The sequence below is a fragment of the Girardinichthys multiradiatus genome, chromosome 14 (genome assembly GCF_021462225.1).
Source record: "Girardinichthys multiradiatus isolate DD_20200921_A chromosome 14, DD_fGirMul_XY1, whole genome shotgun sequence".
Lineage (NCBI taxonomy): Eukaryota > Metazoa > Chordata > Actinopteri > Cyprinodontiformes > Goodeidae > Girardinichthys > Girardinichthys multiradiatus.
In genome coordinates, this window is record NC_061807.1 from 26,532,553 (window position 1) to 26,604,641 (window position 72,089).

At 39.1% G+C, this 72,089-nt stretch overlaps 2 protein-coding genes across 2 annotated transcripts; both read right to left on the reverse strand.

Moving 5' to 3' along the window:
* Positions 1-19,980: 19,980 nt before the first annotated feature.
* On the reverse strand, positions 19,981-31,470 carry LOC124880127 (carboxypeptidase Z-like). Its single transcript, XM_047385061.1, has 11 exons — positions 31,344-31,470; positions 31,005-31,034; positions 29,089-29,463; positions 26,196-26,420; positions 25,894-26,120; positions 24,285-24,446; positions 24,016-24,174; positions 22,207-22,342; positions 21,851-21,990; positions 21,598-21,697; positions 19,981-21,279 (listed from the first exon to the last, which is right to left on the reverse strand). The coding sequence occupies exons 1-11, from the start codon at positions 31,414-31,416 to the stop codon at positions 20,921-20,923; spliced, it is 1,986 nt and encodes a 661-aa protein (XP_047241017.1). The 5' UTR covers positions 31,417-31,470; the 3' UTR covers positions 19,981-20,920.
* A 7,347-nt stretch (positions 31,471-38,817) lies between these two features.
* LOC124880219 (G-protein coupled receptor 26-like) lies at positions 38,818-53,991 on the reverse strand. Its single transcript, XM_047385174.1, has 3 exons — positions 52,643-53,991; positions 49,936-50,049; positions 38,818-44,419 (listed from the first exon to the last, which is right to left on the reverse strand). The coding sequence occupies exons 1-3, from the start codon at positions 53,311-53,313 to the stop codon at positions 44,182-44,184; spliced, it is 1,023 nt and encodes a 340-aa protein (XP_047241130.1). The 5' UTR covers positions 53,314-53,991; the 3' UTR covers positions 38,818-44,181.
* Between the last annotated feature and the right edge of the window lie 18,098 nt (positions 53,992-72,089).

Sequence of the window (72,089 nt, forward strand, 5' to 3'; positions counted from 1 at the left end):
AATCCACAAATAGATTGTTTTGAATTGCTTGTTGTCAAAAATGCATGACTCACATCAAACGGTGGCCATACAGTTATTGCTGCTATGAAAAGCATTGGTATTTATCACTATAGCAAGCCTTGCAAAAATATTCACACACCCTAGTGTTCCACCTTTTAAAGTAATGCATGACGGTGAAGTGGAAGGAAACAGATACATGGTTTTAAACATTGTTCACAAATAGCAATCTGAAATGTGTGGTGTCCAAGTTGAGGAGAAATTTAAAGCAGGGTTGGATCATTAAACAATATCCGAAGCTTTGAACATCTCAAAGAAAACTGTTCAGCCAGTCATCTGAAACAGAAAGCGTATGGCACAACTGTAGACCTACCAAGACATGGTTTTCCACCTAAACTTACAGGCCAGGTAAGGACAGCACTCATTGGACAAGCAGATAGGAAGCCCATTGTGACTGTGGAGGAGCAGCAGAGATCAACAGCTCAGGTGAGAGATTGTCAAAACAACCATTTAACTGAACATTAAAAAGATTTAAGACAATAGATAAGATGAGAACACGACTTTATCAAAGTTACCGTAAAGTCAGTTAGCACTTTTGTTACGGTGGAAACTAAAAAATCCTGTGTTCACTGGATACACGCTGATGACAGTACAGGTGGAGGAGGAAGATGCTGGCTGATCAGTCTGCCTCTGGACCAGTTCGCACCTCCATTTCATGCCCATCTGTTGTCATTTTGTCACGTCTTACTTGCATTTCCAGAAGAATTTCACACCCATTTACCTAACTATTGTGTATCAGTTCATTTCTCTTAATGAATTGATTATTTTGATGAATAATAGGGATACATGATCATAAAAATGTTAAACTCAGTCTAACAATTTCACTTAGTCTTATTTTTCCTATTTTCAATTAATTCACCCTATTTCCATTTATTGTGGTACTGATTCCAGTTTGGGTCATTTGACTTCAATGAAATATGACTATGATTTTGATTACTGATCAAAGTGATCAATCTAAAATAGCTGAGTGACCTCCTGCTGATAGATATTAGTTATTATAGCCATACTTTCAGATTTCCTTGCATTCACTGGTTGTCGAAGCGGGTATGAGAGATCTCCAGGGTGATGATGTGTGCTTGGTAGGAAGTCAGATATGAAAGGGCCAATACTGCAAAAGTACAAAATGGTAAAATGTGAGAAGTATTTCCCTTAAAATTAGGCTGGGAATTCCCTGGATTTCAACGTGAAATCTAAGGTGTGGATTTTACCCTTCATCCGTGTTTAGGCAAATGGATTTCCACCAAATAAAACATTGTGGAATTAAATCTTTACAACTATGTGGATAGGTTTTGTTTAAACACTGCAATGTTTTGTCTACTTAGGAGGTCAATTGGACTAAATCTGTAAGACCAGACTGACCAGAAAACAGCTCAAACAAAAAAGGAGAACCCAACCATACAGCTCTGCATCCATCTTTTTCATCAACCAATGTAAAGACAAAAAACTCTTACCTATTCTCCTATATTGATACACATACACTCATTGGACACTAATAAGTACACCTTGCTAGTGTAGGGTTGGACACCCTGTTACCTTCAAATTAATTCTCCATGGCTTAGTATTAACAAGGTGTCTGAAACATACCTCAGAGATTCTGGTCCATTTTGACATGATAACATAGAGTTGCTGCAGATTTGTTGTTCAAATGATGGTCATTTGCTACTATGGGACCCCAAGTGGGCCAAGAAAATATCCCCACACATGTACACTACCACCAGCTATCTGAATGGTTGATACAGAGTGGATTCATGCCTTAATGTTGTTTGTGCTACATTTAGATTCTACCACCTGAATGTTGGAGCTAAGGCTCATCAGACCAGGCAATGTTTTTTTTTCAATCTGTTTTCATTTTTATTTTTAAGTGATCCTATGCAAACTGCATCCTCAGTTTCCTGTTTTTAGAAAGGAGTGGCACCCATTGTGGTCTCCTGCTGCACTGCAGCTATTTTCTCCTCTTTTTTTTTTGGATTGTTCTCTGTAAAAATCCCATAAAATTATCTGTTTCTGGAATAATCCTAAGAGTCTGCCTGGCACCAACAGCCATGCCACATTCAAGCAATTCAAATCCCTTTTTTCCCACTCCGATGCTCAGTTTGGACTTTTAGCACATCATATTTATCATGGCTGGATCTTTAAATGCTTTGAAGTACTGCCATGTGATTGGCTAATTAGCTTTTTGGATTAACAAGCAACAAAAATGTGTACTTAAAAAATGCCCACTGAGTATATACAGGTTAATTATGTATTTGTTTTATTTTTTTGTCATAATGAAAAATTATGTTATGAACAAGAAAAAAAAACAACAGAAAACAATTTACTGTCCAATTCTGTCCATCTCACCCATAAAGGAAGATTTTGAACCCCTCCTAACCTGTCATCTGAAGCACGCTTTCCAAATGCTCGGAGATTGGAAGGGAAGTGGCTGAACAGATTGTTATGTCACCATTAGGGAGCTGTAATAAAGTCATATCTTTCTTGCATTTTGCATGACTGCAGGGAACTCCACTCTCGCCTGTCTGCTCCGCTCACATCAGCCTCCTTTAAGTGGAGCAGTTCTGGGCTGCAGGTTTTTGCCTCATTGCTGCCAGAGAGTGTCTGTGCGTTGCATGATTGCGCTCAGCAGTGCACAGTGTTGTGGACTGCATTTTAACTGGAGAATAAAATGTCTCAGGCCTCATTAAACACCCACACATTTGGAAATTAGAAACCAGTTATTCATCATTTGAAAATGAGTAGAAAGTTAAAGCAAACAGAACCTAATTGAGATGCATGTTGAAACGAGTTCAATGATAAAATATCAACAGAACGTTGAACGGATCAATAAAATAATTACTGGAAAAGAATATTTAATAATTTCTTATTTGTTTTATGATGGAGAGAAATATAGTCACAGTGCTAGTGTCTGTTGCAGTGTTTTGGAAATTACAGTGATCCTGATAACCGTTGACAATCAAGTGCATAAAATGTTTTGTGTTTCCTCTCAGCTGTGAAACACTAAAGCTGCTCTGACAGATTTTTCGCCGAGAGCCGATGCAAATGTTTTCTGCTGTATGTGTTAACCCCACTGTAAAAGACTCTGCTGTCAACCAGATGCCATCCACATTTTCAAGCTCTGCTATGAAAACATGAACCAAACTCAGCCGCTCATTAATATTTATTGACAAATACCTCTGCATTTCATTCAAGGTCAAATGATTATGAGGATTAGACCTTATCAGTTGTAGCCTAGGCTGACTTGACATGATTAGACCTAGTAGGGCTTTTTTGTTACATACAACAATTAAACTGTATTATACAAAGTTTAAAATGCAGAAACAAAAAAGAAAACAGTAAAAACACAACACTCATTAAGACACAACAGTACATAAAAACAAAACACTATTCTATCAAATATAATAAAATAAATTCAGACATGGTGACAATCTCTCTTGACTGCATAACTCCTCCTTCTTAAGAAAGAGTTTCGGTTTTATTCTAAAATTATACCAGCAAGAGTTTAGCTTTAATTATACAGGTAAGGAGTTCCACCCTTCATACAGAGAAGGATGTTTGTCCTTCAGAGGTTTAACAAAAATCAACTTATGATTTGGAAGGAATTACATTTTCAAGTTTAGTGTTTTCATTTGCTTTAGAAAAAAGCAGTGATTTGATCAGGTGGCATTTCAAACCATGCTGCAATAGACTCCAAACTCATACAGTTGAGCTGAGACAGATGTTATGTGCTAACTAGCTACATATAAAGCAGAATCATCAGCATACATCTGGATATCTGCACTGTTTTCTGATATACACAGTGTGACATCACCTCTGCCTTTAAGATAAACAGTTAGAGACCAAACATGGCAGGAAAGCTACAGAAAAACTGTTGTCAGTGCTGGTCTTATATCTCCCAAAGGTCCTGACCCATGCATCATTACTTAAGATGCATCTCTTTAATATTATTCTATTTCTTTTTTGTTTGTTTTGAAGAAAACAACACTTATAACAACTAACATGAATCCTGTGCACTCAAGCATTTTACACTGAGGTTTAAATCCTTTTCATGTAATAATTTCCAAACCACACAGTTCATTTCCAAATAAATAACAGTTTCCTTGAAAAACAAAGTTAACAATATCTGAAAATTAGATTTTTTTTTAAGGCTTACAGTTCATGGTAAACAATAATCTGATTATCAAGTTTCCAGCTCTGATGCCAAACTCACTTTTTGAAAGATTTCATTACCAGCCTTCTCAGGGAGGAACAGGACTGCAGCCCCGCTCCTCCTCATGTCTCTCTGGGTTTGATGTGAGCCTAAACGGCTACAGGGTGCAACTCTGAGGGCATTAGCATTCTCAGCAATCACCCACCAAACTTTCGGATCACTCTAGTTTAAAGTGACAAGTGCTTAAGCTACAGTACAACGGGGTAAAAACAACCGCGTCCTGCTAACTACAAACAGATTATGTAAGGAACAATGCTCTGCTCTCGGCTTTCATCTGGAGACGTCCGTTTCTTACACTATTTCTCAACACTATAAGGTTACACCTTCCAGCTATAACACTATCGTGCCCTTTAAGCACCTTGACATTATGGTCAAGTCCAATAAAGTTTAAAGAAAGTGGGAAATAGTTGGAGGATTTTCCCCTATTCTACTGCATGTGTTCAGTACTTTTTCTAAGATAGAGTTTGAAGGTTTAAACTCAACCCCAACCTCTGGTTTAACTACTTAAGGGTAAAACCAGTAAAGACTAATTTTGCGCTGGGACCAAACCAACCACATCCAAGGGAGGTAGGCAGTATGTGCATAGCATTAAACAACTTATTCAACTCTTATTAGTGGATGCAAATAATAAACAGTGCAATTTCCATTTTAGCTGCAGGGAGATGACGCAGTGGCGAAACACGATACAGCTGAAAGATCCGCGCTCATAACACATGATACAGATTAACTTTGGAGCAACCCGGGTGACTGTTAACAGCACTGTTTGATCTCAATGGCACAAATGGATCCAAGGTGAAGAAATTGTTGCCTAATTATGATTGATGATGACAAAAGGGGGAAATGTTTTGTGCCTTTTAAGATTCGCAGTAGGAGCTTTGGGAAGTAGTAAAATTATAGAGGCCACAAATAGAGGTTTTACTAAATAGGACAAAGGAGGAGATGAACTCATGTTGCGCATTTACTTTCAGGAACTTTGCTCTAAATGTCTTGCGCCACATAACTGTGTCATAAAGGTCATATATTGTTTAAATATTTTAAATCCTGGAGCAAGAAGGGCATGTTTTACCTTGATGACTTTTGATTTACCAACATGTGAGCCGACCTCAAAACCACAACTTACTTTGTTGCATTTGCAAGTTCCTGCTTTGAAATTTGAAAACTTAACTGTGTTAATGTTGTTTGAAAACTGAAATGCGCACATAAATCAGATTTTTACTCCAGACCATAAAGTCTACTGGAAGTCATACACACCAAAATGTAAGATTTTCCAAAGTGCTTTCACTCTTTTTCTCCGTGCTTCAGTCACTAATATTATTTGTACCTGAAGTACTCTACAAATGCAGGAACGCATTTTAAAGCAATCTCATCAACTGGACCTGGAGTAGTTTTTATTATTTTACTGAAGTGTTACTTTTAGCGGCATATTCTAATTTTATGTAAGTCATAGTCTTTAGACTAAAATATAATGAAGTTTTAGCCCCAGATAACTAATCATAAATCTTGATACATTTTAGTTGAATAAATGTATTGAGGGGGGCTTCTTTTAGGGCCTCCTACTTCTTTAAGGAAAAGAGTTTCTTCACATCTAGGTGAAATATTTACATTATAGCGGCACTAGATTTGCAGCCATACAAAGGATGCACATCATGTGCAAAGATTATGTCTCTTCTGGAGCTATTTTTCTTCTCAACTTTCCATGCGACTAAAATAAGATGATTGAATTTCATTCCCCACCAATATTTTTTTTTTTTTTTAGAACAAGCCAGATCAGTATTGAATAAAGTTTTATTTTTGCCTCCATTCTTATTCATAGCAGCTGAGTTGCATGACCAGTTCATCCAATTGGAGTACAGTTCTTCAGGTCAATCTATGAAAGACGAAGGTGCCACTATATTTCCATGTAAAGTGTAAAAGTTGGTATTCCCACATGTTTTAATTCTAATTTGCTCCCTGAAAGACCATCGGTTTATATATAATATGCTGGTCCAGAAGTCACAAACAGGATTTATGCAAAGCATCATAGTCTCTGGGAATAAAGCTGATTGAGAAAGTAGATTTTTAATATATAACTCTAACTTCATAGTTTAACCTTATAGGTTTTAAAGTGCATGTAAAGTGCATTTAGCAAAGTTATTCCCTCTGTGTTAATATTCAAGCATGTATATGCTTGCTAAAATCTTTCTTTCAGCATCCACCCTGCTGCTCTTCCTACTTGGCGAGGACTACTCCAACCTTGTGTGAAATTCCAATCCTCTACAATATATACTCAACAGGCAAATAAAGTAAAAGGTGGGTGCATAATAAAAATACAATACCTTCCTTTAAGGACCTCTGTATTTTTACCATGATCTGGATTTATAATTCAATCCTGTAAAGACTCACAATAAGAAACACAAAATGCAATTAGAGAAGTTACACAATGGATGTTTATTTGTTTGGTGCTCAGACCCCAGAGGAAGACATGAATGCTGAAAATGCATGAACTGATGAACGTCTTAGTATTAGAATTAGAATTGTCTTCCCCCGGATCTGGTGCTGGTGATGGAGAGGAGGCCTGATGGTAATGGAACTGAGAATCTGATGGAGGCGATGGGGTGGAGGAGGGTCGAAGCTCGACTAACAGCTGAGAGATCCATGAATGGGAGACTTTAAATGCGGAGCCTTGAAGGATCATTGGCTGAGGATTATTGCAGACTTGAAGCTGATTGGTTGGCGCGGAGACACACGGAGAAGCCATGGGGTGAAGCTGGAGGAGGGGTGAGTCTCCCAGAATGAATTTTCGTCTTTACTCAATTAAACAAATATCGCTCAAAAACATTTCAATGACATTTCTGGCTCTCTTAGAACAACATAAGAGATGATGACAAAGACACACAATTTTTTTTAAATAGATGTTATGGGACCCATTAAGCTAACTGCATCCCAATAAAATTAGTACATAGGTGTCTGGCAATGATCTGACCCAAATACTACCACAGTATCTAAGAGCATATTGTACCACAGAACCTGCCTTTTAATAAATGCAGTGAACTGCAGATATCTTCTTCTAATGTTATTACATTTAATATAGAGGTGAATTTATGCAGAGAACTTTAATGGCAAATTGGTATTTTTCTGGACAGATGAATCTGTTGGCAAAAAAACAGTCACCTAATCTCTGACTTATTCACACTTCTACAAAGCTGATTTCATTTTATGTTTTAAACAAGTAAAACTGACCCCACGAGATCAAAGCTTTCACCCTTCACCAACAGCCTCAATCGAGGAGGAAGGATTTTCCCCCGACTCGGTGTCTGCAATAACTCTCTAAACAAAGAATCTGCAATCTGCTCTCGTTACACTCAGTGCACCTTTTACTTCCCTGTTAGCCAGGGGGGGATGACCAAATGCATTTCATATGCGAGCTTCGTGCTTCACTGCCTCCTGAGCGCAGGACTGAATGATGTTCCACTTTAGAGACGATCATTTTACATTTTTAATGATTCGCTGCTGGGTTAAGAAAGCTAGGGCGGCTTATGGGGGGGACATGATGTTCTGGAAACCGTCTTAGTCCTGGAGAGCAGAAAGAGGAAGGGAAGTTCAGTGCTTAATGTTTTTGGAAACTACTTATCAAAATGTTAAAACCAAACAAATTGATCCATGAAGGGACGGATAGGCTAGAAAATTCAGTATTTTTTCTCAAACATTTGATTGTTGGACAGTTCCACCATGTGCTGAAATCCAGAGATTACTCAATTTCATGGCTGATTACCGCAATGCCAGGATTATCTCTCGTTATTTTAAGGCAAATAATAGAAGATTACCACTTAATGGGATCAGTGAAATCAGCTGGAAGAGACTGGGGGCCCTCTCCCATAGAAAAATCAGCAAATTGCAGTTCAAGCCAGTAAGAATTGTGAACAGCTGAGGTGAAACAGTTCACCAGAGCTGTATGTCCGAGGGGAATATTTGACACACAAATTTTGGACGCATTAAGAGTTCATTAAAGCTGGTAAAACCTTTGTAACCTTTTAAGCTGAGGTTATAACCAATTTATGTAAACACCTTTGGATAAATTCTGAGTTGCTTAGAGCCACAGTTGGATTGTCAGCTTTTTATCTATAAGCTATAGCTCAACTTATGTCCAATCTTTAAGTAATTAGCTTATGCTCTGTGCTGCCATATCCATAAGTGCAGCTCTTTTTGAAAAAACCAGGGCAAGAAAACAAGAGCCCAGGCGTCCCCTGGATCACTGCCCACTGCAGCCTGGATTATAGCACCAAAGGAATCCTGGGAAGCGTGTATTGATTTGGCCTGACACTTGCTGCCACATTTAGCTTGGCCACTGCTGACTCGCAAAGGCTTCAAGCAGTTATCTGCCATATCCTCTGCTATCTTTAAAGAGCATTGAAAAATTACCCCCATGGCACGGGAGATTTTTCATCACATAATTAGCTCAGTGCACCTAACCACAGAGCTCCTTTGACTATAAATACAGGCTTAAAGTTCATGTGCGTGGGACTATGTGTAATTAACTTGTTAGCATGAGCGTGCTGTGATGGAAACACTGACCTTCCTGAGCTACATTTGTTTTACAGATTGTGTGGGAGCTCCGCTGCATGGTTATTTGATATCAGCTGGGTCCAAAAAGAACAAACTAGATAGTATAATTGTTCCCGAAGCAGCTTTTTTTGTTTTCATCTAAAAGGTAGTTTTACGTTTAAGGTATAATTCAGGTACAGTAGGCAATAATGTTCATGTAATTCAGGGAAAAACATTAACTTTGTGGTTCACACACTTTCCTTTCTCTTAAAATGTCGTCTGATATTCTTGGATCCATAATCATCGCTTCTTGACATGAGCTCAATTGGTTTAAAGTAACTTAAAAGCAGCAAATTAAACATGTGCTGTAAAATACCATAAAATTAACTTAAATGTTTGAAAACAAAAATGATAATGCGTGAGTGCCACATATGCAAAACACTATCGCTTTAAAATATAGTGTGTTTGAGTCATTCCTGTGATATTTGTGTTGCATTTGTGTAAAAACTGTAGCAGGGACACCCACTGGGTATACATGACCATATTAAAGTTGTGGAGCTGATGCTTCAGACCTGTTTGACATGTCAACAGATAAGCAGCCTAGCTTTTCTGTTGATCAAATTGTGTATATTACAGTGTTAAATCTGTAGGAAGATAGTTTGTTTGTGGCATCTTGTCTTTTCACACCACTTAAATAAAGGTCAGATAAACAATAGTGTGATATGGGATATTAACAATCTTTTTGGTGTCACATTTCATTGCCCAGTGTCACAAGCAAATTTAAATGTTATCATGCCCCATGGTATCATTTCTACTCAGCTGTAATCATCTCATCACTCAGTGTTGTTGTTCTGTATGATTCCAGGCAAACTTTAGCGTGAAATCATCCAAGGCGTTGCCCCTATGGAGCGCCCTTTGGCTTAAGATGACCAAATGCCATCATATTTTACTTAGACATGTAAACCATGTCTACACTCCTTCTACACTCCTTAACTTGGGTCTTTATGCTACAAATTCAAGGACTAAAGTTGTTTTTGTTTTGTTGTTTTTTTTTTTGGGGGGGGGGGGGGGGGGGGGGAGGGGGGGGGGGGTTCTCATGCAACTGGCAGTTTTGTAACTGTTAGGGTAACCGTGGTAACCTCATAAAGTATATTCTTCTTTATTTGTGTCAGCTTTAAATGCACTTGTGGGAGCTTGCCAGATGAAATAGGCAAAGACAGCTTCACAACCGCCAGGGGTGTTATTCTAAGATCAGGCTGGAATCAGAAGTTTTGTCGGTTTCAGTTAACCAGGGCGCTGCTAAATGGCTTAAGCCAAGCATCAGTGCACCCAGCAAAGGCTCTGAGATATATTGCTGCATGACAGCTAAAGTAGCTGGGCGCATCACGAACATGTACCCGGTCTTAAGAGACCTGAGGCTTTTCCTTCTTCATGACTGACTTCTAAAGTGTTTTATCCCTGGGACACAACAATAATGTGCATTAAGATCAAGAACAGTTATTTCAATAGTGCTTTATGTTTTATTCTGGCCTTGAATTTGATTATGTCTAGACTGTGTGTTGCTGAGAATAGCTCATAAGGGGGGATTTTGTATGAGACATCTGATTTTAGGTATGTTAACATTAGCCAACAACATTCTTTTGCAGTCAGAAATGAATTTATTGTTATTTATTTTCTAAAATAGCTAAAATAAAACAAACTCAAGTTTTTTGTCAAGCATGTCCTAACAAAGAAATACTCCTTTGTAACCTTAAATAGATAATAAAAAAGCCCTGATCTTTCCTAGCTTCTAAAAAACTGGAAAAGGAATTTATAGGCGTTAATGTCATATATTTTCACAGAACAACACTAAAGATATGACATTTTGATACAATGTAAAGTAGTCAGTGTACAGCTTGGATAAAAGTGTATGTTTGCTGTCCCATCAATATAACCCAACACTCACCAACTGATGTCAACAAAAGTGAGCACACCCCTAACTGCACATGTCCAAATTGTTCCCAAAGTGTCAATATTTTAGTGGTCACAATTGTTTTCCCGCATCACCTCAACTCTCTTGGGCATAGAGTTCACTAGAGCTTCACATGTTACCACTGGAATCCTCTTTCTCTCTTCCATGATGACGTCACGGAGCTGGTGGAGACTTGCTCCTCCACCTTCCATTTATGGATGCGTCAGAGATTCTCAATAGGGTTTAGGTATAGAGACAGGCTTGGCCAGTCCAGCACCTTTACACTCAGTTTCTTTAGCAATGCAGTTTTTGTCTTGGAGGTGTGTGTTGGGACCTGAGCCATGAGTTACAACATTAAAGGCCAGTAAGAACTTTTCTGGAACTTTCAAAATACATCGCATTAACCTAGCCAGCCAGGAACAGGAGGAGAGCAGACTTCCCGTGACGTCACTGTGTGAATAAAAACCCCGCGTTCCATTGAACAGATCACTTTCCATGTGGATTCCAGACGGGAACTGGACAGTAGAGGCACCAAACAGCGCAATTGTCTCTTTGCTGGCAACAGACATAACTCTTCCAACTAGATGCAAGAGTGTCATACGATCACATGCAACAAAGTTAAGTCATAATTTGCGATTCGAGTATCCGGAATTCATTCATATAAAGGGTGTAATAAGACAAGCTGGACTTGGCTTTTCTTCTGAGGCCTCCAGCAGCCCTAATCGAAGCAGATTTCCCCACAGCTTGGAAAAGAAGACAGGGACCGCATCACACGCCTTCCTGCATGTACGTCCAGGTTGCGAGCGCCACCCCTTCGCATCGCGGCGAATCAAGGAGCCGAACGTGCCTTTGTCATAAGGTTCGACCGGGCCAGCTAAAAGTCCTTCCCCACAGCTACAGAGGTTAGCTGCAAGCTAACCCTTTTTTTACCCACAGGTAGATGTTTCCCTCGACGCCCAGGACAACCTTCTCCTTAGCACTGTTCACGTAAGAAGTAGTGTTTGGGCAGAGAAGATTAGTTTAGAGTTAAATGATCGAATTAATGTTCGTTTAATGACGTTTGTGTTGAGGAACTCAGCTACAGTAAGTGCTAGCAGACTAGCACTCAGCTAAGGATCTGTCCTATGTTGTGTTGTTTTTTTTTTAAGTTAAGACAAACTTTATTTAAAGGTTGGTTTTTAAACACAGAAGATCAGCCACGCCTATGCATTTCAACCCTTTTATTAGTGGTATTTGAAAGGTACATGTTTGATTCTGGTTACCAGCTATAAGCTTCTTTTGTTAGCTCCAACCGCTAACAGCCAAGAACACTTTATGAGTCAGCTGAAGTGTCAGGTGGTTAGTTTCAAATGTAGGAAATAATATTTCCCAAATATTATTTTACAAAACGTGATAACTAATTAAATACTATTAAGACCCATTTATCCAGGAAGGTTTGGTTCTTATTCAAAGTAATATTTCCTTAAATATTATTTTAATAAATAAAGGCAGCTAATTAAACACCGTTGAGAATTGGTCATCCAGAAGATTGGTCTTATTCAGCAAATCATTCTTTACAATGTTATTTTATAGAAATAATGTTTTCTCTGATCTTGCATTGTGAATGGTTGTTTTAAGGTATACCAATTATTTTCTAAGTTAGTTCCAAGACTAACTTAACTTCACTTCCAGATTCTTCAAGATAATCCTTGGTTCTCAAACATAAACATTGCATATTAATGTTGCATCACTCCTTTGGTCATGGTTTTCAACCATCTTTGATCAACTTGTTTATATTGTACATAGCCCATTAGTCTTCCTTATTCTTTCATTCTGCTTGGTAGTTTAGTTGGATTGTTTTAGCATAGTAAAGAGTTTGTTGATTGAAATATGTTTGACTTTGAGTTGACTTATTTTTGTTAATAAATTCTTGTATTTTAAGAAATTTTGTGAATTCAATCTGTGTGTGTGCAGAGTTTTGCTGTTCAATAATGTCAGAGCTTGGCTCATCCCTTTCCATTTTGTCTTAATACCACCGCTTTATTGGGCTGGTATTCACAGGACAACCCTTAACAGACCGAAATTTTATTTAACAAAATATTAAATTATTAATATTATATAATATATTCATATTCATAATCACGACATGTGTTTGGGGTCATTATCATGTTAGAATACTGCCCACAGGACTATGCTTCAGTATGTAACAATACATGTTGGCATTCATGGTTCCCTAAACTGTAGCTCAGACTACAGCACTCATGCAGCTCCATATCATGACACTCCCACCACCATGCTTGACTGTAGGCAAACCAACTTGTCTTTGTATTCTTCACTTAGTTGCCGCCTAACACGACTGACAGGACATAGTGGTAGTAATCCATGTCCTGTGGTCTGCTTGTCTCCAACAAACTGTTTGCCGACTTTCTCGTGCATCTATAGAATAGGCTTCCTCTGGGACAACAGTCATGCAGAGCCATTTGATGCATTGTGCGGCGTCCGTCCGTCCGTCCCTCTATCTATCTATCTATCTATCTATCTATCTATCTATCATCTTCATCTAAGAAGCCAAAATTGACTGGTAGTTGAAGCTATTGCATACTCTCACTAACAAAAATCATGTTGCATCTGAAGAAAACCCCCATCTATAGATATGGTCTTATTTGGGTAACGTGCCAGTGTTGTGTTTGTGCCAAATGTAAGTTTTGCAATTTTCGCCTAAAGGTTCTAGCCTTCTTCCAATAGATATTGGGACATCTTAGCCAGGCCTGGATGTCTTCTTCAGAGGAAAAGCAATTCTGTCTTCAACTCTGCCACCTTGGTTTATTGATATGCAGAATACAGATGATTTATGTCACTTGTAAATCACAACCAGCACTTATTGGAAATTCCTTCAGCTCCTTCAGCATTGCTCACAGCCTCCTGGTAGCTTCCCTAACAATTTTCAATCTTGCCTTCTCAACAGTTATGGAGTAATTTTCAGTTTTTGTAATGTCACTATTGTTCCATATTTTTTTCAAATTATTGGTGTCTCCTGACTGATACCTTTGTACAATAAAATCTGTTGGACCCTTTGTAACCCATCTGCAAATTGTGGTTTTACCTAAAGTATACAATTTAGCAAATGTCAAGAAAGTCTAACTAAGGCAGATGACCTTTTTTCAGATTAGTCAAATTTACCATAATGGATTGCAGGTGGGAACTCAAGACTGACATATTAGTCTGAGGGCGTGCAGCTTTTTAAAAATATTTTTCCCCTAATGAGTTTGCTTTTCAGGTTAATTGAATTTCTATTAAGGGGGTGCACGGTGGCGCAGTTGGTAGTACTGTTGCCTTGCAGCAAGAAGGTCCTGGGCTCAACTTCCTGGGTTCTCACCGGGTACTCCGGCTTCTTCCCACAGTCCAAAAACATGACTGTTTGGTTATTTGGTCTCTCTAAATTGCCCTTAGGTATGAATGAGTGTGTGCGTGGTGGTTTGTCCTGTGAGTCTCTGCGATGGACTGGTGACCTGTCCAGGGTGTACCCTGCCCATTGCCAGTAGACTGCTGGAAATAGGCACCAGCCCCCCTGTGACCCACTATGGAATAAGCGGTATAGAAGATGAATGAATGAATGAATTTCCATTTTCAAAAAAGTTTTAATTGAAGGATGAGGCCGCTGGTCGGATAAATGTCGATTTGGTCTTATTCTCTAAAAACATTTGGTTGTTATCCACAGAAACCTCAAACAAAAAAAAAATCAAACTCCACATATTCAAAGTATATTAGTTGGTCATCTTCCTACTTTTAGAAGCAAGTGACTTCCACTAATACATATCTGATTTGCTGTTATATCTCATATTGTTATTAGATATCCCAACACTTTTAAAGTGGAATCATCTTAACCAGTGTGGGCTCGCTTCTGTCACAGCTGAGGGGTTCTCTGCAACAACGATTGGTGGGATTCTGTACACACTTGTGCTCGACTGGTGAGATTATCTTTGCCTCATGAGTTCCTCAGCAAGTTTGTTCAGACTCTGTAACAAAGGAAGTGGCTTATTATCACTCTCTGGAGGATCTGTGCTCTCATGTACAGTTCGGACACTGCTACTGCCAAAAGAGTGAACTGAACTGAACTTGACATTGAACCGTTTTGGAAATTAAAAGCATTATGCAGTCATGGGAATTTAAAAAGGATAGTGAAAATATAAATATACTAATTAAAAGAAGTTTGCTGCAGGAAAAAAGTAAGAATTGGAACCGGCTAGAATTTCAGAATAAAAGTCTCAAAAGACTTCTTAGAATGTATAACTCTAAAACGTTTAATTTCTCATGATTATGACAAAATCTTTTTAATATTTTCCTATGAAAGTAACTGGTGAAAACTTTTTAATTTTGTAACTTATCCCCTGTTCACTTTATGTCTCGTGGTGCCAATAATTGGAAAAATTTAAGTGCCAATGTTATTGTCATGGCTCCTACCTCTAGCTTGTACAAGTTTAGGTGGAATTAAGAAAATTACTTGCTTTACTGCAATAGAGCAGCAATTTTTTCATAGTTTTCATAGTCTAGTTGCAGAAAATGAGTTCTACTTCATGACATAAGGAAACAAACAAGAAAGAGATATTAGGGACTAAAGAAACTGACTATCCTAATCGGATTGAAAAATGGAAAGGACACTCCACCCTACTGCTTTCCTTTCAGTTTATTGTACTTAAAAAACTGACAATGATAAACGTTAAGGGATAAGTTTGGGGGATAGGATTTTGGTAATAGATCTTATACTGTTGAGATTTAGATGTGGTAGTTATTAGGGTGTTCTCCCTCAGTGGTGGTTCATTCATTAATGCCGGCCTGGGCGAGCTCCTCCTTCTGCCACCCCTCAACCAATCAAAATGCAGGAAATAGTCAGATTTTGGGAAGAGATCAAATGCAATGCAGTCCCAAACAAAGCATGTAAAATACTCGCAGCAGCCACCAGTGGGCGCCAACTCCTTTTTGACTATAAATTCATAAAAGCACTAATAAAAATGTTTCAGGGAGCAAATGACAGCAATGAAAGGGATAGGTCAGATTTAGCTAACAGCTAGCTAATATAAGGACCAATTTAAAGACTTAATGCAAAAGGTCTTAGGTCTTAAAGACATAAACAGTGTCATTACTGATATTTTCAAATAATTTTGACAGATATTGTGCTATCTAAGGGTTTGGTATCTTTCTGATGGATAAATGATGGTTAAAATAGTTTCCATTTTGCGAAAAAAAAAAACACAGTTATATATCTGTGTAAGAAATAGAAAATACTGCTAGGCCTGGTATTTAGCCTTAAATGCTAACATTTGGATTCTTAAATCAGAAATTAAACTATTAGAGCACACAGCAGAGATAACACACTTTTCCCACAAATGCAGAAATTGGAAGAAAACATCTAAATATTGAAGGAATTGGGCCGTAACTGATATGAAATTAGGATTAAAAATGTGATAAAAGACAATTGTGACACAAAATAAATATATTTCGATGTTAAAATTTGTCCAAAGTCGTCTGGAAATTATGTCTAAGGGGAAGTCTCCGGTCATTCATTATGTGTGCGTCAATGATAAACAGTTCAGGTAGAAGCCAAGTCGCATTAAAAACAGCGTTAGTATGGTGAAACAGTGCATTGCTGGTATTGGCAGCAATACTACAACAGCAGTTAGTTTGCAATACTTTCCTGAAGTGAAGAGGATCAGAGCTGCCTGGATCAGAGCTGGAAAACTGACGAGGGACAGATGGGCTGGTCCCACCAAGCACAGCCAGTTGTGATCGGAGGACTTCTCGGCAAACTGCTTCAAACAAGAAACCTCTGAATTCACAAGAGAGGTCGGGATGTCTTAGAGACGAAGAGCATCTGATGGGAAAATATTGCCAAAGAAAAGGTTGTTGCTAAACTGATCAAAGCTCAGCAGGTAAGAACACTTCCTGGTTGCAAAAGTACATTTATATATCGGCCGGTAATTAAAAATCTGAAATATTATTTTTATTATTAATAATCCGAAATTATTATTATTAAAATAAGATAAATTACACGCGCATACCATATATTTAAATAAATGTTTCTCTAATGATTCAAGTATAAAGTAAAAAAAAAAATGACACACCAGGTAGTGTCTTAAATCATCTCTGCTGCTGCTACTGCTCCATGCTGCTCAGCTTCGCCTCCGGTTGTTTCACTCAGTGCTGTATATACACTGTATCTGCTCCGGTCCGGTCCGGTCCACTGCAAAGCCTGGAGGAGTCCCAACAACCATACACAGATCGTGCAATAAAAGCCAGTTATAAATGTGGTAGCATTTCTCAACAACTCATTCTGCGGAAATTATATCAGTTAAACTGCTTCGTTTTTCATTTTATGCTTCCAGATATTTCCATTGTTCACTGAGTGAAGAAGCTACATTTGTTGCTTAGTTGGTGCATTTAATGTTTAATTGTTGGGTTAATAATACCTTAGTTAACCCAATGACTGATCTAATTGATCTAATGTAAACAACTGCTAATATATACACGTGTATATAAAAATCTGTGTGTATTTATTAATATAGCAAGATCTAGTCTGTCTTTAGTGAATTACTTTTGATAATCCGGATGTTATGCTCCTGCTGTTTCCTGGTGGTGCATTATGATTCATGCAGATTGACTCCAGCTGTGCCCCGACATCCAGTAAAAATAGACTCTGGTCGAACTAGATGGCCGTCTGCACGCCACAGCACTATGTGCTCTGCCATCTGATGAAAGCTGACTTTCTTCTCCTGACTCTGCTGCGTCACTCTATGTGATAGTGGCTGAAATATATCTAAAGAAGTACAGTGCCTTGCGAAAGTATTCGGCCCCCTTGAACTGGTCAACCTTTTGCCACATTTCAGTTTTCAAACATATAGATATAAAATTCTAATTTTTTGTGAAGAATCAACAACAAGTGGGACACAATCGTGAAGTGGAATGAAATTTATTGGACGTGTCAAACTTTTTTAACAAATAAAAAACTGAAAAGTGGGGAGTGCAATATTATTTGGCCCCCTCGCATTAATACTTTGTAGCGCCACCCTTTGCTGCAATTACAGCTGCAAGTCGCTTGGGGTATGTTTCTATCAGTTTTACACATTGAGAGACTGAAATTCTTGCCCATTCTTCCTTGCAAAACAGCTGGAGCTCAGTGAGGTTGGATGAAGAGTGTTCGTGAACAGCAGTCTTCAGCTCTTTCCACAGATTCTCAATTGGATTCAGGTCTGGACTTTGACTTGGCCATTCCAACACCTGGATACGTTTATTTGTGAACCATTCCATTGTAGATTTGGCTTTATGTTTTGGATCATTGTCTTGTTGGAAGATAAATCTCCGTCCCAGTCTCAGGTCTCTTTCAGACTCCAACAGGTTGTCTTCCAGAATGGTCCTGTATTTGGCCCCATCCATCTTCCCATCAATTTTGACCATCTTCCCTGTCCCTGCTGATGAAAAGCAGGCCCAAACCATGATGCTGCCACCACCATGTTTGACAGTGGGGATGGTGTGTTCAGGGTGATGAGCTGTGTTGCTTTCACGCCAAACATATCATTTTGCATTGTGGCCAAACAGTTTGATTTTGGTTTCATCTGACCAGAGCACCTTCTTCCACATGTTTGGTGTGTCTCCCAGGTGGTTTGTGGCAAACTTTAAACGAGACTTTTTATGGATATCTTTGAGAAATGGCTTTCTTCTTGCCAGTCTTCCATAAAGGCCAGATTTGTGCAGTGTACGACTGATTGTTGTCCTATGGACAGACTCTCCCACCTCAGCTGTAGATCTCTGCAGTTCATCCAGAGTGATTATGGACCTCTTGGCTGCATCTCTGATCAGTCTTCTCCTTGTTCGAGATGAAAGTTTAGAGGGACGGCCGGGTCTTGGTAGATTTGCAGTGGTCTGATAGTCCTTCCATTTCAATATGATTGCTTGCACAATGCTCCTTGGGATGTTTAAAGCTTGGGAAATCTTTTTGTATTCAAATCCAGCTTTAAACTTCTCCACAGCATTATCTTGGACCTGCCTGGTGTGTTCCTTGGTCTTCATGATGCTCTTTGCGCTTTGAACAGAACCCTGAGACTATCACAGAGCAGGTGCATTTATTGATTACACACAAGTGGATTCTATTTATCATCATCAGTCATTTGGAACAACATTGGATCATTCAGAGATCCTCACTGAACTTTTGGAGTGAGTTTGCTGCACTGAAAGTAAAGGGGCCGAATAATATTGCACGCCCCACTTTTCAGTTTTTTATTTGTTAAAAAAGTTTGACACATCCAATAAATTTAATTCCACGATTGTGTCCCACTTGTTGTTGAATCTTCACAAAAAATTTGAATTTTATATCTTTATGTTTGAAGCCTGAAATGTGGCAAAAGGTTGACCAGTTCAAGGGGGCCGCGTACTTTCGCAAAGCACTGTATCAGATTCTTCGCTGCTGTCTGGGTTGTCAGCCATTGTAGCAGCGGTCAGTTCATGTGCCGGTGTTCCCTTTTGACGTCATAAAAAAAGCGCAACAAAATGCAAAGGAGTAGTCTGGAAATGCCTTTTCAGTGCCATTTATGACCATATATCTCAACTGTTCATTTCAGTGGCATTAATTCACTTTTTAAAATATTTAATCAATGTTTCCTTTCCATACATGGAATTGGATTTATCATAAAAATCCCATGTCACAGGCACTTTAAACGCACTGGGAAACCTTGACAGTAATTCCAGTGATTTAAATGTACTTGCACGAAGCTGCATGCCTTTTGATGGAGGATCATCAGGGTTATATGGTACTGTGCCAGCACTAATGACTTCTAATTTCCTGTAAATGCAGGTCTCCCCTCTGCTGGCTGGCTGACCGAATTTGGTGCCAAATCATGTGTTTGTTTGTTCACAGGCTGGTTACGGGTCCTGTTAGTCTGCAAGCAGCCTTTTCTTCTTTACGATATAAAAGTATTTCTCAGACCTTATTTCTGGGTAATTTATTAATTTTTTTGTTGGTTTTTATGTCAAAAATAAGAGCTACTAGGATTTTAAACTGTGAATCTAGAACCTATTCAGTGCTCTTTCCTCACACCTTACCCAATATTTATTCTGTTGTATTCCTACCCTATAAGAACTTCCCTAGAAGATAAATATGACTTGCAGTTCATCATAGGAAGTGCTCCATATCGTAGGGCTTCATTTAAATAAATTATGTCCTCACCTTACAGCGAGTTAGTGTTTGTTCTTAACAAATGCGAGAGAAGTGGCAAATAAGGACATTTATTTTGAGCAGTTTTATTTTTTATCAAAGCAACAGTCTGGAGCAACTTTGGCCAAAAGTAGACTTGATAGCCCTCTAGTGGCCGCTGCTTTTCATGTGTAAAAAAAGCCTTGCAAAAGTATTCATACCCTTTGAACCTTTTATGTGTTGTCACATTACAGCCACAAACTTTAGTGAATTTTATTAAGGTCTACTGTATTGATCCAAAACAAAACACCACATATTTGTGAAGTGCAACAAAAATCATTATGGTTTTTAATAAAAAAATAAAATATAATCTGAAAAGTGTGGTGGGCATTTCTGTTCACCCCCCCACCCCCAAATCAATACGGTGTAGAACCACCTTTCACTGATATTACAGCTATGTCTCTACCAGCTTTATAAATCTAAAGACTGACCTTTTTGCCCAACTTTTCTTTGAAAAATTGCAGATTGCATGAAGCGCATCTATGAATTGCAACTTTCAAGTCACAAATTGCCACAAATTCTCAATTAACTTTAGGTCTGGACTTTGACTAGGACAATCAAACACATAAATATGCTCTGATCTAAACCAATTCATTGGGAATCTGGCTTTATGTTTAGGGTCATTGTCACGCTGGAAGGTGAATTAAACTGACCAGCTTCCGTGTCCCTGCTGAATTTTGTCCCCACGGAAATATGCTGCCATGTTTCACCATGGGGACAGTGTGTTTAGCGTAATGTGCACTGTTTCTAACAAACTTCTGTTCCAGGCTTAGAATATTTTTGCAAAGCTGTCATGAAATCATTTGTTGAATGAAACAAATGATCCAAAACCATTTTATTGCTAATGCAATAGTTTGTTAATGTAAGATGTTCACATACAAAACTGAGACCAATCATGTACATTTGAAAGCATGCATTACTCCACAAAAAAGCAAGTTCAGGGCATTGTTTTTCTCCATTTCAAGCTCTAATGGCGTTTTAGCAGCCAAGTGGGTGCAGGCCCCCCAATTGAGACAAAGTAGTTCCACCACCAGGGTTTCTCCGCTCTCTCTTCACGCTGCTGGTTCAGGTCAGCCATCATGGTGTATTGAGTGTACTGCTTGTATGGGTCAAACCGCTCGTAGGTGCTCATGGACGAGAAGATGTTTTCACCCTCCTGCAGGTCAGAGTCTGGAGGAGCTTTCTGTAGCACAAAGTCCACCCGGCCTGCAGTCGGCATCAGAGCAGGCAGGTGGACTTTCTTTGTGGCTCGGGTGTATCCGGAAGCCGAGGCGGTGACAATGTGGATGCCCGGGGTGAGGAGGCGCCAGTAGTCTCCGTTTTCAGCTGGGCAAGAACAAAAAACATTTGTATGATTACGTTTAAAGCTGGATTTATTAGGGCTTACTAGAAAAGGAATACAATAAAAGGGCAACTGATTCTAGATTTCTGAGATTTTGACTCAGGCCAATCTTTTCAGATTTTTATTTGTAAAGAAAATGTAAAAATATTTAGGATTTTTCCCTTCAAAATGAAGTACTGCCTTGTGTTGGTCTAACACATAAAATCCCAAATAAAATACATTCAAGTTCAAATGTATATGAATATGTTTCCCATTGCTGTATTTTATCATTAACACGTTGTATTAACCCTAGTTATATCTACCTGTGGTAATGTCGTGCCGTATTCCTCTGACTGATATTCTTGCACCTTTTATTCCTTTTCCCTCCTCATCTTTTACCATTCCTTTGATCCCTCGATGAGCCTGGGCAACGACACCAAAATCAATGTTTTCCACCTCCATGTTTTGTTTCTTATTTTGTCAATTAAGAATTCATCAACAAACATATCTGTTCTCCATTCAGGTTCAGTAAATCTTTATCTTCACAAATATCAAGTTACAAAAGAAATATCTCACAGCCTCAATGAAGGTAATCAAAGCTTCTTGGTTATCCTGCCAGCTGAGGAACAGTTCCTCCTCAGGAGGGAATTTATCACATCCGAGACCCACTGTCACCTCAAAACAGTTGGTGTGAAGGTAGTTGAAGTCCTGCATACCTGGCCAGAAACAAAAAACAAACTGGTTTAAGCTTATTCCTCAAAAGACTGAGGTCTTTTTCCCTTCCACAACTTACAGAATCCTCCTTCCTTCCTTCCTCCCAGGCTCTTCATCATGATTGGTCTTAAAGCGACCTCTACAGGGTCCAGTTAAAATTACAATTTCACAACTCAGAAATACCCCCTTACTTGGGTTAGGATTGCTTTTCCACTCACCGCCAGCAATGCTGGACCACTGCGCTCCGTTAAGGACCGTGCTCTGACAGTCAGCATTGGATGATCCACTTTGTGAGATTTCTTTGGACATTTTTTTGTGGGAATCTGCATAGGTTCTCGCGAGAAGTTTAAAAACCTAAACACACACACACACACATTAGTTTGTCTTTTTGTTTTTAGTTTGTGGACTGTTGTTTTTTATATTGCCGTTACGACTAGTGAACAAACCTGTGTTTGCTGAAGGATGGTGTGAATTTGTTAAAGCACACCCTGACTGTCTTCATCTCCTCGCTTGGTGAAATGCAGCCAAAAAAGCTTATTAATATGAAATCATGCAGATAGATTAAGATGTATTTTGAATAAACCTTTTATGAATCTAGGTTAATGAATATGATATGAAGATGCAAGGACATTTTAATTGAAAATTGTTCAACACAAAAGCCACAATTTGAAATATGTTTCTCAAGACCTATTATTTTTATTTTACTTAATGTTTTTTCAGCATTGAATAAAAGAAACAGTCTGATGTTTTTAGTGCGAAAGGGCTATCCAAATCCATGTCTATGTGAAAATCAAAATAATTATGAACTAATTATGATGAACTGAAGTTTTTTTGTTCAGGATCACTACGCTCACCCAGGCCTGATTATTGCCTGACCTCAAGAATCCACCTAAATAATATTTGTCTGACAACAGGAGGTAGACTAAAGTATCTTAAATAGCAACATATGCTCCCAATTTAAAGAAATTCAAGAACAGATAAGAAACAAAGTCATCTAGATCTATCGATCTGGAAAGGAATGCAAAGATATTTATAAGGCTTTGGGACTCCAGTGAACCACAGTAAGAACCATTATCCACAAATGGAGAAAACATGCCACAGCAGTGAACCTACCCAGGAATGGCCAGCCTACCTATATTACTCCAAGAGCACATTGACGACTCATCTAGGTCACAAAATAACCCAGAACAACATTTAAAGCACTGCAGGCCTCACTGGTCTCAGTTAAGGTCAAAACTCAAGATTCAACAAGAAAGAGACTGGACAAAAATGATTTGTGGGAAAATATTCCGTGGACTGATGAGACAAAAGTGGAACTTTTTGAAAGGTCTGCATCCCGTTACAACTGCTGCAAAATTAACACTTACTTGACGTCAGAGGTGGTTAGTTTAGCCACAAATTGTACTTAAGTAAGAGCAGCATTACTCAAGAAGACGTAAAAAGTAAAGTGCAATAAAATTGTTACTAGAAGTACATTTTTTTTAATTACTCAAGTAAATGTAACTGAGTAAATGTAACTAGTTACTACCCATCTCTGTTTGCTGTAGCAGGTGGAACCATAAATTCAGCTCTCTAGCAGAAAACCTGGGGAAGAAGGCCTGGCAATCAGTTCGTGATCTCAGGCTCAAGCATATTTGGGAGGGAGCAGGACAATGACCTGAAGCACACCAGAAACTGTGGGGGGCTCATAAAAATAAAAACAAAATTAGGGTTTTTTGTGGTCTACTCTGTGCGGACATAAAGTCAAATGAGATGCTACCGCAGGTCCTTTATCACCACCAGTTATTAGGTTTAGAAGAGGGTTACACACAGTGTCCATTGAACACTAATTTTTGTATTGATTCAGGCTAGCTTTGATATTAAAATTTGATTAACTGAAATAAACAAGAAATCCAAAAAGGGATAAACTACTGTACTGCACTGTGCATGTATATTGTACATTGTTTTTCATCTCTTGTACATCTGAGACTTTGATCAACCAGTGAATGTTTTTCTGGTAAACCCTGCGATTCACACAGCCCGTTTACCTTATCATCTGGTGTTGGGGAGAACATGTTCTCTCCCCGCGGGTGTTTGGACAGATCATAAGGGTAAGAGACCATCAGATTTCCAACATGGAAGCTCGCAGAGAGAACAAACGGGATGGAGCGAATCCACTTCATAACTGCATACGTCTCTGGCGCAACCTGAATTCCGGCATTTAAAGAGTCACTCAAATTAAAATCTGTTTGTTTGTTTGTGGCAAAAAGATTTTGTAATAGGTTTGTCTTTTAGACTGTGAAGAGTCATTCTGTACCTTACCAAACCAGTAATTGTTTGGGATTGGAACATGGTCGGTGCGAAAGCCCTTCTGTCTGCGTCTTCTGTAAATGATGGTTGTCAGGTCTGGGAAGTTTCTGTTCAGATCGATGTTCTCGGCGTTGTTCCGGCCGACGTTCCTAGAATTGTATCTGTTGCCCTGTAGATTTAAAAAAGAAGTGTTTTATAATTCTAAAGAACAAAAAGAACTAATAATTTCAGTTTTCATTGTTTAATCCGAGCAGGAAATGTTTCAGTAAAAAGTTTTTCCAGGAAATGCATTAATTTTGTTTTGCTAAAAATTTTTCATGAAAACAGTCAAAACAAAAATAACATTTATGGGAGGTTCTTAAAATAACAACAATTAGTCTGCTCACCACGCCTCCTCAATGCAAAAATGTACTGTCTGATTAACCTACGGCTATGGAGCAGGAATAACCCACTAGTTAATGATAGCAAATTCAACATTTAGACTTCTTTATTCATCCAGCTTTACTCAGTTAAGGAGGCATCAGCCCCTACAATGGGATTACCAGAATGAGAGAGAAAACAGTCAAAGAAAGAATTAATTACAGATTATGTCAGAGCGGTAACTGTTTAAAACACAAGGAAAATCACTGTAGCCACTGTAGTCATGAGGGCAATAACTTTTAAATGGATTGCACTGAACCCAGTTTTCAGTGAAGCTGCTCATGTTATGTGAAAAGAGGAAAAACATAAGTGTTGTGAAAATAAAACCAGTAATTTCAGCAATAATACTATCTTTGGTGAATGTTTCACAGTGTCCTTACACTTTGACTAATCTAAAGCCACTTCAAACTCTCCGCAAAGGTGTAACTGTAGCAAGTTTTAAACATTTCATGGACGCAGACTTCCACATTCACTGCATTTGCTGCATTTGTGGAAGATAGAGGAACTGGAGCTCCACTTGGGATTATAACCCTGTTTTGCATACTTATAAACATTAACTTTTGTTCTGTCACACTCTGAAACAAAAGAAAAGTCTCTCTAAACGTCACACACACCTAACTCCAGCAACTGCCTTGTATGTTTTAAACATAAATCAGCTAATAATCAAAACTTCTGAAGGGTTGTGGCTTATTTATTTGTGCCTTGTGGCATAAATGCTGTGAAATGGTTTAAAACCTTAAAATATTACTTTAACTGAAGGATTTACTCCCTTTGTCTACACAGATGGCTGTGAGCAAAAGTCTGTAATTTAATATCTTTAGCGGGTAAAGTAAAAAAAAAAATTAACCATAGGCAAGTTAAAGTGACTTGTGTGGAATCTATTGCTGAGGAAGTTATAATCTAATGCTGAGAACATTCAGCCAATCAGAAACACTTTGTACCCCTCATTCCACAAATCTTCCTGCCTGAAGGTTCAGGGTAATATAAAAAGAACTGCCTCCCTACCAAGTTCGCTTTCTGGGGTAAATTAGTCCCCAAGTGATTACTAACAGTGATTAGTTTTAAATTGGATATCATGCATATTTATGCACTTCTCCTAGGAGCTAACCTGCCTAATACTTTTTGGTGTGATTAACATCTAGCAAGGAAGTATAAAATATTAAACGTAAATGTATATATATCCATGGAGTAGTCACCTCTTCATCACTGTAGTTACTGTCCCCGACCCCGGACGTAGCCACCTCATATCCATCAGGGTTCATGGAGGGTAGGATGTGGATGCGGGTGTTGTTGATGAGCGTCTGGATGTGGTCGTTTCCTTGCAGATACTCTGAGCACAGGTACTGAGCCAGGTAGATCAGCAGCTGGCCACCAAGGGCTTCATTTCCATGCATGTTTCCAATGAACTTCATCTCAGGCTTGACTATGCAGAGTAACATTTATTATTAAACATTAATATAATAAAGGAAAGTATTGCTTGAATCAGAGCTGTGCTCACGTAGTTGATGCTCTCCAGGACTGTTGGAGAACTCAATCACCAGCAGCTCCCGGCCCTCTGTGCTACGGCCGATGCTGTATGTCCTGGAAATTTCAGAGCATCGATCTTCAGTCTTCTTTAAGATTCCAATCATCTGGGAGTTAGAGTTGTAGGTGAACTGGATTGGTTCAGCAGCCTGTTCAAGTTCAGGAACCTCCATGGCCTGAGCAGCCTCATCTTCTTGATCTGCAGTGAAGTAATGACCGACTGTTGACACCGACTCAAAATAAACAACAGAGATGGAGGTGTGCTAAGATAAAGGTTATCTGTCTAACCTGTCTCGTCTCATCAAATGGCATGAAGATATTCATTGTTGAAATAAAGCCATAAGAAGTACCATTTGCAATTTGCTACAAACCATGTAGGGGACACAGAAAATATGTGGAACCAAATTGAACATTTGACCTTCATGCTAAATGCAGGTATGTGCAATCATGCTGTGAGATGTTTTGTTTTTCCTTTTCTTAGCCGGTACAGGGAAGCTGGTCACGATTGATGCGTAGATGGATGGAGCTAAACAGAACAATTCTGAAAGAAAACCTGTTAAAGGCTGCAGAAGACTAGGGCAGCGCTTCACCTTCCAGCAACCAGATCTACAATGGCATTGTTTAGATCAAATTATATTCATGTATTAAAATGTTCCAGTCAAAGTTCAGACATAAATCCAAATGAGAATCTGTGGCAAGATTAAAAAAAAAACACATATTTTTATTCCACTTCACAATTATGCACTCCTTTGTTTTGGTCTACAGATAAAATGCCAAATAAACACTCTGGGGTTTGTGTTTGTAATTTGACGAAATGGGAAAAATTCAAGGGGTATGAATACTTTGCAGGGGGCCTTTCTGCATGGAGTTTGCATGTTCTCTCCGTACATTTGTGGGTTCTCTCCAGGTACTTCCTCCCACAGTCCAACAACATGACTCTCTCTAAATTGCCCTTAGGTGTGAATGAGTGTGTGCATGGTTGTATGTCCTGTGTGTGTCTGTGCTGCCCTGCGATGGACTGGCGACCTGTCTAGGGTGGACCCCGCCTCCCGCCCATTGACTGCTGGAGATAAGAACCAGCTTCCCCACGACCCCCTTTGGAAGAAGCGGTAGAAAATGACTGACTGATTGAATACTTTGCAAAGCGCTGTAGATAAATGACACACAAAAGGACAAACAATAATAACCGAAAATAAGTTTAAGAAGAAAAGTTGTATATGTTTGAATGGGGTGTAGCTGATTTCATGATGATTAATGTGTTGTCTATTATTTCCAGTCCTTTTTCGTACTTTTTATTACTGTTTTTTGGGCACTCTTGTCATTATGAATTATCAATCTTTGTTTAACTCCTTTGGTGATAGTATTTACTTTTGAAAATACAAAATATTTTTGCTCTCCTTTTTTTACTAATAACTCTTTGCATTATGTCAAAGAACAGTGATAAAATTAGCTCGGAGGGAAAAAAGGCTTTGCTCAGCAATTAAAAAGAAAAAGACGAGTGTTTTAGTGCTTTCTTTGGGAACAACACATCTGACTTCACTGGTTCAGTTTTATAACCATAAAATAACTGAAGCTTTAAATAATTTCCTGCTGTCTGTGAACACTTCCCAAACTTTCACACAATCATCTGCTTCACACATGACTCTGAATGTGGCAGCGGAATACTTTTTATCTCTAGTAAGCTGTTCTTTTTTAAATTAAGAATCTATGTTTTGGTTTGATACAAATCATAACAAAATACACTGAGCGACTGAATAAAACTAAGCTGCGAATAAAACATGAAAATGACAAGACTATGTCTCCAAGTAGGTTTATGTGAGGACAGAAGGCGATCCAGCTGGATGGTGTTTTGAGCTGAGCCGTTGTGTGTGTTAGCCAGATGTCTTTATATAACTTTATATAAACTAATACTGTCCTCCAACTCTGTGGGCTGCTGTGCTGTTCCTCTTTCAGATGAAAAACAAAGTAATGTAACTCTGTGGGAACAAAGTGTGCAGAGTCAGTAGCTATTAACAGATTATAAAGTTAAATCTGTGGGAACCGACTAAATAAGAGCTCAAAGTAAGAGCAGTGCTGTGGGACTTTTACAACTTTTGAAACGTAACAAGGAACAAATACTTGGTGGTTAGTTTGGTCTCAAACGGCGAACATGCTTCAGCTTAAGGCTGGTCAGCTTTTTTCTTTTATGGACACAATAAACCAGAAGACTGATTTAGGTGAGTGACGCTATCCCCCAATTTCAACATCCAGGCTAAACCTCATTTCAACATCTCGATGTTAAGTCCATGCATTTCCCTGGTTTACAACTATATGTTTTATCTAGGTTTAGAGCAAACAGAGCTCATCTAGTAAAGACAATGTGTTATTAATCAGGAGGTTCTGAATTTCAGCCCAGCTCATTCTCCTCTTATTCTTATAGATTTATACATCTAATAAAAGTATAAAACATGTGGACTTTTACACCAAATATATACCGGTTTTAGCCTACGTGTTGTCTGGGCATTGTTACGACATATTTTCATATGTCCGACAATCTGTCGTTGTTGACATTCAGTTGTTGACACAACTGTTCTATCTGCGGAAAATAATACAAGCATCTGACAAGCATACTTTCCTTCATGATCTGGCTTTGGTAAGCATCATAGCTATGAGGGTCTTTATACCGTTGCCATTTTTTCCTAATCTTAAAAACCTGACAAACATTTTACATTTACCATGTTTCCCTGGAATCCAACCGTAGCAAAAACCAAGTAAATAAAGTAAGAAGGTTCAGTGGAAGACATTCTTTCCAAACTATGTCAGACAGAAAAGTCAAAATAAAAACATTTAAAACTTGTTTTTAGCCACAGACAAAATCTTTCTATTACCTTTGAGACCATCCAGTGGGTCATAACATCCCTCCTGTTCGCTCACAAAGAAGCGATCACAATCCAGAAAGTAGGGCCAGGCCATCTTGATCCTCTCAAAAGCATGACTGCATTTTTTATGCACTGCCTCGCAGGAGCTGCGGCAGGGCCTTAGGACCTTGTTCCCCTCACAGCGGGGGGCCAAAACTGAGCAGCCCAGCATCCGGATCTCAGGGTTGCACTGTCCGCCCAGCAGGGATTCAACCACGCTGATGAGGAGGTACTCAACACCGGTTTCTGCATCCTTGTGGGTGGTGTGGCCGAGGATGTTCGGGAACATGGTGCTGGTGTAGGGCATGTCATCACAATAGGAAAGCAGGATGTCTGTGCATTTGGCTGGACCAGAAAAGAGTGACAAAATAAGATCAGATTAAGTTTCATTATTAATGACCTTTTGTGGTTTACCCTCCTATTGGAGAGTGTTGCTGCTGTATTGTGCAGGCCATAACGTAACATTTCTGTGTTAAAAACACTTTCTTTTGTAATATTTAAATTTTCTGAGAATTTCACATTTCCCCTAGCTGTAAGCCATAGTCATCAAAATAGACAGAAAACCACTACTGATGTACATTTAACACTAAATATCAAATACACAATATAAAATCATTGTTTTTTCTCGCTGTCTGACACTAAATTAAACTAATATTTTCCTGTTCCAGTGAACCTTCATGAACCTTACCTGCTTTAGGTTGGTTAGGATTATCAAAACTATTTCTATAAGCTCAATCCCATATTCACGACTTTGTGATCGGCGCTCTAAAACACTGATGTCATTGTTCTTAAACCACTGTAAAGTTGTCACTATGCTTCGGGTGAGTTTTAACATCCTGGCTAATGTCTTGCCCTCTAGTTGCTTCAATGTTGTTCTCCCCTCCTGATGCCATCTGCTGTATTTTGTGAAGTGCACCAGCAAAACATGATGATGACATTGGGATGTATAGCCAGGCTTGCAACTTCACCCTTTCTCAAATGTAACAATGGTCATTATGGTCAATGGATTTAGTTTTTTAATTTATACAATTGTTTTTAGTCATGATAACCACTCAAAGCACTTTACGCTAGAGCCACATTCACCCTATTGCATTCACAAATCTCCACACAGCAGGGGTTTAGTGCCTTACCTAGCTACCTCCATTGCCCATAATTCTATATTCAAAACATAGACTGCATCATATCCTGTAGCCACTGTAAACTTGTGTAACATTTTAATATGCATTAACATAATCAATAATGCAACATTAATATAATTAATACACATTGTTCAAACATATTAAAGTGAACTATAAGACATTATAACTTAGAGACATGACCAAAACAAAATGGGAAATTTTAATTTAAAGGCAGAGATTAAGTTTATGTAACTTTGTTATTCATGTTGGACAAATCAAACATTTTATGTGGAGTTTATGTTCTGATGAGCGACAAGATAAAAATATTGTCAGTTTTATTTTTAAGAACCCATTATGTATCTCTATTTGTCACAGTGTGAGATCCTCGATCTTCTGCTCCTAAATATTTCTATTATCTGTGGAAATTAGAATTTGAATATTTCATGCCACCATCGATCATCTAAAAATACTCAACCGTTTCACGCCTCTTAGGCCAGAATCCATTAACACTCTGGGGCCTGCATGATTTATGATCCTGTTTGTTATGTAAATCGAGTAGTTTAAGCCCACAGAACGGTCTTTGTCACTGAGAGGTCGACGTTTTTCTTTCTTGTCACTTGCTGCTTTGGTTTCAAGATCGGAAGCCCGAGAAGCTGTCATTAAAAATTCAAACACCTTGGTGACATTATAGGCTGAGACAATATGAGAAGAGGATCGCGAACGATCCGTGCAGGACAACCTTCTTCCTTCAAGTTTGAGGGTACTTACGCTTTTCTTCCACTCCTGGCTTGCACATTCCTGCAAAACACATCAGTTGCATTAGTGAACACTAGATGGCAGAGTGGGATCTGCAAATTCATAAAATTGGATTATAAAATCTTCTCTTTTACCAACATCTCTTCTTGTTTTAGCAGCTCTCTAATAGACAAAATGCCTGACAGTCTGTTATCATGAAAACTGCACTGATACGGAAACAAGATATTTATCAGTAGCCTATTATTTATAACTAACTATCTGTTATTTAACATTCATGAAACGTACACGTCAAACCGATCATGCCCGGATACACACAGACTGTAATCCCATAATAAGGATGAGAAAGTTTACCTCTAATCTGCGGGTCGCATCGCGGCTGAGCCCCACATACCAGCACCAACATCTGCAGCAGAACCAGCAGCATTTTCCCACTCTGTTATCCCCGCTCCGTTATGTGGCACCTACACACAGAGGGTGTGTTTTTCACTCAGTGAGTGTGTGTGTGTGAGTGTGTGAACTTCCCAAACACGCCAGAAATTCCGGTGAACTTCTGATAAAGTGATGTTATTGCTGACAGCAGGCTAAACATTTGAGTTTCAGAGGACATTTCTCTGAGATTAAGCAAATTGTTTGAAATTTCAACTGGACAACTCTTTCTTTTGTCACTCTTTCACATTTTATTGTTTAGCAGATGACGGATTTATCCACAATGGCTTCATATCGTGTTTAAATTTAAAGGGAAAGCATTATTTTTATGCTTTCTGATTTTCAGTCCCATGTGTGAGAAAAGTTAAGTTTGTAGCTCATGCTTAAAGTGGCTGAATTATATATACACATTTTGATTTTTGCTTTTTTGTCACGCTTTGATGTTGTCGATAAACACATTTTAATCAGACAAAAATAACCAGAGTAAATACAAAATGGCCAACCATATCCTGTGAGAAAAAGTAGTTCCCCATAAATCTAATAAGGGTTTTTGCCAACAACAGCCGTCCAGCTTTTGTGATACCTGACAATGAATGTTTTACATAACTGTGAAGACATTTTGCTGCACCCTTTTTTGTCAAACTGTCTTAATTCAGCCACACTATGCGTGGAACTATAGGTTAGAGGTCATTCCACATCATTTCAATCAAGATTTTTAAACTACCCACAGGTGGACTTGCAGGTGTGCTTTCCTGCTGCACAACCCAAGTGTGCTTCATCTTAAGGTCACAAACTGATGGCAAGACACTCTCTTTATGCCGGATGTAATACACACCTTCACAGGGTTCCACTTTTATCTCATCAGTCCACAAAATGTTTTTCAAAAGGTCTTGGGGATCATCATGTTTTTGCTGGTAAATGTGAGAGGGGCCTTTCTTCTCTTTCGGATCACGAGGAACTCTGCCATGGATATAATTTTTGCTCAGTCTCTTTTTCATTATTGAATCAGAAACACTGACCTTACCTGAGGTGATGAGGTCTGCAGAGCTCCAGATGTTGTTCTGGGTCCTTCTGTGACCTGGATGAGTCATTGATTGGCTCTTGGAGTAATCCCCTGTGAAGGTTTACCACTGTTTAACACCTTGTTGGTATAAAACTGCTAATTAATGCTTTTTTATACCTGAATGATTAAGACATGTGAGTTGAGTGCATCTAACACAAAAATACTTCTTCTGAAAATGCTCAGGTACTGGCATGTAAATTTGTGGTGAAGCATAAAAAATACAAAGAAACATTAAGTGACCTTCAGAAAACTTTAATAACTACAGATGAAGACTCCTTTAAAAGACTACACAAACTAATGGCTGCCTTGAAACATAGTATAAGGCGTGATTCAGTTCATTTGGACAGCAATACATATTCTGGAAGGTCTAATTCCGGAAGAGTATTACAAATAAAAAGTCATTAATTACTCTTCTGGCTTCGACGTAAATTATCTTTAATTGTCCTTCCTGTTTCTGACGTGTTTTTGCTACTGCAGCAACATATTACCAGCAAAACCAGAATATTTTCTCAAATTATTCCTGTAACGTGGATTGTTGTTGTACTTCCAAATTAAAATAGAAGTATTTGGACAGAAACAAAAGCACAAAAATGTCTATCAAGGAGAGCCTTTTAACACTGAGACGGTGCTAAACTTTGCATAAGAGTAATTATATATTTTTCAGAGTGAGACAGGGTTGTTATCAGCAGGCCTGATTACCACCCACTTCATTTACATGTGCATTAGCTGAGCATCTTTACATCCCACATCAATGACTTCTGGAAAATCCCAGACATGATGAGATGCTGTAATAGCTTTTTTTAAGTGAACACGTTATACCTTTTCAACTAATTATAAGGTCTCCTTTTCAAGCTGAGCAGATCTGATTTGCATAATGGTAGAGAGTGAATATTCATCAGGTTTGGAGGCAGGAGGGCAGACATGCAGAAGGAGGTTGGTACAGTCAGAGTTAGAGCAAGGGGTAAAAAAACCGCCGCATCCTTCATCTAAATCAGGAATTTTGATTAGATCCTTAACATTTTCATGCATTATGCAAATTGCAGCCTAACCCAGAAACTGAAGGGAAGGAAATCTACCAGGGGGAGATAATTCTGGGTAAATGCTTGCTTGTACTTGCAAAGAATGTTTGTAATCGCACATGTGTGATGATGCTGAGAATTTTTTTTTTGGGATCTGTCGGAATAGGCTGAGTCACTCATATAAGGAAAACACACTGCAAAAGTTTTTTATACCTCATTAACTTTTTGAAATTTTTTCACATCCAAACCACAAATGTCAGTGTATTTTACTGAGAACCAGCACATGTAGGGATCCCAGGCTGGGATCCAAACCCAGGACCTTTTTGCTGCATGGCAGCAGTACTAACATCAGCAGCACTACATTGTTTAAAATGATACACGGTTTCCTAATGGTATATGACTGGGAATCTGAAAAGTGTGGCATGCATTTGAATTCAGCCACTCTGACTCTAACCACATTTTGCTACATTTATAGCTGCGAGACATTTTGGGTATGTCTCTACCAGAACTCTACCGGCTTTGCACTATATAGTAACCAGTAACCAGACGGTTTGCACGCTTGGCCTCACGGTAACCCTCAGCCGCCTCAGGAGTCCCACAAGCCAACCACAGCCGATAGGACTCCTTCTTCAGTTTGACAGCATCCCTTACGGCCAATGTCCACCACCAGGTTTGAGGATTGCCCCCACAACAGGCACCACAGACCTTATGGCCAGAGCTACGGGCAGCAGCGTCAACAATAGACACGGAGAACATTGTCCACTCGCACTGTGTCTCTAACCTCCCCTGGAATCTGGTCAAAGTTCTGCCGGAGGTGGGAGTTGAATACATCCCTGGCCGAGGGCTCCGCCAGACGTTCCCAGCAGACCCTCACCATGTGCTTGGGCCTGCCAAGTCTGTCCGGCTTTCTCCTCTTCCAGCGGATCCAACTCACCACCGGGTGGTGATCAGTGGACAGCTCAGCCCCTCTTTTCACTCAAGTGTCCTAAACATGCGGCCGAAGGTCTGAAGACCCAACAACAAAGTTGATCATCAACCTCCTGCCTAGGGTGTCCTGGTGCCAAGTGCACTGATGAACACCCTTATGCTTGAACATGGTGTTCATTTTGGACAATCCGTGACTAGCACAGAAGTCCAATAATGAAACACCACTTGGAATCAGATCGGGGAGGCCATTCCTCCCAATCACGCTTCTCCAAGTGTCACTGTTGTTTCCCACGTGGGCATTGAAGTCCCCCAGCAAACTAACGGAGTCCCCAGGAGGGGATATATGACAGACAGGAAGAGAAGGCCGGGTACTCCGCACTACCGCTCGGCCCGTAGGCCGAAACAAAATTCTGAGACCTGTCTCCGACCCAAAGGGGCAGGGATACGACCCTCTCATCCACTGGGGTAAACCCCAACATGTGAAGGCTGAGCTGGGGGGCAACAAGCAAACCCACCCCAGCTCGCTGCCTCTCCCCACAGGCCACTCCAGAGTAAAAGAGAGTCCAGCCCCTCTCGAGGAGATGGGTTCCAGAGCCCTCACTGTGCGTGGAGGTGAGCCCGACTATTTCTAGTCGATATCTCTCAACTTTCCGCATAGGCTCAGGCTCCATCCACCACAGCGAGGCGACATTCCACGTCTCTAGAGCCAGCCTAAGCATCCGGAGATCGGGCCGTCGAGGTCTCCACCTTTGTCCGCTGCCCGAACCTCTTTGTACCTCGTTTGTCTCTCGTTCGGGCTTGGACCGGCCGTGTCCTGCGAGGAGCAACCCAGCCACCAGGCACTCTCCGATGAGTCCCAACCCCAGGCCTGGCTCCAGGGTGGGACCCCGGCTCCGTCGTACTGGGCAACGTCACGTGCCTCAATTGTGTGGTCCTCATGAAGGTGTCTTGAACCGCTCTTTGTCTGAACCATCATCCAGAACCTGTTTGCCTAGGAGACCCTACCAGGGGCATTTACGCCCCAGACAACATAGCCTCTAGGATCATTCGAGCATTCAAACCCCTCCACCACATTAAGGTGGTCAAAGGAGGGGTTCTTCTAAATAGAGTGGATCCGTGAACATCATCTGTGAAATTGCTGTTCACAGATGCTCTCCAGAGCATCTGTGAACAGCAATTTCCCAGCCACTGACTCCCAATTAGATTTAAACCAAGACTTGAATTGGGCCATTTTAACACATGAATATGCTTTAATCTAAACCATACCATTAAAGCTCTGGCTGTACATTTATTGTCGCTGTCTTCATTGAAGATGAATCTCCAGCCCAGTTTCAAGTGGTTTGCAGCCTCCAGCAGGTATTTGTCCAGGAGGGTCCTGTGTTTAGCTCCATCCATCTTGCAATCAACTCTCACCAGAAAATAAACATCCTCACAGCATCAAACTGCTACCACCATGTTTCACTGTTAGGGTGGTGTGTTCAGTGTGATGCACAGGGTTAGTTTGTCTTCACACACAGTGTTTTGTATGAAGTACAGTTTTGGTCTCATCTGACCAGAGCCACTTTTCCACATGTTTGCTGTGTCTCCTACATTGTTGGTGGCAAATTACAAATACAACATCTAATGGTTTTCCTTCTACATTGGCATTTTCAGCTTAATGGCCGTGTCTTTCAAGTTTTACCATCCCTTTTCTATTTTCAGATGATGGATTGAACAATGTTGTGTGAGATGTTCAAAGCTATAGGGATATTTTATTTACCTAACCATGCTTTAACCTTCACCACAAATTTCTCCCTGACCTGTCTGGTGTGATCATTTATCTTCATGATGCTGGTTAATGTTCTTTGGTCCCTTACATAAAATCTCTATAAAATCCACCAAAGTTTGTGACTGTAACAGAAGTTTGGCCTCATCCACTGGAGGTAGGGCAGATAAATGTGAAGAGAGTAAAGCCTAAGATGAATGAGGATAAAGGTTTAAAACTTAGTCTGCGTAGGCTTGTCATTGTTGACAAGTAAAGCGAGGAGAAACTTATTTTTTAATTCTAACTTATGCTGAAAGGGTTAGTCACTTCCATCTTTCTAAACTTGGGTGTCTACAACACGTGTGTTGCATTGCATACATTTTCTATTTGAGCGGTTTTAATTACCAGCTTCTCCTTTATCAGGCTCAGATGATTGGGGTTAATTATGATGTGTTAAAATAGCCGAGCTCTGGCTTCGGTTCAACCCTGAGCTGCTTTCCAGCACAAACTACATGAATTCAGAGGCTTTGGGTGTTTGAGTGAGTCGCAAAAAAGTACTGAGCTTCCTTCACTTAACACTGTGAATAATTAATGTCTGTCTGGTTTGCCTGAAATTAAGCCAGATCCATTAGTGAGTTAGAATAAACTAACTGATGAAAAGAACATTGACCTAACTTTGTAATTAAACTTGGGAATATGCATAATATTGGAGTGGAAGTTTCTCTTATAACATTGCAGCTATTTTTGTGTCCTCAACATTATAAAGAGGACTAAATGCAAGCGACATGAAGATGTGGGTGAATCCATAACACTTCCAAAGAGACTTATGAGTCATATTTCTCTTTCAGTGTTTTTCACATTGGTAAAAATTCAATTTCAGACATGGTATAGTGCCAATCCTGTCCCTAATTTCCTCCTTAAAACATTTGAAATAGCCAATTTCACTTTCAATTCAAATGACAAAATATACAAATTCTAAATTAAACCTTTAAATAAAATACAGCTTTGACCAAACTTTCTATAACTGCCCAGTAAAGTTGCAGAAAAAAATATTCATCTTTTTTTAGTAGCATAACCATTTCTTAATCCAGACTTTTAATGTAAGAGTATTTAGATATATTATTTTTATAAAAATATTAATACTAGAGCTAGTGGCACCTCTAACTATTAAAATAAAAAAAGTTTTGTCATTTATACTTCACTGTCTGAATGTTAAAGTGTCTAGGAACCTATATTTAATAATCCATGACTTCTTGTTTCCATCTGTTTTTTATACCTGCCCCTTTGTACAAGGTCATGAGGGTCATCTCCAGCGGTCTACAGCCGAGAGACAGGAAACACCCTTGACAGGTCACCAGTTCTTCGCAGGGCAACACAGAGACCCACAGAACAAACATGCACACACCCATGGGCAATATAGCGAGATTAATTGACCTAACTGTCATGTTTTTGGACTGTGTGAAGAAACCGGAGAACCCGGAGAGAACCCACGCATGAACAGGGAGAAAATGCAAACTCCATGCAGAAAGACCCCCAGCTGGAAGTGAATCTAGGACCATCTAGCTGCAATGCAACAGTGCTACCAACTGCGCCACTCTTCAAAACGAGAAAGACAAGACAACATGCCAGTGAAGTTAGGCAGATATGTGTTGATCTTCAAAAGTCAGGGCAAATTTACAACAAAACAACCCCTTTCCTAAACTTGCCCATATCTACAGGTTCTTTTTATAAAAACATTTATCTGGTCAAAGCTGGTCAGAAGAAGAAACAGGCAATAGTTCAGATGTATGAAACACCTGGAACTGTGGCAAGCAAGGCTGAAAAAACTCAAGTTTGTCCAGGCACATTAGCATAAACATCTGACATTCACTTAACCACTTACTGCTTGAATGTATTTACAACTATATATGTAAATTAATGTTTTTTCACTATCAGATGGCAAGTTAAGTAGAGTTCAGCATTCTGACTACAGCACAGAAAGTAGCTGCAGGCTTAGCTAAATTACACATTCTGGGATCATTCTGACCACCAGATGGCATGCTGCATGGACATGATCAGCCATTAGTGGTATACATTTGCTGCCTTGCCTGTGTGGTGGTTTGCAGCAAATTTACAACAGCAGTCTACAAAGGGACAAAAGGGTACACTCCAGTGAACATTGACTGAAATAGTGTGATTTAGTCAGATGAAATGAGATTCAACTTTTTGGCAACAAACACTACGCTTAGTGTGAAACAAAGGATAAATATGTAAAAAAGCACCTTAGCCCCATTATTACATAGGGTGGGGGATCTGTGATGCTGTGGGAATGTTTGAATATATTGCATCATGAACTCTTTGAAAAATCAGGACATTTAAAATTTAGAAAATATGGTGAACTCTAGCAGTAAACTAGAAACGATTCATCATTGTTCATTGTTCTTTCGATAGGATAAAGATTCAAATTAATGGCTAAAGCAACACAAAAATGGCTAAAAAAACAACCTTCTTCCATGGTTTTCTCAGGTCCCAAGCCTAAATGCATTAGAAAACTGGTGCAGTGGTCTGAAGAAAAGAGATCCCAAGAGAGGACCTTTAACTCTGGATGATCTAGAGAGATCAGACGCCCAACAACCGGACCCTGAGTTTTATTGGAACATTTATTTTTCTTAACATGGATATTTTTCTTCACAAAATCAATATGCAACAATGCAGCTTTGAGTTTTTCTGTTTTTTAGTTTGAGATTAGGGTTCTAAAATCAAGGAGGATTTCATATCTTTTTAGACATCTTGGTCAGGTAAATGTGGAACTCATTAATTCAAACATTTGAACCCAATTGTGGCAGCTTTAGAATTAACAGTTTTTATTGCACATAGTCCAATAATCACTCGTTCAGAGAATAGCAAGTGGCTCACAGTAGGGAAAATATTCATGTGGGTAAAACACATCTAAATTAACTAAACAAAGCAGCCGCTGTAATAGTATAACGGGCTGAAAAGCGTCAGTTATATATAAACTTGGCACAAACACTACACAAAAACAGTGTAATTTAAAGCACTTAGAGAGACCATGGCTGTGCTACATCGAGTTTGTCCTCAACAGTCTAGACAAGAAGCTGCTCCTGTACAGTACAGTGCAAAATACGTCACTCAGCTTGCGTTGATGTCCATAGGAACCAGTCAACTGGCAATAAACAGAGGCTGTTTGGACAAATACATCTCAGTTAGAAGTGGGCTATCTAGTACATTCAGCTGCTAACTGGTACTTCGAAGAGTGAGTCTGGTGATGTGCAGGAGTTTTTCACTGTCAACAAAGTCCATGAAAAAATACAAACTGTTTGTGCATCAGTTGATTGATTTTAATTTCATCAAGTGTTTTCGCCACATTATTTTCAGCATGCTTTCCAGAATTCACGGATGCGTGTACGTACTTTCCGATTTGGATGAGGTCACCTGATCAATCGTTCTGTGTTTCGGATCACAGAGGTTTGGGGTTGAAGGAATTACGAGGCTCTGAGGCCACGAGAAATTAAAATGAGCTGTGAAAACTTCATGTTACTGTTGCCTCCTGGAGAGCACAATCATAAGGTCACAACTGAAATGTAGTGCAAAACTTAAACTGAAGACATGGCCTCAACATATACAGTGCATTGAAAAACGATAAAATAATTTTTGTCATATTATAACCTCAAACTTCAATATATTTTATTAATATTTTATGTAATAGACCAAAACAAGCTGTGTATATTTGTAAAGTGGAAATAAATTTCATGGTTTGCCAAATATTTTATAATTACAAATCTGAAAAGTGACACAGGTACATTTGAACTCAGCCCCCATGTACTTCAATACCTGTAAATAAAATTCAGTGCAAATAGTTTTCTTCAGAAGTCAGCTAATTTTCAATTACCTGGATTGTATACTCCCTCGCTGGCAGCTGCATCACAAATATAAACAGTGTAAGTACAGTAAATTTAAACTTTGTGCCTGTCTGCATCTGGGTCACAACAGGATCCTTAAAAATAACAATTAGAACAGAACAGCTTTATTTTTACTAAGTTTAAACCACACTGAAGTATTCTGGACCCTATTAATTATGTGACTTCTAAAGGCCAACGGATTATTGCTCTGACTGTAGATATAAGGGTAGGTGAGAAGATATGAAGTTTAGCAAACATCTGCATCTTGTCTTTACCATTTTAAGAGTAGCTAAGAATAATTGGCCTAAGTGTCGCAGCATGGTTGTAACCAAGGGCAACAGGAAGTCTTGGATGAATGATTAAAAATTCCTAGACACCCTGATTGATTGAAAACTAGAGAACAAAAACTACATAATCAGTTACATTTTTTATAGTAAGTGGTTGGGGTGGCACTGGTATAGTTTTCTTTTCTAATTTAATAAATGTTCTCCAAATGAAATGTTGGATTTTCCTGTGTGAGATTAAGATACTGCAACAAAAACTAATTTTAAGGATGGTACCCATCTTTACAATGAATGCGAATAAATGTGAAGGGGCACTGTTTAAAGTGAATTTAGTCAAAACAAAGTCAGCTTTTACAGTATTTAGACTTTTGACACGGGCCGGATGAATATGTGTATGCAATAAGAAGGTTCCTCCATCACATGTTCCTTAAGCTAAATGAACAGAGGTTCTTAGAGAAATTAAAGTCTGCGGAAATCAGGTTAAAATTGAAGAAATGTGCTTAGATAACAAAACAAAATTCAGAATAAATAAAATTAGGTAATTTCATGATATTAATATATACCTGGCTCATTCCTATTGTAGTCTTTGAGTATGTTGATACTTCTCTTTCCCCTTTGGTTCAACATCAGGCCTTTATTTTATTCGTTCATTTATTCATTTATTCATTCATTCATTCATTCATTCACCTTCTATAGCACGTATTCCATAGTGGGCCACGTTGGAGCTGGTGCCTATCTCCAGCAGTCTACGGGCGAGAGGACAGGTCACCAGTCCATTGCAGTATTTTATTCATATACTCATATATTCATATATGTTCCTTTACTGTGAATGTTCAGAAATGACTGAGCACAAAAATGAAACAGATTTAGTGTTCGCTGCTTATCAGTTGGGTGTTAAAATTAGCAAAATTGCACGTCTTTTTGCAGTTGCTTTCATTGTCATACATAATTAATCTGTTGTGCCAACAGTAATTTACCGTGGGAGGAAGTGCACCAGCATGATTAGAGATAAGAAGTCATGTACAAGCATGTACAGTGCCTTGCAATGCCAGAAATGTCACTGTATTGTTTTTATTTTTAGCTTATATTATAGACCAACACAAAGTCATTCATAATTGTGAAGAAGGAAAAGGATATATAGTTTTCACATTTGTTCATTAACAAAATCTGAAAAGTCTGGTGTGCATTTTTATTAAGCCCCCTTTACTCTGATTCCCCAGAATAGAATTGCAGTTTGGCTAATTATCTTCACAGGTCAGCTACTTAGTAAATAAGAGAACCAAAGTCCATGTCTGCATCTAATTAAATCTCAGTAGAACCTGAGAGGTTTATTGGAGAACAACAAACAGGATCATGAAGACCAAGGAACACAGCAGAAAGGACAGGAGAATGTTGTGGATACGTTTAAAGCAGAGTAAGGTTATAAAACAACACCCCAAATTGAACATCACATAGAGCTCTGTTTAATTCACCATGTGAAAATAGCTGCAAACCTACCAACACATGGCTAAGCTGACAGGCAATCGGCCAAGCAGCGAAAAAGCCTTGGTCACTCTGGAGGAGCTGCAGAAATCCACTGCTCAGATTGGAGAAAATGTTGACAGGACAACTATTAGTTATACACTCCAGAAATCTGGCCCTTACGGGTCATGATTTGTAGGTGTTTGAGTTTTGTTTTGGGTTTTTCCTCTTATCTGTTTGTGTTTTCCAGGTGGTGCTGTAGTTTTATTCCTTTAGATTTTGTTTCTTACTTGTTTTGTGTTTTGTGCATTTTGATGCAAGATTTTCCTTTGGTCCTTAGCTCCAGTCATGTTTCGGTTACCACTCCCTGCTACTGTCAGACCATAGTCAGCTTCATTCAGTTCACCTGCTCCATGCCCATCAGTCTCACTGTTTCCACCTGTGTCATGCCCTATATCTACTCTTCCGATTTGTTTACTCCATGCTGGAGTATACTGTTTACTATGCCATGCCTGTCCATGCCACATCCATGACTGCCTTCTAAACCACGCCCAGGTTCTTTTTATAAAACATTTCTGACTGCCTGTCTGCACTTGTCTGCACTTTTGACACTTATGGAGGCTATTGTTGAAAGAAAGCTTAACAAAGTCTTGTTTGAAGTTTGCCAAAAGTGATGTAGGAGAAACATGTGGAAGAAAATTGCTCAGTGCAGATGAAAACAAACTTGTAAGTTTTTGGACTACATGCAAGATGCTTATGAGTAGAGGAAACTAACAATACACACCATCCTGATAGTGAAACATGATGGTGGCAGTCTCATGCTGTGTAGTTGATGGGATGATGGACAGAGCTAAATACAGGGCATTGCTGAAGCAAAACCTGTAAGAAGCTGCAAAAGACTTGGGATGATCCATATTCATGCTTTAGAAGGGTCCAGTCAAAATTCAGACCTAAATTCAACTGAGAATCCATGGCAGGACTGGAAAATGTTGTTTACAGTTGCTCTCCATCCAATCTGACCAAGCTCAAGCTATCAAGAATTGGCAAAGTTTTCAGTCTCTAGATGTGTACTACTTTGTGTAGGTCCATCACATAAATCCCTAATAAAATACATTTAAGTTTGTCATTACAGCATGACAAAATGGAAAAAAGCTCAAGGGGAGTGAATATTTTTGCAAGGTACTGTACAGTTTTAAAATCATCGGGATCAATACATGTGATTCAAATACAGGGTTTGAAAACCAGGTGAGAAATATTTAAAATTCTTACTTTGTGCTCACTCACATTAAATGTTACACACCTATTGCAAACTTGATGCATCTGGTCCCAGTTAAATGTTAGGCTTTTCGTTGTTTGGTAGATCTGGGCATTGATAACTGCAGAGAAGGTAATAAAACAAAATCACAAAATATAATGAGTCACATTTTCTACAGAAGAAAAACAGTTGCTGGCCTTAAGATTGGTCTTTCAGGACTCCAGAGGTAGATTAGTGAGCATATGTGGCCTACTTATCTGCCTATCAGTGTATGAATGTGATTGGGTAGTCAATATGACTGGAAAAGCGTTATATAAATTCAGTCCGTTTACCATTTATTGACCATTCAGCTGCACCATTTTTTTCTTTGATTCTGGTTGGGGATCAGAATTTCTCCCCTTTAGCCACTCCAATGCGGCCCAAAATAGACATGCTGTGTGGAAACTGTAAAGTACTGAGAGACAAAGTAACACCTTTTATAATTTTACCTTGTTGTGAAACTTGTTGACAGTAACAACAATATAAAATATCACCAGGCTCATCCTGCAAAAGCTAAGAGTTTCTGTCTCCTGTAACTACAGAAGTTTAAGGAAATGTTCTTAGACAAAGTGCATCCATATTCAGTGACTGACGGGACACTGAGAAGCTTTCTAGCCCAAACGAGTCAGTACGTGTCCTAGTGTGTCCGTTCTCTGAAGGTTTCCAGAAGCAAGCAAGAACCTGGGGGGGGTTGGTTTCTGTATGATTTGCTGTGGTTGATGAATCGCAGACCCTGCTGTTTACCAAAACCATCCTACCGCTCCTCACCTGTCTCCCCTACATTACTTCTCCCTGCTTCATATCTCTGCCCGTCCATCCTCCCACTCACCCCTGCCTTTCCATTCCTCTCCACCCACTTCATTTCTTTTTTTGCTCCTTCCTCGCCCTCCACCCACAATCTGTCCCCTTTATCTCCACTCTCCTCTCCCCTCCCTAACAATACCTTGTAGTCTCTCTCTCCTCACTCCGTCTCCTCCACCCGCCCACCTGCTCTTCTTGAGCCAATCTTTATTTGGGGCCCACTTTCTCTGCCGGAAAGTATCTGTCTCGTCCATATCTGTCACATTTCTCATTAACTGATTCTCTGAAGACAGTAGTCGTTTTCCGTGTCCAACGAGCTGTTGTGGCCCGATGAAGGGTACAGGTCACGGCGTAGCACCTTGTTGACGACTGTAACCAAGACTTTTCTGTACTGCTGACGCAGCAACGAATAGGCAAATGGGTCGGACGCAGCCTTGCTGTATGTCAGGCACTTACTGATGATTCCCCAGTGGCGGTTGATGTCTACGAATGGGAGAAGTTCGGCCAACCTGAGAAGAGATAAAGTTTGCACTAATTAGACAAGCAGATAATTGTCCACTTAGGGGATTTAATGTCACACCTTTAAAAAACAATCCATCTTTTTTATTCCTTTTGTTCCAATTTTCTGGTCAAATCCTTCATGTTTCTCAGGTTTTTAGGTACAAAGTTTATTTAACTGAATCAGGGTCCAGTATAGGAGGATGTTGACCCCTCATCTAGATCCTGTTTTGGGGCCTTACCCCCATATGTTTCCTTAATCCATGCAATTTACAACAAATGTAAAATCTTCTGAACACATTTAGAACTTTTCCAGTTGTACTGACCACTCAAAGAGCTTTTACACTACAAGTTCCAAACACACAGATCAGCAGCAACCTATGGTTGGGTGCTTTGGCCGAGGTGTCAACAATAAGTGAGGAATCTGGAATTGAACCCTCAACCTTCAAAATCTGAGGATCCCACATAAGATGTAATAGAGGGAAATCTGGATACACCTGCACTGCGATGCAGGGTAGGACAACCTATATGACTTTTTAATGGTCAATTGATAAATTAAAATTAAGTTTATAAATAAGATTGTTTGTTACAGTGCTGTACAAAAAATTAAACTCTCACATTTTGTTACATTACAACTACAAACATAATGCATTTTATTAGGATTTTATTTGACAGACTAGCACACAGTAGTGCATGGTTTTGAAAATCTTTCACAAATTAAAATCTGAAATATGTGTTTGTAGAACCATCTTTTGCTGCAGCAGTTTTTTACATCGAGAGACTCAAAGGTGTGCTCTCTTTCAGACTCTTACCTTGAAAACTGGCTCAGAGTTTATCTGTTCTTTCTTTCTAAATGAAATTATTAAAGGAGCTATATCCACTAACATTTACTTTTCCTTCCCATAGAAAGTACTCCTGTATCAGTGCTTCTGTATTCTTTGTGTGTCTCTGCTCTGTTCTCTCAAACCCCCCAGTCGGTCGTGGCAGATGGCCGCTCACACTGAGCCTGGTTCTGCTGGAGGTTTCTTCCTGTTAAAAGGGAGTTTTTCCTCTCCACTGTCGCTACATGCATGCTCAGTATGAGGGATTGCTGCTAACTCAACGCCAGTGACTGTCCACTGTCTCTACATGCTCATCCAGGAGGAGTGACTGCTACAAGTCACTGACTGGATGCAATCTGCTGGGTTTCCTTAGACAGAAAAACGTTGTATCCAATTTGAATAAATACCTGAATCTGACTGCACTGTTCAATGGTTTAGAATTAATTGGAATGTATGAACCTGACTGTTATGAAGTGCCTTGAGACAACATTTGTTGTGAATTGGCACTATATAAATAAACTGAATTGAATTGAATTGAAAAAAAGGTGTCTGGCACAAAACTTCTGGCACAACTTTACCTTCTTTCAAGGTGCATGTTGAGGGACAAAGATCTGGTGAGGTGAAGTATCCTGCAACACTTAAAATACTGAGGAAACAAATTTATTGTTATTTTAATAATTATTTCCTTAGAATTTCAAGTGTTGCTGGGTTAATTTTTACTATTCATTTTGCAAAATATCTCAAGCTCAGATTGGATTGAGAATAAATAAATACATTTTCAAGCCTTGCCATTGATTCTCAATTGGATTTAGGTCTGGGCTTTTATTGGCTCATCATAGCAGACGAATATGCTTCATTCTGAACAATGTTTTTCTGGTTTTATGTTTAGGGCTGTTGAGGAGAATCTCTCCTAATCTCAGGTCTTTTGCAACGTTTAACAGCTTTTTTTCCAGGATGTTCTTGTATTTTAGCTCCACCCATCTTTACATCAGTTCTCATGAGCTTCCCTGACCCTGTTGAAGAACAGCATCTCCACACCATGATACTGCCACAACCACCATTGCTGTGTCACCTTGTTGTAAACTAGTATTGAGAATGTTCTGGGTTTCTTTCAACAATGGCAGTCTTCCTGCCCCTTAACCATAAAGGCCAGGTGTCTGAAACTCCCACCCCCTAAAAAAGAAAAAAAACATTTAGGTTGGTGGGTATAATTTGATGAAATTGGAAAATGTTTAAGGGGTGTAAATACTTTTGCAAGGGATTGTAATTCCCTGAAAAAAAAATTTAAATCAGCACAGACTTCATTTTAGCTAGTAAGTAAGTTTAAAAACAATATTCAGTAAATCAACATGAGCTATTTAACATGAAGCAATAACGACAAAAAAATAGAATAAACCAAGTGTGCACCATGAAAGCCATGATTTCCTGCACAACTCTGTTGTAGTTTCCAGAAAAGTTTCCTTTTTCTCTGCTTCTCTGATGATGTGCCACTAAAATGAAATTGGATCATACGGGTGCAATTAGGTTGGAGATTATTGCAATTTACCAGCGCAGGCCTGATCCAGATGAGATATTAAGGTCTCAGCTGGAGGCTTCCACTGGGTCAGGAAGTTATGCACTTCAACAAGTCAGGGGGAAATGTGTTTTCCTGATAACGTGTCCTCCATCCTTCCTCCCATATGTGTGCACACACCCGAAATGTCAAGCTCATGTATCTTCAACACCTCTTCTGGCTGAGGCAGTTTGTACTGTAAACATGTTTTTAGGTCTGTGTTTCAGTGTTAAAAGCACACTACTAATAGAGTTGTTTTGATATGGCTAATATGGCTTTCTGCCCAGGAGGCATGGCCTGTAGGGGCACAACAACATCAGAAAAAACATATCTGCTGTTGGGCCCTAATGAGATATTCTATCTGTTATTTGCATGTCCAGTCAATGGGAACGGGTGCTTTCTCTGCATTAGTACCACATTAGATTGAGATAAGCAGGAAAAGCACAATATACAGTACAGACCAAAAGTTTGGACACACCTTCTCATTCAAAGAGTTGTTATTCATGACTATAAATATTGTAGCTTCACACTGAAGGCATCAAAACTATGAATTAACACATGTGGAATTATATACTGAACAAAAAAGTGTGAAACAACTGAAAATATGTCTTATATACTAGGTTCTTCAAAGTAGCCACCTTTTGCTTTGATTACTGCTCCGCACACTCTTGGCATTCTGTTGATGAGCTTCAAGAGGTAGTCACCTGAAATGGTTTTCACTTTACAGGTGTGCCTTGTCAGGTTTAATAAGTGGGATTTCAAGCCTTATAAATGGGGTTGGGACCATCAGTTGTGTTGTGCAGGAGGTGGATAAAGTACACAGCTGATAGTCCAACTGAATAGACTGTTAGAATTTGTATTATGGCAGAAAAAAGCAGCTAAGTAAAGAAAAACGAGTGGCCATCATTACTTTAAGTAATGAAGGTCAGTCAGTCCGAACAATTGGGAAAACTTTGAAAGTGTCCCCAAGTGCAGTCGCAAAAACCATCAAGCACTACAAAGAAACTGGCTCACATGAGGACCGCCCAAGGAAAGGAAGACCAAGAGTCACATCTGCTGCAGACGATAAGTTCATCCGAGTCACCAGCCTCAGAAATCGCAGGTTAACAGCAGCTCAGATTAGAGAACAGGTCAATGCCACACAGAGTTCTAGCAGCAGACACATCTCTAGAACAACTGTTAAGAGGAGACTGTGTGAATCAGGCCTTCATGGTAAAATAGCTGCTAGGAAACCACTGCTGAGGACAGGCAACAAGAAGAAGAGACTTGTTTGGGCTAAAGAACACAACGAATGGACATTAGACCAGTGGAAATCTGTGCTTTGGTCTGATGAGTCCAAGTTTGAGATCTTTGGTTCCAACCATTGTGTCTTTGTGCAGTGCAGAAGAGGGGAAAGGGTGGACTCTAGATGCCTGGTTCCCACCGTGAAGCATGGAGGAGGAGGTGTGATGGTGTGGGGTTGCTTTGCTGGTGACACTGTTGGGGATTTATTCAAAATTGAAGACATACTGAACCAGCATGGCTACCACAGCATCTTGCAGCGGCATGCTATTCCATCCGGTTTGCGTTTAGTTGGACCATCATTTATTTTTCAACAGGACAATGACCCCAAACACACCTCCAGGCTGTGTAAGGGCTATTTGTCCAAGAAGGAGAGTGATGGGGTGCTGCGCCAGATGACCTGGCCTCCACAGTCACCAGACCTGAACCCAATCAAGATGGTTTGGGGTGAGCTGGACCGCAGAGTGAAAGTAAAAGGGCCAACAAGTACTAAGCATCTCTGGGAACTCCTTCAAGACTGTTGGAAAACCATTTCAGGTGACTACCTCTTGAAGCTCATCAACAGAATACCAAGAGTGTGCGTAGCAGTAATCAAAGCAAAAGGTGGCAACTTTGAAGAACCTAGAATATAAGACATATTTTCAGTTGTTTCACACTTTTTTGTTCAGTATATAATTTCACATGTGTTAATTCATAGTTTTGATCCCTTCAGTGTGAAGCTACAATATTTATAGTCGTGAAAATAAAGAAAACTCTTTGAATGAGAAGGTGTGTCCAAACTTTTGGTCTGTACTGTATTTCAACATACATTTACTGAATTATTGTACACTGTTTACAGTTGTTTTAAAGGGGACATATCATGCAAAATCCACTCTTTTAGCCTTTAAATACATTTTGTTGTGTACTTGGAGCCTGTAGGAGTGCAGAAAAGTAGAATTTAGTCTCGTTGCAGTTTTGCAGTCTAAGCTCAAATATGGCGAAGCTGCAAGAAGATAAGTTCGGTTTGGTTGTTTGTCCTGTGTCTTTCTGTGTTGCCCTGTGATGGACTTGTGACTTGTACAAGGTGTATCCTGCCCTTCACCCAATGACTGATAAAGACCAGTACCAGACCCCCACAACCCTGCAAGAATTAGGCAGTTATAAATGGGTGTTTGGGATGCACTGAGCGTTGGAAATAATGATATCACAATTTAAGTCGAATTAAAGCTTGAATTAATATGATCGAAATAAACATAGAGTGAAATACAAGATCTTGTTCATAAAATATTCTTATTTAGAGTATGGTAATATAACATTTCAGTTGTAAGGTTTGTCTCATTTTAATTGTTTAGTTGTAATTAATACTATTACCAGCAATGATAAAATCATGTTCAGAGTTTATTATCTAATACGTGTTCAGAATAATTGAGTTAAGCCAAACAGCCAACCAGTCAAAGCTACTCGGGTAGATTTCTGGGAAAATTAAATACCCACCCTGATCTAGATAAATCATTATCTGATCAATAATTTATTGTTCTTTAACTAGGCCCCAAAAACTTTTTGTTAAATAGGCTTTGTCTGGAAAAGTGGGCATAAGTTTGGTTATCTGTCTAGGGCCAACCACCACTTTAGGTGACTATAATCCAGGTTGATGAGGTATGAGAGTGAGCTTCTGAATTGTGTCTAATGTTGTGGCAGATCTTTGAGGTGTTTGTCTGTTGGTGTCTGCAGGGAGAGGATGACTAACCACTGAGACTATTCAGGCTAAATCAAGATAACTGTTCTAGCTGCAGGCTGTTAATTTACATGCGGTTAGTTGTTAATTTTTAAAGCTCTCACACAGGGGTTTTGCACTGAATTAAATAATTTATGAGTTCCCATCAAGTAGACTTACCTTGTAATTACATAAGGAGCAAAGCAGATGATAAATGAGCCGATGAAGATGCTGATCTTCTTTGTGGCTCTCTGCTTTCGCCTCTTCTGCTCAGCCAAACACCTTTGTTTGACGCTGCAAACAGTAAAGGGCAGAATAAAGTCAAAAAGTCCCACAGTTCAATACATAAATAAATAGAAGATTATTCATATGTAGTATGGAGGTCCAAAAGCGGCTCAGTCAATAAAACAATTAATTGTTAAATAAATGTAACATGGTGGTCCAAAATGGCCCAAGATCAATAAATGATAAACACGTAAGTAATCAAAAGATTGCTTGTATGTAATAAAGTGATACTATAGAGGTCCAAAGGAGATCCAACTGTATAACAGATAAATGAATACTTAAATGTAATGAACAGGTCCACAACTGCCACAGTTTACACAATAAATAAATAATGTGGAATAAAGCTAACAATTTGTTTACTGAAAAAAATCTAGAGTAAAACAAAATTGAAATTAGATTTAATGGAGGCCCACATGTGTCTAAATTCAATACATAAATAATCAATGTATTACTTAAACGTGTGATCAACAAAGTTAAATTGAAATTAAATACGTATATGGATAATTAAAAAGTAAGTATTTAACAAAACATGTTCTAAATAGAAATATTGAGCTCTAAAGGAAATGCTCTGTGTCCTGTACATTCTATTTATTTTTAAATCAACTTTATTGGTGACTTTACTCATTTATTAATTATTAATTAATGTATTAATTTATTACAGTGTGCCACTTATTGGCACTCAGTATTTAAATGTGAAAATAATTAGTGAATTGCACAATTCAGTTATTAAATTTGTAACTCATTTAACAAAATAAGTAACTGTTAAAGAATATATATACAATTATTACACCATAAATTGTGTCAGTATTCCTGTAGCAGACAGAGTTGTGCCATTCGTCAACGAACTGAATCTATTGACCGCCCTCTACTATGATCGACGGGGAACTGAGTCGCAGTTTTTGTCTTTAGTCATGCCTCAGACAGACGCACACACAGCCTGGTCTTTTACCGTTCTCCTGAGAAAGAGGGACAACCGGTCAAAAGGGGAGGAGCCTTGCAGAGCACACGTGCGGCGCTTATTTAATCTGTAATACGCATGACATCATCTGAGTTGTCCACACTGCCATCATGTGAGTGGGGACCCTGGGATGTGCTTCAACTTTAGGTGAGCGGCTGGTGACCTAAAAAGACTAAATGACTCGTCTGAGGCAAAAAAAAAACCAAAAAAAAAGCAGTGTCCTTAAAACAAATATACTAAATCAAACTGTAATATTCCCAGAATTTTCTCATTCACGTCCAGGTCAACAAAAGGTTGAAAGATCAGACATCAAAGTCTAATCCACTGTTATTAAATGAAATGTTCATTAATATTTCAGTAATACTAAAACATGGACACCAATTCTACTAGGTTTGAATTATTCTGATACAAATTTTACTATCATTATTATTATTATTGACCATTTTATCATTTCCACATTAAGGCCCCGCCCACTAAATTTGATTAGCAAAGCTAACAGAGAAAATACATTCAGAATGTGCTTGAAGATATGACAATAAAATAATTAAATAATATATGCTTTTTGTAAATAAAATAAATACCTCTATGAATGAAGTATTTATTTAGGGATGCTACGCCCTCTACATGGAAAAAACCAGAAGAACTCCTGAAATCCTCAGGAGCCTGTTGCTTTAAACATGTTTAAACCTCTTCTTAAAAACCTAAAATAATCTGGATGGAGGTGCTTTTACAAAGGTTTATGATCTATAACTGTTTTAGACCTTTATGCTGTTTTTGGTCTTGATGCATGTTTTAATTGTCTTGATTGATATATGTCTAATGTTTTATTTTTATTTTTTTAACACTAAAAACGTGTCTTTTGGCCAAGGTGCTCATGTAAAAGAGGGCTTTGATGTCAATAGTCCTTTCCTGGTTTAAAAAACATTTAAAAAATACATACTATTTAATGTATGAATTATTGTATTAGTTTTTATTTGATTATTAATCAAATTATTAATTAATGACACATTTAAGTAATATGTATATATTTATTTATTACTTGTTTATTTTTAAAATCTAGATGTCACCTAACATACCTGATACATATTAGTTGCACACACGTATTTATTTCTGTATTTATTGCAGTTTTGGATATTCATTGAATAATTACAGTTATTTTTATGTATTACATATATGTATTCTCTTTTTTTTTTTACTAAAAGGCATCTTAAACAGTTATTTGATGATTTACTTATTAAATTAGATTATTTACCTTTATTCTTACTAAAAAAGAAAATAAACATGGAAATTATAAGTGCTACTCTATGTAAGGTAATAAAAATAAAAAAAACTAAAATCCACACAAAATCATACCTGCAGCCATCCATACAACCACATGCTCCAAGATTCACACACACAGGATGACTAAATAAACTGATCAACAGAATGCTGATAAACTGAGAAGTAATTGAAAATTAACAGAATAATTACTTCAAAATGAATTACCCAAACAATTGAAATAATAGTACATTCCAGAATGATTGAATATGATGTTATTTTTTGAAATGTGGCACGGATGGCAGTCCATACTTTCCACCTTTTAGTAAAAAACATTTGGAAAGACAAGTTTGCTGAGATAACAAGTGATAAAGTGAGATGTGTTACCTTGGGTGAATATCGACCAGCAGAAACAGAGTCTGCATGGTGATGATGTCGATCCTCTTGCAGTGAAACCTGGCCACTTTCAGCACTTTCAGGTAGGTGAAGCACAGGATGAGCAGTGACAGGACGAAGCTGGTGGCGTGGAAAACCACGGTGAAAATCGTGAACCTAACTCTGTCGCTGCCTCCCCCGCTGGGCTGCAGGGTGCAGGACGCGTACACGTCGCTGTAGTCCACCCAGGAGAAGAGCAGCGCCGTCAGGGAGAAGGTGAAGGAGTGCAGCCAGGAGTAACCTACCATGATCACCGCGTCCTTGTAGCGCATCTTGGTGGCGTAGCTGAGCGGAAAGACTACTGCGATCCAGCGGTCGATGCTGAGCGCGGCCATGCTCAGCATGGTGTTTGCAGTCAGGAAAGTCTCCAGGAAGCTCACCGTGTGGCAAACGCAGTCCCCGAAGGGTTTCTGGTTCCTGACGACCCCCAGCAGGGTGGCCGGCATGTTGAGCACGGTGATGAGGATGTTGCAGAAGGACAAGTTCATGGTGAAGACGCCTGGCACCTGCCGGCGGATCTCGCTGCTGTGGACGAAACATAGCAGCACTAACAAGTTTGACAGCAGCGACACGACCGCGACCACGACGATGAACAGAGCGAAGAGAATTTCAGCAAAGTCCATGTCTTACAGGAGAGAAATAAAAATAACCCTCTCAGGTTACCTGCGCCTGTTGGCTGCAAACAAGCACCTGAAACAAGTCATGATCAGCCGCCGCTCATGTCTCCAGCAGACTCCCAGATTAAATTCAGTTAAAATCCCGGTGCGCCCGCGCGTCCTTCCAACTTCCCAGGGCGCTATCCAGCGTGCTGAACACAGCCAGCATCCCCCACCTCACACTTCCCAGTTAGTACCCATTAACACCCCGAGTTTAGAGCAGAGAGAAGAGCTGTGGCAGAGTGAGGCGAGGCATGCCTTTCAGCAGCAGCAGGCAGCCCACTCGTTCAGAACTGGTGGGGGACTGAAAGGAGAACCCGGGTGGTAAGCAGCATGTCCACTGAAGTGAATGACCTACATAATACTTGAAGAAACGGCGATCACAGCCAGAGGCATCAGAGCCCCGTCTCAAAAATAAAAATATCCTCCTCACCTCCAAGAGAGTGACACGTTTCCATGAGATCTCACTTTTTGTCTAATTTTACTGCGCAAACATCCCAGAAAACCGAATAACGTGAGGAATAATTCGAGTTCAATTTCAAAAGCTGTTTTATTAAAAAACATCCTGAATATAGGAAGGTTGCAGAGAAACCCAACAATGTGCTCCTGGTTGACTCGAGACCAGTTTGGCATCAAAGGTGCGCAGTCTGCGATCAGGCACAAACAAATGGGTCGTTTCCCCACAATGAATGATTTACATCAGCGCTGGACTCAGAGTGCACCATTATTTGTTTCTGGTATGTAAAAATATTAGAACATCCAAAAAAATCTGCAAGTTGACGTTGTATATTGTTATTTCTGTCTGGCCCAAAACAGAAAGTAGCAACACGTTTATATTTTTAATACATTGCTTACTGTTAAGTAAGAAAACACCCTCTACATGGGATTTGAAATGGAGTGGATTTTGTACAAAGTTAAATCCTTGCAGAATTACCATCTCCTGGAAAGAATTTGCAAAGGTTGCAAAAGGATTTTAACCTTAACAATAAACTATTTCTAGGGTGTTTTATCGGTTTGATAGAACATTAAATGCTGATTTTCCATCAATACTCACAGTATCTCAGTCTAATAGATAAACATAATATAGATGTACTATATATGTAAAGTATCATTAAGAAAATATTTTTTTTGTTCACATTTTGCAATAAAAACTAGCAGAAAAAAAAATTAAGGGCTTTTTGAACTCTGAATGAAATAAGATTATTTAAAAAGTGAACACGTTTATTTAGAAGCTCTGAAACCCAATATCCAGTCTTATCTTAAAACTGTATTACCTCCAAATTAAAACAGCCTTTTTATCTTATAATTAACCCACAATTTCAGTTAAATATTTATTGCACTATAAAAATTGTTTTTGGATAATATTAAACAACGGCCATTAACGTTATTTTAAATCAAGTGAATTTCTTCAAACATTAGAAACTTTATTTTGCTTGCTAGCAAGCTTAAATTCTCAACCCTGAGTCCTTTGTTGCTAATTAACGACACATCTTAGCAGTGGTTCTCTGGAAAAGGGTTTACATGTCACCTTGTTAAAATAGATTGGAAAGGTTATTACTATTTTAATAACACTTTTCTGCATTTACCGGCTTAGCAATAGAAATAAAGTCAAGGCTCTAAACCCTCAAGCAGTCATTGCCAAATGAACGGCTTTTTTTAGCTGCAGTTGTCAAGGGAAAGGCCACCTTCTTATAAACTTTAAAACTTTATATCCAGCTTTGACCAGTTTAATGGATGCTGAAACCCAACTCACAAGCTGTTGTTGGTAATGAACAGAGCTTCTTAGGAAAAGGGAAAAGGGAAAGGTTTACATGTTATATGTAACCTCTACACGTTGTTCCAAACATTGTTAAAAGAGATTTGAAACGTTAACACCATACAATAATGGGGGAAGACATCTCTAATCCTAATCCTAAATCATTCATAGTATTCATGTCTTCCTCCGGGGTCCGTGCGCCAAAGAAATAAACATCTGCTATTTAACTTCTCTAATCGGCATCTTTGTGTTTTTACTGTGAGTCTTTCCCAGGTTTTAATTGCCCTTGTCCCAGAAACCTTTTAAGTGTGCAACACAGTGGCAACATGACCCTGTCCCAGCTTTTTTGCAAGCATCAAATTCAAAACGAGTTAATAATTGCAAGACAAAAACAAAGTTTATCAGTTTGAACATTAAATGTCTTGTCTTAGCGGTTTATTCAATTGCATATAGGTTGAACAGGGTGTGTAAATCATTGTATTCTATTTTTAATACATCCCATCTTCATTAGATATGGGGTGGGACATGTCCCCTTCTCAGGATGTATTTAAAAAGTTCATTACATTCATTATTACTCTACCATTTTATACATTTAACTATAAAAGTCTTCTGGTTTTAATTTTAATAAGGAGAACAAAGCAGATATGGCTATTGTATTTAGTTGATCTATGCTGTTATTTATTTTCCAGTGTAGGTTTCTTTAGAGCTTTTTCACTACTTCTCTGCACAATGCCCATGTTTAGTCCTTTAAAGTAGAGAAAACAGAGACATTTAGTAGTGAAGACAGGAAAAAAAACAAGACAGACACTAGCTAATTCTATAAAATATTAAACATAGAATCCGTAGGCTCCTTTTGGTTGGAAGCCACATGTGTGATCAGTAAAAGAAGTGCATTTCAGAGATGCTTTTTACTGAGTCATGTCCAACTCCAGAGAAGCTCACGCAGACAGTGACTCACAGGGGTCAGACACAGCCTGCAGGGGGCTTTCTGTATCTTTTTTTATTTATATTATATTATTTCAATTCTCATCCGCTTTACACTCCCACTTGCTTTGAGACATTTGCTTCAACCCATCTTACATTTTATTTATGTAATAGTGATAGAAAGTGGATGGGAGTTCACTTTTCTCTGAATTCAGTGTCCATTTCATACATGTATTAGGAGCCTTGGTGAAGATTTGGGGAATAAAAGCCTTAAAAAATTAAATTTCTATAGCAGGAGCAATATTTCACAGGCAAATGTTGTTACTGTTAGTTATATGGAATTATTTTTACCGCGCTTCTCATTGTACTTGGTGGCAGGATAAACTTGCCTCGAATCCAGCCTTGTTATTTTAAGTAGTTACTTTATACTTGTTACTTTTTGCTTTGACTATAGATATTGTATTTTGACTGTAGCTATTTTCTAGTATCCATTTTCCTCAGGCAATTTTAATAGCATGTTTTTTGTCTTTCCCATTTTGAAGAGTGGTTAAAAATGGGCTTCTTTGTCACATCATATTTACTTTCTGTTAAAATTAAAGTGCAACTGCTAAAAAGATGCTTCAGTTGAAGCCTAATGCATCAGCATTAGATGTCATTAAGGGAAGGGAAGCCCTGAGGCAAACTAAGAAGTTTCTCTGAAATGCACCTCAACAGCAACAGAATAGTGGTTTTCGAAGCCCTGTGTTTATGATTTGATAAAGCACTGGACTCAACACATCTATCTGTGTGTGTTTAGGAGTGTTTTTGTGTTCACGTGCAGGTGGCTGAGAGTTTGGGACACAAAGCAGCAGTAGGAGATTTCAGCTCCCAACAAACAAGTGATCTAATGCCTGGGAGAGGGCTACAGCTGGGTTCCCAGGAGGGAGGTGCACAGCTATTTATACTCCTGATGAGTTGTCACCTTTGATATAACTGCTGGCACCACTGTATTACCTAACTGATAGATAAAGGGGAAGCAATAAACGCAGACTCATAACAACAGATGAGTTCTGCATTTACAGAACCGTTTTACATGTGTTCCAGAAGGTGTTTTGGGGGATCCTCCAAAAGGCCAAGCTATAAACATGGTTTCATGGACTATAGTTGAAACCAGATATTTAGATACACGTTATAAAAGGACATATAACCTTTGTTCTCACTGTCTGACAATAAACCTTTCCAGTTTTAAGCCACTTAGGATTAAGAAAATTATTTATATATGTTAAATCTTTGTGTGACATCATGGAAAAATGGTAAATGAGACACCAGGTAGAGAACTGTCTGTTTCTTCCTTGGGTACAATTGTCAGGTGCCTGAAGGTGCCACGTTTACCTGTTCAAACAATGTTATACAAGGAAAAGCACCATGGGAATGTCAAGTCAACGTATTTGTCAGGAAGGAGATGGGTTTATGTCCCATTATCCACACTACCCTCTTTTTCCACCAAAAGAACTTACGTTCTTTAACCAGTTCGGTTCGGGTCCCTTCAAACTTTGGTGTTTTGTTGAGAACCAACTTACGTTTCCACCAACTTTGGGAACCAAGCATGACTCATCAACAGTCTGCGTTACACAACGAGGAAGGAAAGCGTAGTCGCACGGTGCGTACTTCATCTTCTCCACCATACTTGTTTCTATCATATCCAGCTTTGACCCACCCACCGAACCGCGTTTGTGGAAATGGGATAAGTGAGACTAGTCCTGTACCAACATGGGCTGAAAGGCCACCTAATGGGGAAGCAGCCATTACTTCAAATCAACATAAAAAGCTAACTTACCATATCCGAATGCACTCATTGACAAAGCCTTTATTTTTATAGATATGTCTTCTGGTCTGCTCAAACTGATGAAAATACAATTGATGTGTTTGGCCACAATGATCATTGTTACATTTGAGGACAAAATTAAGCATAGCAACACCTTCCCAGCTGTTCAGTACGAGATGGCAGCATCATGTTGTGTGGGTGGTTTTCATAGGGAGGGACTGGCTTATCTCAAACACGATGGCATCAAGAAGAAAGAATATTTTGTGGAAATTATGCAAGTTTGGTGTCAAATTGGTATACCACCAAATTAGTTACAAAGAGGCTTAAGAAAACTAATCTCAGTGTTTTGGAGTGGCACAAAAACCCTGATCTCAGAGCTGAAATGGTGTGTTTAAGCAAGGCAGCCCACAAATATGACCCAGTTACACCGGTTCTGTCAGGAGGAAAGGACCAGCAAACTATTGTGAGAAGCTTGTGGAAGGATATCCAAAACATTTGACCCAAGTCATATAGTTTAAAAAACAATTCCACCAAATATTTCAGAAAACTTCTGTATGTAAATAATTTGATTGTATGTTTATGGGAATAACTGTTGGCTGGACAAAACAAGCCTTTTCTGGTATTTCTCAAACTGTTCATATTCATTTATTGTACAAATTCAGAAGATAAATTTGAATAAGGCAGATTCCTCATGCCACAGGTTAGGTTGTCATTTTTGTTAAAGGTTCCACATAAATGTAGTGATGGAGTTTCTGTAGTAAATTCAATGCTGCAACTGAGTCTGAAATGAAATCTCTATCTCTCCATCTTTTTTTAAATTCACTGCTTTCACAGTATCCCCGGAGCCCAAAGCAGCAACCGGGGACAGACAGGCAGGAAGGAGATAGCGACAGAGGATTTCAGGTCATGTATTAGGTAACACAGTGGGTGGCGTGTCTCCTCTCTTCTCTTATTCTCAGTACAAGGTACACTACAGGAAAGCATAACGCCTAAAGACAGATTCCTGGAAGACGGACCCTCTGCTGTTCTTGGTGTACATTCAGTGAATAAAATGTATTTTTCAGAGGAGATGTTCTGTATATGTTCTCCAAAAGCTGCTCCTTTAACCCACACATATCAATGTTTTATTGAGGAGAAACTGCTGTCTTCAGTATATAAACATCTGGTTGTGCCTTTTAAGCTACCGTCTCCTCTAAAATGCTCTATTTATAAATAATTTTTATTATTGTCTGTAAGTGAATCAAATGGCAGAATTACCTCCTCGGCAGGTCTTCAAATTGTGCAAAGGCCTCGTAGCAAGTCATTAATTTGATCCAGGTGAGCAGAAATGCATCTAAAGGTTGTGTGGTCGCATCTCTCTGGGACTGGAGCTGGAGACCCCTGCTGTAGAACATCTATTTAATGACACTAAAGCAGTAAAGTTTGTGAGAAACAAATATAACTATTACCGCTTTGTTTGCATGAGGCAGCCATGATAGGAGGTCCCGGCTGGTGAGAAAATTCCCCTTTTTAATTCTGAATTAATTCGGTTCAAATTTGTTGTAATAACAGGGCGTTGTCTGGTCACCTGGCTCCTCTGGGCTGCTGGATTTAGTCATGAGTTGTGGGCTTCCACAAGGGAAGTCTAAGAAGCATAGCAGCGTCTTTTATTTTCAAGGTGGTGTATGAGCCCATATTAAACATTTAGTTCAACATTTGTGAGACAACTGTTTTCACATATAGTACATGGATTTACCAGGGGTTTAAACATGTATGATGTGCTTGCATGTTCTGCAGAGAATAAACAAAACTTTTATGGGTTAAATGTGAAACAAAATAAGCAACCAGTTCTGACTGGAATCTACAGACAATAAACTTAGGAACCCCAAATCTTTATGACTCAAAATTCAGCCCATAAATGCCCCACCAGTAATATAGCAAACACTTCTCCTTCCTCTCTTCCCAGTTGCCTCCAGGTTTGCACACTTTATGATTAACCACGCCAGTCTGCTGGTTTGCAGCAAGCAGGAAATCAATAAAACACAGCTACTTGACCCCTGTTCTTGTAGGAATATTGCAAAAGCAAGATAGTTCAATGTTGACAGCCCGCTGTTTAAAAGCAGTTAGCTAAAATGTATTTAAATGAGCAGAAAAGTCTAATACTTTTAGTTAATTATGATTTTCTTCAGTAAACAGTTTCAGATCAGAAGGAACTTTTTTTAAATTTTTTATCTTTGTTTTAATATAACATAAAAAATTGTGACATTTACATTGCTCCAGGTTATCTGCATGCACCCATATCTGTCACCTGTAAACAGCCCTGCCACCACATTAGAAACGTCAGTGATAAAACTAGTTAGAAGTTTTAGAGGACTGCCACTCAGATGACAAGGTTGTGCATCCAAAATCTTACTAAATCACATTTATGTGTGATGAAAAATATAAAAGGTAAGCAGAAAAAGAAAATACTCATAACCATCTTTTGTTTTAATTATGAACTAAAACAAAACCAAAAAATATGCATATTGTATTTTTATTCATATGTTTGTTTTTCAAGGGTAATGAATATTAATGATTACTGGCACAGGAATGCACAAAATGAAGTGGTAAATCGGCTTTAGCTGTCATCCAAAGACACAAAAATCCATCAGTACTAACTGAAGTTTGCAACTCATTATTAATGCCAACTTTCAGCATCATGATGTAAGATGACACAGTTGTTTCTGCATTTAATATTTTCACTAGAGCAGCGCTGCATTCTGGGAAGCAGTGGCTGGAGGCTGAAAAGACGTGGGCGAGCTGTGAATGGCAGCTCAGGGTTTTGTTATGAGGGTTAGCGGTGCTGTGACAGATGGACCTCCTCCACACCTCTTAGTGTATGACAACATAGCTGAAGCAGCACGCAGAGATAAAACTGAGCTCGAACATCTGCCGTCTATATGTGTTTGTAAGTTTCTTTTATAGGGTAAAGGTGGGGGGGGGCAACAGAAGGTGGTGTCGAACTTAGTGCTACTATCACAAACTATCCTACTGTGTTGAATAAAAACAATGCAATAAATCAGCACTATTGCACACTCTAGCAATATTATCTGTGTGACCAAGTCTACATGATACACACAGCACCGTGAAAAAGTACAAGCTTCTTCTGTTTTTTGTTACATTAAATGATTCATATCTTTAAAAAAAATTTATATTTGACATAGATAATCAAAGTAAATACAAAAAGTAGTTACTCCTCTTTGCAAAATCGTTCCAATTCATATATATTTGGGGGTTTCTGAGCATAAATGGCCTAGTTTTGGTCATTCTAGGGCATCTCAATTGAACGCAAATCCAAATCCAAACTAGGCCATACCAGAGGAGTGGATTTGGACTTAATGACTTGACTGGAGTCAGACTCAAGTCACAGATTTTATTATTTGAGACTTGACTTGGTTATATTAGAAAAGACTTGTGACTTGACTTTTACCTGAATGCTAATGACTTGTGGCTAGACTTGGACTTGAGCGTTTTTACTTGAAATGACTTGATGCTCTCTGTTTTTCTTTTGGGTTGACAGGCTTAAAGAAGAATAGTGCAATAAATTATATATATATATATATATATATATATATATATATACATATAGTTTCATTAATTATGAGTTTAATAAAAATAAAAGACTGAAACACTGGGAAGGAATTTATTGCCTGTTTAAATTTTTTGTGTGTGTGTAGTGTTTCATAGATAGCTCATAATGACTTGATAATGATTTAAGCTTTACACCATAGGACTTGGACTTGACATGGGACTTGTAAGTCTTGACCTGTGACCTAACTTGAGACTTGACTATAAAGACTTGAGAATTACTAGTGATTTGCCACGTAATGACTTGGTTCCACCTCTGGGCCACACTAAAAGTAAAGTTTTGTCAACCAATTTTTTGGTGTCAATCAGAAATGAACTTGTTGGTGGGCTTCAGATCACTGTCCTGCTCAATAACTCAGCTGATAGCCAGATGTTCTCCTTCAGGATTTTCTGGTTGAGCACATAATTTATGGTTGATCAATTATGTCAAGTAATCTAGGTCCTGAAAAAGCAAAACAGCCACATACAATCACAGTACGACCACCACCGTTAGTATGATAAGGGTAATTAAATATATTGTATGTTGTGGCACTGAGCTGTGTCTCTGAAAGACATACCTCATAGTCCAAAAAATGATAAAATACACATATATGATTCCTGAATTTTAAAATTACCTTATATTTTTCTCTGATGTGTCTGTTTTTAAACACACCCCAATCTCGGTGCATTTATACCTCCAAGAACACTTTATAAACTATAACTGTGTTTAACCTGTCAGGTCTTGAAATGTCAGCTGCACTCTGTTCCACCCAGGTCAATTGGATAAAAATAAAGAGCACCGTGTAGACGTTTTGGTCACTTCCAATTTCTTTAATTTTGCTTCAAAGCAGCCAGACATGGTTATGATCTCTTAATAAATTATTCTTGAGGCTTTCTGATTCTTTCTAAAGGCTTTGGCTGATTCTTCATTTATGTTCAGGCCAGTGTGTGCTAAGTGAACGAGTGGAGGACAAAACAAGAGATGTCATGCTTGAATAAAGTATCTACAGCAGACAAACAGCATCTAAAAAGCAATATCTTTAGGAAACAAGGAAAATACGACGCAGCTACTGAGAGAGGCAACAACCTTTTAACTTAGCCACTCTTCAAAATGATAAAAACGGGAGAACATGCCATTTAAGAAAGGTGTAGGCCAGGAAATGGATACAACATTGCTACTCACCTAAAATTGCCCATATATACAGTTAGAACAATAATTAAAAAGTATAGAAAAACAGGAGCTGTGGGAAACAATGCTGGATGAAGACTCAAGTTTATTTTCCACCCACTCACAGTGAGGAAGACTCTAAGAAACGCAGAAAAAGTCTCTTGGTAATGGAGAAATGTGGAACATTTTTCAGTGTGCATTTATGCTACTGCAATAAAAACAAAATTCTTTTAAGGTTTTTTCACATACCTCAACTAGGTGTGCCAATTAAATTGTAAGGTTTGCCCGCCATGTTTAAATCCAATATTGTAAGTCATTAAACTTTTTTGGGACTACTTCGTGGGTTAGGTTGTATTATTTATACAAATTGTAACACGTTCTGCAATAATTGAACAATTCAGATCCCTAACTGTCACAATATTAAATGTTAATATATGGGGTTTATCAAAAACACACACAAACATTTCATTGAAAGTGGTCAGGTACAAAAGCTGGACTGAAAATGATTTGAAAAAGTAACCAAAGCCCAAAGAAAACCATCAACACTGTCAGGCTAAACGGGAAAATCTGGACTAAGGGCAGATGATTCAAAGGTTTTGCTCGCTATTTTGTTTAAAAACCCTGCATTAGTTTCTGACACTGCTAACTATGTGGACCTTTTGCATTCATTTCTTTTCCCATTCAAACATCGAAATACTCTCTTTTGCCCTTTTATACCTGCACAGAACATGCACACATTCAAGCATAATCCTTTCAGTCTATCTACTAATTAATCTACACCAGTGATTGTTTTATGATTTAATAAAACTTATAATAAAATCATACAAATAAAAATTCTCTCAAAGCTGCTGTTTACACAGCAGGAGCCTAATATGAACACTGATTGACTGATTCAGCACAGTCTGTCTCTGTTCAGGCTCACATTCATGTAATAAAGGGCACAAATCATCTTCATAAACCTCCTGTGGATTAAAAAAGCTGCCAACAGAAGCTGTTTTAGTTGCTGTGGGTAGCTTCATTGTGCAGTTGCAGCCATCTGATATGATATGTTATTGAAAATTGAGGCTCAGTGGTGTGGGTTGGCAAACAAAAGGAGCATGAAATAGCTTTCATGAGCAGCGTGCAGCTGCCACAGGTAGAGCAGGAAGACTTACGATGAGTCATGTTCCCATAGCAGCTTCTGATTCGGAGTCTTTATCGCACCATCTCTGGTAGTGCAGAGATACATAGAGCTCCCTACTGAAATTTAATGAGGCTATAATGCTTCCATTAAAGGCTACTTTGCAAAATAACAGTTGATGTGCATGCAGGTTATATATTTTTGTTTACATCTGGCTTAAACGATAAATGTTTGTCAAATTTGTAGAATTATTCGCATGCATTTAAATTTAGCATGCCTTCCTATTTCTTCATGACCTAGCGGCCTTTCCAACCCTAGGATAGCCCCTGCTTTGCCCAACCCGGGCAAACAAAATGGCTTCTGTCGCAGCAGGCACCCAAAGCTCTGTCAAATCATGCACTTTGTTCACAATGAGCCCTCTTTCATCTGGACACCAAACAGAGGGAACAGTCAGATAGCAGGGGTGAGGAAGAAGCAGAAAAAAAGATTGCTCTGCCCAACTCAGGACACATTTGAAAAGGACTCCTTTAATGTTTTATTGATGGCCCAGTGGGGAATGCCTTGCTCATTTATTGATTTCTTTGTCCACACTTTTCATACAGTCAAAGATTTTCTTTATGAGGCTTTTAAATGCGTGCACAGGCAGGTCCTTTGCAAATGAAAATTTGGATAACTAGCACAGCGGTTCAGCACAAAGACATTTTGCTGCCTCAAGTGTTTGGCTTGGATTTTAAGGGCATTTTCTTGATTCGGACCATATGGTTGGATGCACAATATAAAGGCAGAAGGTTCATGATCACAGACAGAAACTGGCAGTCAGAGGAGTGATCCAGGAAAATTGTGTGTCGTGTAGGTCAGTACTAGCGCTGACTGTAACCTGAGTCTGAGTTGAATGGATTGACAGTGAGCCTCTAAAGCACACTGAGCAGGTACACAGCATTCATTATCATTAGGTGACAGGAGGGCTTTGAAGCCAGCCGAGGCTCCGGTGGGCAGACAGAGCAGGCCAGCTGGCACATGATGGCGCATAATGGTTTCTGTTGCAAACTGGGGAAAAAAGCCTTATAAATACGTGCTGCTGAGGAAAACACTGCTTAACAGACCTATTAGAGGGAGCAGTTATGAAACGCCCAAATCTTTAACAATGCTGGTAAACTGCTCTCCGGGAGTATTGTGGCACTGTATTTAAATACATTCACTTTAAAATTACATATTGCATGATTATTAAACATTTTCCCTTTCAGTTGTGTTTGGGCTCATAGCTTCCAATACCATTTCCATGTCCAATGGCAAGTAAGAGGCAAATTAAAAATTTACCAAAGAATACTGATGAGTATACTTGATGGGTATACAATAGCCACCTAAGATTAAAGTAGTTATTGCAAAGTTTGCAGCTCAAATATGAGTTCATAGGGTAAAGATAAGCTAAGAAGGGGAAGTTAAGAAAAAGATTGTCCTTGAAGACCTAACGTACCAGCACCCTTTCCAGGGATTAAACAGCGCCTGCAATTCACCACAGTCATATTTGGCTGACAGGAGCTTCAGTGTGTCGGCTAGCCAAATCATGTCAAAGCGCGGCAAAATACTGTGTGGCGTGCCTCAGGGTTCTGTCCTTGAACCCCTCCTTTTATTTATATGTTCTTCCTCTTGGTCAGATAATCCAGTAGTTCAGAAAGGAGTCACACCATTTATTTGCAGATGACCTCCAGTTGTAATGTTCATTCAAGGTGTCTGAGGCTCACAAGCTAAGCTCCCTAATCAACTGCCTGACACAAGTGAAGCAGTGGCTAGGCAATAACAGTCTACAACTGAACTCAGAAGATTTTTATCATAGCCCCTGATAGATCTATCCCTTCCACTAAACAGCACTGATATGATCTGAGCTGCTCAGCTAAAAACAAAGTGAATCTTGGGGTTATCTTTGATGAGGCCATGTCACTGGATCACCATGCTATATGATCCTGGTTAAGAACTGCTTCTTTGACCTGCGTGACATCGCCACGTTAAGATCCGCGGTGTCCAGAGATGAGCTTGAAATGATAACCCATGCATTTGTATTCTCGTGGTTGGACTTTTACAACAGTCTCTTTACTTGTCTTAACAAGAAAGAGCTGGCTCGTCTGCAGTTAGTTCAAAACTCAGCAGCAAGAATTTTGACCAGAACCAACAAGAGGGCTCACATCACACCTGTGTTAATATCTCTCCATTAGCTCCCTGTTATGCATCGTATTCCATTAAACATTTTTTGTTAACTTTTCGAGCCCTACATGGAACGGCTCCTGCCTACATTTGTGACCTAATCAGGCCTTACAGCTCGACTCGTAATCTGAGGTCATCTGGACAGAACTTGTTAATGTTTCCACAAACCTTCTTTAAAACAAGGGTGACCGTTCTTTTAAAGCTACTGCTCCTCGACTCTGGAATTAATTTTCTCTCAAGCTGTGCTCTCTGGACTCAGTAAATGTGTTCAAAAAGCTCCTTAAAACCTATTTGTTTAAACAAGCATTTTAGTCCTAACTGAACCAATGTTGCCACATCTGTATTGTTCCATTTTAATGTTTTATATTGTATGTTTTGATTATTGTAAAGCACTTTGTGACTCTGTGTCTGTGAAAAGCGCTATAAAAATAAGATTTATTTACTTACTTACTTACATTCTGTAGGCAAATGACTACTGGTAACAAAAAAAAAAAGAAATATTCTGACAGTTTTCAGGAACAAGGTTGTACTTTTTGCTCCAATTCTGACCAGCATTCTTACTTTGAGCTAGCACTCCCTTTTCTCCAAACAGCTATCAAGAGAATACTTTATATTGGTAAGCCTTGCCGTATTTAACATGTAATGGATTTGGTTTAGTACAGTAATGTATTTGTCAAAACATAACTCTGAGGACCTACAGGTAGTTTTCCCACATGTTACTTGGGTTTAAAATTAACAGTTAAATAGAAACTGCAATCAAATGTCCGTTGCTCATTTAAATTAAACATTATAAACAAGTGACTGCTACTGCTGCTCCATCTCCAAACTGTTTACACAAAATTGGAAGCCTAAAAAAATCCAAAATGTCTTGGTAACCTCTATCATTAGGAGTCCTTTGGCTAGAAATAAAAGGCCAACTTCTGAAAAACAGCACCAGACCGTAATCCCCTCCGCTTTAAATCAGCCAAGGGCTGTTCCCCTGTCCTTGAGCTAATCTGAAGGACACATGAAGGTTGGAGATCTCCAGCTATTGACTCTGCAGAAACGTTCAAAGATTTTTGGAAAAGCAGTTGGCATACCTAGATGCTGGATCTTATCCAACTGTGGACGTGGAGGTGATTGGATAACCTGAATTCCATAAAGTGGAGGGATGGGTGAATACGTTTGGCATCATTGAGTACAATTTCACCACCTTTTTCGCTTGTGTCTTTTGGTCATAGTAAACACTACTAAGTCCAAGTAATGACTCATTTACTCCCGTGTTTTTTTTTTTGGTTTTTTTTTTCTAATAAGGCATAACAAGCAGGACCAGATCCAAACCCTTAAAATTAGCAGTTTGTTGCATCACACTATACATCAGTTCTTAACTGATGTACAGTTCTTAACATCCTAAGCTTTAAAAACTTTAAAAAGAAAAGGAAGACACCCCCAGAATATGTTGTCTCTTAAAACATCTGTTCTAGCCAGTTGTCAAGACATATTTCAGGCTTGGACACTCATAGGTGTGGACCGCACTAGCTGTGACTCATCCCAAAAAAGTCGAATGTATCACGAATGGCTGAGCAAGGAAAAAGTGACCCTACGCTGTGTTGGGACAGCCACGTTACGCCTTCTGCTGCTGCCAAGGCATGCAAGCAAGCTTTTCTAAGATTTAAAAGGAGCAAGGAGGAGCTTTAAATCAGTATGTTGGGTGTGCAACAGGAGTGCAAACTAAAAAAACATGAAGACAAGTAGTGAGAATATTCTTCCCATTCTCTACAACTAACAGCATAATGGAGAGCAAGCTTTAAGTCTAAGTTGCCACAACTTCAAGCTTGTGTTTGTATGAAGAAACTCCCAAGTGAGTTTTTCAATGTATACAACTTCCCATACTGTCCATAAATAACAATGTGTGTTTAAACCTGAAGATAAAGACAACACTCCGTGGGAGGATATGATTATATAACTTTAACCTATTCCCAACTGTGTAAAATATCTGAGAACATAAGAAATAATAAGGAACATGTAGAGCCCCTTTGCCAGCATATGCTCTGTCTTTTTCTTTTATCTCTTTGGAACATGGGCATGTCGACAAAGAAAGTACATTTTAGATGAGAAGAAAATGGAAACAGCACTTAAGAGGTCTGAAAACAATAACGTGGAAACAGCAGAAAAGAGAGCAGCTTGAGCTAAAAAATGTTAAACTTATTGGAAGCATAACATGTAATCCTGAGGCAATATGCTCTAAATGCAAAGAGTAGAGGAAGCTCTGTTTAATATCTTGTAGGTAAAAGTGTATGGTCGTAGGGGTACTACTTTAACGTGGGATTGATGGATTTTCCAGTTGTTTTTTTTGTTTTCTTATGTTTCATAAGTAAGCTAGCATTAGCACTGTAGCGCAGCTGTCTGCTCTGCAACAGGACGTCAGAAACAAAGGTGTGTAAAACTCCAAAGAGTTGTTGCCTTGAAAAAAAAGAGTTTGTCTGCAAAATGTTGTTGGCAGATTGGTAGAGTTTATCTAAAAGAATTAATTTCATAACATAAATTGCACTTTTTAAACATGGTCCATAAATTGTTAAAGTTCAGACTCTTTTGTCCATTCCAAAACTAGTTTTGATGTGTGTTTGGGATAATTCTGGCTGTTGAAATGAAGGGATGTTAATGAATTTAAAGCTAAACACTTTGTTTAATAAAACAGTCCCACAGCGTGAAGCAGTCACCACCATGCTTGACAGTTGTTACATCGTTCTTTGGTTTGAAAGCTTAACCCTGAGATCTTGCAACGCAATTGTTACTGTGGCCAATAATAGACATGCCGCAATGCATTCAGTGGCAAGTAACCGTTTATTGCAGCTCATCTTTTTTGTCTCTTTCTGAGAATGTACATTTTAAAGATTTTCTCCACTATCGGTGTCTTTTCTATGGTTTCAAACTTACCTCTGAACTCAGAAGTGCCCTCTAGTGGATATTGTGCCTAAGAATCATGTGATATTGATAAACACATCGAAAGCATGAGGGCACTGATGCTTGACAACCTATTTACATGTTTAAAGGGAGCATAAAATGGGTGTTAAGTGTATGCCACATTACATTAAGTATATTACTTTGAAATGTGTTTTAAGACAGCAGAATTTAAACAATTTTGTTATGAGAAAGATTATTTGCACAAATTCAAGAGCTTCTGGTATCACTCGGTAACAAAATCTTTTCAATGTAAATAAGTCAAGACACTCATTTCAGTGCTTCAAACGGAGAGACAATAAACTGTTTAGACCTTTCCGTGTTAAGTTCCTTATTAATTTAGTTAAATTCGCTGTGATTTAATGGACTAGGCAGCTCTAAAGCATCAATTAATCAATATGTTAGCAGCACTCTAGCGTCAAATATCACATCCTGCCATGGCAAGACTCATTCTGCCACACTGACCGATGTCATTACTTTTTCAGAGTGAGACATGCAGTATTAGCAAATGTTACATAACTAATCAGGAGAATAAAGCAAGGCTTTGACAAATCTCCACACCAGCAAGCAACTTGTTAATCTTTAATTTGGTGCAGGGTTCATTCGTCTGTTTTCAGCTTGTTCTATTTGTAGCTGATGTCACCCATGATGTCAGAGAGGAAGTCTTAAAGCGAAGCAAAGACTCCCAAACGCTTCCTGCCAAAACGTGACCTGATGAAGTGAAGCCATGAACATGTTTGTTAAATGAAATAAACTTCAGCAAGGCTCTTTCTCACCTTGGCGTTTATGCATATTAAACCAACAGTTAAACTGCATGCGCTGGGGCGGTTCGCAGCCGAGTGTGAAGCGGCTGGGATGAAGATCAGCTCCTCCAAGTCCGAGTCCATGGTTCTCAACCGGGAAAGGGTGGATTGTCCTTTTAAGGTTGGAGGGGAGTTCCTGCCTCAAGTGGAGGAGTTTAAGTATCTCGGGGTCTTGTTCACGAGTGGGGGAAAAATGGAGCGGGAGATCGACAGACGGATCGGTGCGGCCGCCGCAGGAATGGGGGCACTGTGCCGGTCCGTTGTGGTGAAGAGAAAGCTGAGCCGAAAAGCAAAGCTCGCAATTTACCGGTCGGTCTACGTTCCTACCCTCACCTATGGCCATAAACTTTGGGTCATGACCGAAAGAACGAGATCCCGGATACAAGCGGCTGAAATGAGCTTCCTCCGTAGGGTGGCCGGGCACTCCCTTAGAGATAGGGTGAGGAGCTCGGCCACCCGGGAGGGGCTCGGAGTAGAGCCGCTGCTCCTCCACATCGAGAGGAGCCAGTTGAGGTGGCTCGGGCATCTATACCGGATGCCTCCTGGACGCCTTCCTCGGGAGGTGTTCCAGGCACGTCCCACCGGGAGGAGGCCCAGAGGACGGCCCAGGACACGCTGTAGGGACTATGTCTCTCGGCTGGCCTGGGAACGTCTTGGGCTCCCCCCGGAGGACCTGGAGGAGGTATCTGGGGAGAGGGACGTCTGGGTGTCTCTACTGAGTCTGCTGCCCCTGCGACCCGGTCCCGGATAAGCAGAAGACGACGAGTACGAGTACGAGTACGAGCTAAACTGAACGTTACAAAGACATTCAATAAAGTCATTGGAAAACTAAGATTATCCCATGATTCAGTGGCTTGGTGAAGCACCTTTAACAACACCTGAAGACATAAATTCCTGTGTGATTTTAACAATCTCTCACATCATCATGAAGATATTCTGGCCCACTTTTCTTTACAACATTCTCTTAAAGGCACCTCCAAATGTTTTGTGTAATTTAGGGCTCAGAATAAAACTTTTCAGAAATAGCTGAACACTCTCCTAAGGTCAGCAACGAAAGGCAGCATAGCGAGAGAAACACAGCCCAGCAGTAAATATGGCAGGATAAGGGATTTCTGCATTAAAGATAGCGAAGAACAGAATTACCAGTGCAGTAATTCAGAATACAAAGAGGATTTATACAGACATACAGGGAGTGCTAAGGGAAAACGTTAAAACTGTTGTCAGGACATTTGAAGGGGAACACCTGGGAAAACAACATCGGTACACTGATATGACATTTTTGACATGAGATTAGATACTAAATGTTCATTTGGAAGATAAGACGAACAGTTTTTATCTGCTGTTTTCAGTATGTATATCTTTTCTAACATGGATTTGTGGTGCACCTCTGAGCTAAAACCAGAAATGGCACTGAAAGAGGGGGGGCTGCTGCTTTGGTATCAGGAGATGTAACAGGTACTGGTTAGTGTATATACTGTATATATGTAGTATATTCACATTATCCTTTAATGTTTCTAAAAACGCAGTAGTACACAATTTTGGCATGTTTCCTTAAAAGCAAACAAGCAAGCAAACAAAAAATACACGGTTATAGATGCTAATAAAACAAATCACAACCCCTCCACACATGACACTGTGCTAGCAAAGGTTGCAAGGTTTTTACTTCTCCCAACATACATGGTACGGATAAGCTTTTCAACATCAAACCCTTATAATGGTGTTGGGACCCCAGCCATGGATTACATAAATGAACATGGACTGAACTATACATAATCGAAGCCCAAGTATGAACTTTTCTACACCGTTAAATGTCACACTAACTTGTGCCTAACCCATCCCAGGAAGACGAAGAGTCATAGCTGACTCCCTGTGATGTCACTCTTTGAACAAAAACCTCATGTTCCCACATGGCGGTCTCTACCACACGGATTTCCAGCAGGAGAACCGGACTGAGGGACACAATTTGCAAATGTCTCCTTGCTGGGGAGCAGACATAACTCTTCAACTTGGATACAAATTGACTATGAAGTGGATTTCCCCCCATGGCATGGAGAAGAAGGCATCGGGACCGCAGCATTGCACGCCTTCCTGCGTGCATGTCCAGATAGCGACAGCTACCACCCACTAAAGTTGCCGCAACGTACCTTTAATGTATAGTTCAGTCCACATGTGGATGACTGGGACAGACAACTTCGTTTCACAAAACCAGCTCCCTTTGGAACCCCGTTCACGCAAGAGCTGGTGACCTCCAGTTCACGCAAGAGCTGGTGTTTGGCAGAGAAGATTAGTTCAGAATGAAATAATCTAAATAATGTTCGTTTCATGACGTTTGGTTTTTGTTTGTGTTGAAAAAACTCAGCTAAGTGCTAGCAGACTAGCTGCTCAGCTAATGATGTGTTCTGTGTTGTGTTTTTAAAGTTAAGACAAACCTTATTTAAAGAGTG

Excerpts from the sequence above, each read along its gene's own strand:
- LOC124880127 (XM_047385061.1), bottom strand. The coding sequence starts at position 31,416 with ATGCTGCTGGTTCTGCTGCAGATGTTGGTGCTGGTATGTGGGGCTCAG. Across the intron at positions 24,447-25,893 it reads GTAACTACAGTGATGAAGAG|GGCAACAGATACAATTCTAG; the intron begins GTGACTACTCCA and ends TTAAATCTACAG. Across the intron at positions 22,343-24,015 it reads CCCCAACACCAGATGATAAG|GTTTTTAAACTTCTCGCGAG; the intron begins GTAAACGGGCTG and ends GTGTGTGTTTAG.
- LOC124880219 (XM_047385174.1), bottom strand. The coding sequence starts at position 53,313 with ATGGACTTTGCTGAAATTCTCTTCGCTCTGTTCATCGTCGTGGTCGCG. Across the intron at positions 50,050-52,642 it reads CTGGTCGATATTCACCCAAG|CGTCAAACAAAGGTGTTTGG; the intron begins GTAACACATCTC and ends TACTGTTTGCAG. Across the intron at positions 44,420-49,935 it reads GCTCCTTATGTAATTACAAG|GTTGGCCGAACTTCTCCCAT; the intron begins GTAAGTCTACTT and ends ATCTCTTCTCAG.